The sequence below is a fragment of the Lemur catta genome, chromosome 1, assembly GCF_020740605.2.
Source record: "Lemur catta isolate mLemCat1 chromosome 1, mLemCat1.pri, whole genome shotgun sequence".
Classification (NCBI taxonomy): domain Eukaryota; kingdom Metazoa; phylum Chordata; class Mammalia; order Primates; family Lemuridae; genus Lemur; species Lemur catta.
The window spans coordinates 261,926,193-261,998,281 of NC_059128.1; the positions used below are offsets into that span (position 1 = coordinate 261,926,193).

The 72,089-nt window shown below is 37.1% G+C and overlaps 1 protein-coding gene across 2 annotated transcripts; it reads right to left on the bottom strand.

Annotated features, from left to right (window-relative positions):
• Positions 1 to 2,571: 2,571 nt before the first annotated feature.
• Positions 2,572 to 54,208, bottom strand: C1H21orf91 (chromosome 1 C21orf91 homolog). 2 transcript variants are annotated; one of them, XM_045540481.1, is made up of 5 exons: positions 54,131 to 54,188; positions 53,062 to 53,195; positions 28,404 to 28,940; positions 26,953 to 27,015; positions 2,572 to 2,659 (listed from the first exon to the last, which is right to left on the bottom strand). In XM_045540481.1, exons 2-5 carry the CDS (start codon positions 53,186 to 53,188, stop codon positions 2,601 to 2,603), a joined length of 786 nt encoding a protein of 261 aa, XP_045396437.1. In that variant the 5' UTR covers positions 53,189 to 53,195; positions 54,131 to 54,188; the 3' UTR covers positions 2,572 to 2,600. The 2 variants fall into 2 exon arrangements, with proteins under 2 accessions (XP_045396437.1, XP_045396436.1); XM_045540480.1 differs by lacking the exon at positions 2,572 to 2,659 and adding an exon at positions 25,230 to 25,580 and having other exon boundaries at positions 54,131 to 54,208.
• Between the last annotated feature and the right edge of the window lie 17,881 nt (positions 54,209 to 72,089).

Consider the following 72,089-nt stretch of genomic DNA (forward strand, 5'->3'; position numbering starts at 1 on the left):
GTTCTTTTGGGTAGATGCCCAGTAATGGGATTGCTGGATCAAATGGTAGTTCTACTTGTAGCTCTTTGAGGTATCTCCATATTACTTTCCATAGAGGTTGTACTAGTTTGCAGTCCCACCAACAGTGTATGAGTGTTCTTATCTCTCCACATCCATGCCAACATTTATTATTTTGGGACTTTTTGATAAAGGGCATTCTTCCTGGAGATAAGTGATATCTCATTGTGGTTTTGATTTGCATTTCCCTGATGATTAGAGATGATGGTACTTGAAGATGGGAAATTTGGGAGGTGATTAGGTCATGACAGTGGAACCCTCATAAATGAAATTAATGCTCTTATAAAAGAGGTCAGAGAGAGACTCCTTCACCCCTTTCCACCATGTGAGGATGCTGCAAGAAGGTGCCATCTATGAACCAGGAAACATGCTCTCACTAGACACAGACCCTGCTGACGCCTTGATCTGGGACTGCCCAGCTTACAAAACTGTGAGAAATTAATTTCTGTTGTTTGTAAACCACCCAGTTTATTGTATGTATTTATTACAGCAGCCTGATTGAACAGAGGCACTGATTCTTTAGCTTTGTATATTTGGGGTAAAGGAAAAGAAGAATATTTAGATCATCCCGTTTTCATTAGCAGGACAAAAACAAAAAAAAAATTTTTTGAGTGTAGAAGTTTTGTTGAACTTTTAGAAAAAAAGAACTTCAAAACTGTCTTTCAGAATGATTAAGAGAAATTAAAAATTTTTACTTGATTTTTTAGGCTAATCAGTCATTTATTTTTAAATCTGTTTGAAATTCTTATTTTGATGTGTTTACTTTTTAATAGATAACACATTCATGAAGCTTGAAGTCTAAAAGGAACAAAAAGGTATGCAAGGAAAAGTCTCCCAACTAATGTCCCGGGCCCCTTAGTTCCCTTCCTTGGAAGTTGCTAAGGTTATGTTTCTTTTGCAGCCATATATTTTGGTGTATTCTTTATGTAAACAAATATACATACATTATTATTTCTGATTTTTTTATGATACTATCCTGATCACACTGTGCTGCCTTTTTGTTAAAAACTATACATTATGGAGCTTTCTCCACATCAGTACACAAAGTACTTCCTTATTCTTTGCTCTGGTTACCAAGTATCCTATGGCTATACTTTAATTTATTTAACCAGTTCCCTCTTCATGGTCATTTTGGTCATTTCTAATTCTTTTTACAAATTGTTATTACAAACAATACTTTACTGGCTAACCTTGCAGAAAGCCAAGTTGCCTGTAAGATAAAGTCCTAGAAATATAACTGTTGGCTCATATTTTTCATGTATTTTAACTTTTGATGGGCATTGCCAACTTGCTGTCCATAGAAGTAGTACTAATTTACAATTCCCCCAGCTATTTTTGGATTGTTTTTGAAATGAGGCACTCAAAGCATGAAATTACTTTATATCATTTGAGTGCTATACAGAATTAACCATAGATGGTCTTTGCCCTCAAGAACTAACATTCAAAAGAGATCATTCTTTTTCCAAGCACATGTACATTTTTTAATGGGCTGTTTTGCTTATTGTAATCTCTTTGTTCACATTTCTTTTCTTAGCTTTAGAGAAGTCAAGAAGAGTGAATGTAATGAAACAGGCAGAAACAGCTAGAAAGGTGTTTAAAAAATGATATTCCTCCCTCACGGGCCCTTCCTCCCTCACCTCAGGGCCCATCATGTTGTCATATGAGACTCTCAGCCCTGGATTTAAAGATGCTGGCAGTTGCTTATTAGTCCCGCAGTGACACCATGCAGGAGTTGAGGTAGGGATAGTTGGAAGTCTAGTGTCTAAAGTGGAAGATTAAACACACCCTTGCTCAGGAAAACTTTCCAAACTACAAACTACTCTAGAAAAAAATATTCCCAAAAACCTGTCCTCATGAAGGATTCTAATGTGAAAGAATTGGTTGATTTATGGGAAGTAAAACTCAATGGAAATCAAGTGGGGAGGGAGGAGGGGAGGGGCAAAAACCTACCTAATGGGTACATTGAACACTATTTGGGTGATGGGCACAATTATAGCTCTCACTCAAGCATTACAAAAGCAATCTATGTAACCGAAAACATTTGTACCCCTTAATAATTTGAAATTTTAAAAAAAGTTGATTTACAAATTGCATCTCATGCATTGTCTGGCAAAGGCCATGAAGAAACATCCAGTCTCACGAGATGGGCCAGCAACATGGCTTTGTCTCCAAATGACTCTAAACTCATTTCTGCCTGTCTCATTTTGTCTGTGAAATAAAAGGACAAATATATTTTTCTTTTTGTCCAAACAAACAGCATCCAGAACTGCTTGGGTTCTTTGCTCTGGAATCACAGAGTTGAAATGTGGCCAAGATGGAGCAGGAAATTGAGACCCCCGATACTGGTTCAGTACATTGTTCTTACTTCCAATCTGCGAAGCCTGAACTCTGCCTTCCACTCAAGGCCCTTGATCCAAAAGTTGGCCTCACACAGTTATTCTAGTTTATTCTCAGATTAGCCTTTTTCACAGAATCTGCACTCCGTTGCAAGGAAACTATATGCTTACCTGGAAACACACTTTATTCTTTTCCACTTCGTGTCTTTATATTCTTCCTGTGCCTGGAAGTTTCTCTCCCCCATTATTGTAACAGAGGTAAAGGTCTGAAAAATAGCAAGGAAATGTTTTATCAGTTATCTCTTTAAAACCCCCCACCCTTTCTGTGAATTAAAATCTGCATTCCTGCCCTAAGCCAGTAATCAAATAGGCAGAAAATGTTCTTTGCTGTTTGTTTTCTAGTATCTTAAACCACAGGAGATGGCTCAACAGAATTGTCCAGACAAGGGTGATTGTAGTCACCAGAGATAAGGTGTATGAAAGCCACCAATTATAGTTAAACAACAATAGCCTGAAGCCACAACATGTGACACTGGTCATGTAAACCAGAGCCCAAACACAGAACCCCTGCCCCTATAGAAAGCCCCATTTTTCTGCTTAAAGCTAGGATGACAGTCTTTGAGACACTAGGCGACTGCCCTCTTCATTTGTGGGCAAATTAATAAACTTCTCTTTCCTTTTCCTCAAACCACTTGTCCACATTCTTTGTTCTCACTGATTCGGCCTTGGGGACAAATACTGAACTTTCAGTAGCATTATTACTCACATAAAAATTCCAGTTGTAGAATAACTAGAATTGTAGAATAATTAGCAGTCATAGAAGGAAACTTTTGCTATGTTTTTTTCCCTAACCCTGCTTCAACAAGCTCTATGTAATCTCTCCCTGGGCCAAACACTTACTACACTTTCTGGTGCTTCTCATCTGAAATTCTGGGCAGAGTTATTCATGTTTATGAATTTACTTATGAATTTGCCTCTTTGCTTCCCTGCATTGGATTATAAGTCCTTTTATGTTACACACCATTAACCCTATATCCATTGTAGTGCCTGGCTCACTTCAGAGGCTTAATCATGTGTGTGCATGCAACACACACATACACACACAAACACAAACACACCTATAGTTAGCATATGGATAAATGAAATTATGACTGAAGTAAATGAATAAATGTAAATTTCCTTAGTAGGTTTTTTTGGTGGAGGACATTTATCATAATTGATGCTACATATTTGCAACTGGAAGCTATTTTTTATTCTATTGGTAATAAGCCAGTGTTTCTCAGTGACATGACAATCATCTGGTTAGCCTGTTAAAACACAGGTTGCTAAGCCCTACCTCTAGAGTTTGATTCAGTAGGTCTGAGATTGCACATTTCTAACAAATTCCCAGGGGATGTTGATGCAGCGGGTTTAGTCACCAGACTTTGAGACCATTGTAATTACACAGTAGTCTATGGTAATTGTGTGTGTATGATAACAGGGTTATTCCCCAGTCACTTTTGTCCAATTAGCTCTGATCTTTCTACCCAAGAGGATGTTTGACAGACCCCAGGAACAGTTCTGAGTGTATCAGTGCATCAATGTACTGTACTGATGGGAGGACCAACCTTTGTGGCTGGCATTGTTTGGTTTAGCCTGTGATAGAATCCAAACAAATCCTTTTATCATGGTTTTTACCTCCCAGAGGAAGACCAGTGGCACCTGAAGGTCAGCCACTATTTTCACTTCAATACTCTGTTGTGATAATGCATGGAATGGCAAAGACCAAATGCAGGTCAGGTGCCATGCTGACACGGAACCTGTGTGGTCCTGATGCCTAGATTATGGGTCACAAGAATATAATTTGTAAGACCCCATACAAAATAAAAATGAAGGTCCCTCTTAAAAAATTATTAAGAATTTCAAGATGGTAGCAGAAGAACAGTAAGCCAAGGGTAAGGCTCTTCCGAGCACAGGACCCTGTGTGGCTATTCAGTTGCATGTCCATGAATTTGGTCCTGACCTTGGCCATGAACAGGCTTCCAGCCATTTCTGGAAGAGGAAGTAGGTGCCAAGGAAAGGGATTGGGCAAGGAGGGAGGAGTTGGGTGATGCATGAATGGACGGAGCAGGAAGCTAGTGGCTCTTCTTTCTCTGCACATTAAGAGAGTGTTGTTTTGGGGGGGTCTTAATATCCAGTGCCTGAACCTGTGGCATCAGCATCACCTCGGAATTTGGGAGTTTTCTGGAACACAGAGCAGTGAAGGTTTGGCATATCCCTCAGGATATGTGGGGTATGATGTATTAAAGAATGACAAAGGCACCCTCAATGTCACCCTCACCACCCCCTCCAAAGCAGTGAAGAGCCCTGTAAAGCTCCAGGATGTCTGGGAGTGGCAAGGCCACCCAGGGAGGGTACCAGAGCTTTGAGTAGCTGTTGCTCTCCTCTAGTGTATCTCTTTCCTTAGGGACTTTCCTTTAACTTAAAAAAAAATTATATATATTATTTTTCTTTGGAAAAAAATTTCTCTTTAAAAAATTTTGTTTTAAAAAATAAAAGAATTCCTGGGCTGTCCATTACGTGCCCACTAGATGACAAGCTCCTCAGGAACCAGGCTCTGCCTCATTCATCTTCATGTCCTTGTTCCCAGCACAACGCCAGGAACACAGACAAAGCCCAGTACGTGTGTGCTGAGTAATTGAAAGAAAGCGTTTTTGGCATTTGCTCGGAAGCTTTAAATTCTCTTCCTAGTGTTGAGCAGTGTTACTGTTTAAATATCAAAAAACAAAATAGCTCATTTGACACGCAAATTTGAGTTATAAACTAAGGTTTTGCCAGCTTTATTATGGAATTTTTCTTGTTACAATAAAACCCTTTATTGGATTATGCATCCAAAACATTTTTAAGGCCTATGAAGAGATTTAGTTTGACACAAAGTAGCTGGGTGATGTGGGTAAGTTAGTTCACAAGTCTGGGTCTTATTTTTCTCATGCATTATCATTTAATTGAGCAATCAATGAATCAATACTCATTAACTGAGTCAGGCTTTGCCAAGCAATGAGGGTCTTAACACACACTGTCTCAGTCAGTTTGGACTGGGTTGCTTAAAAATAACATAACTTTATTTCTCACAGTTGTGGAGGCTGGAAGTTGAGATCAAGGTGCCCACATAGTTGGATTGTGGTGAGAACCCTCCTCTGGATTACAGACTGTCAACTTCTGGCTGTTTCCTCACATGGTGGAAAGAGAGGAAGAGAGCAAGAGAATTCTCTGGAATTCTTTTTATAAGAGCACTAATCCCCTTCAAGAGTGCTCCACCCTCATTACCTAATTAACTCCCAGAGGTCCCACTTCCTAATGTCATCATACTGATGATTAGGATTTCAACATAAGAATTTGGGGAGAAGACACAAACATTCAGTCCATTGCAATACATGAGTATATGGTTCTTATCTTCTTATAAATTGGTGCTTGTGGACTTGTAAATAATAATGTGATTGTGACATGTGCCAAAATAGTGGTAGGATGAAGGGATCTGTGAATATAGAGGAGGAGTCCCCCTCTGTCTGCCCGGGAAATTGAGGCAGATTCCACAAAGTGAGGTGCATTGGAGTAGTATTTCCAGAAGTGGGGGAGGGCTCCTTGGAAGTGGCCTCCAACTTCTGCATGTGTTGGTCAGACTGGAAGAAGCTCTAATGTTCCTTCCAGAGCTAGCATGTGAAAATACTGGAATTTAAGAGATAGCCTAAGAACTGTCTGGGAGCAGCATATGTTTCTGTTCCTCCTGTGTTTCCTCTCGTATGCTTGGCTAGCTCCCATTCCAAGACATATCTGTTTTGACTATGCGGTTACATTTGTGCTGGTGAGCAGACTGCTGTCTAATTCTTGTATTAAGCAGCACAATATTTGTCCTCACCGTCTCCACATATGGGTTTCTTCTTCTTTTTTTTTTACTTTAATTTTTACACATCCTTGAAAGAGTCTTGTTTTACAAACCCTCTTGAGCTAATTTGCTTTCTCAGCAAAAGTAAAGGTGAGCCATGTTTGAAACTCATAGTCCTTTTTACTTCCCTGATTTCTTGAATTCCTACTGAGATTTCTTTGTCTTCTGATAAAAATATTTGCTGTTAGTCATTTGTAATGCAAACAGCTTCCCTAACTGTCTCTCTAGAGGGTGGAAGGGAAACTGTTTCTAAAGAAACCATGTGACATTAAAGACTTTTATGACTATCATGATTTTAGGAAAAAATGTTAATTTGACCTTTTTTAAAAAAATAAAAAGATATAAAATTTAATCCTTCCAATTCTTCAAAGTCTGGGAATTTGTTAAAGAGGGAGGCTCCCTAAGATCTTGAATTCCCTCAATGGGTGGCCTTAACCTTGATCGATTCTATGTTCTCAAAATCATTACAACAGAATGTCTGAAGGCTTTGAACCTTTGTGGGCTTGAGAAAGACAGCAAGTTCTTAGAACTTCAAGTTCTCCATTTACCAAAATTAAAAACATTAATTCTCATCCCTTGATAATTAATTCTCATCCCTTGCTTCAATACTATTTTGCATATTGAGGAGTGGGTAGGTGGAGGTGGGAAATATCACAGGTATGGGCTCTTTGTGTTTGTTTGTATGATATGACATGTAATGGTGATTGCTGTATCATTATTGAAGAAAGCAGGACAACTACAGAATTTTGTGCTTTCCTATTTAGTACTAAGATGCTGTGGCCTTCGCCTGCCAAATTTTGCTCCCATTTCTGGGGAGGGAGTGGGTTGGAAAAAACATAAAGAAATAGGTTTTCCGGGAGGCAAACATACTCAGTGTCCCTAAGAACTACCATGAGTCACCACCATCTTTGCACTATTTGGGCAAAGACTGACTGGTTTTTGTCTATTTTATGGCATTGCTCTGTCTCCCTCCTTCCTCACCACCTCCCCCTGAAAAGTTTGAACTGCATGCTGCTGAAAAAACAATCAGGAGTTTCAGAAACAATGAGAAGGTTGAAATATTTGAGTTTGATTCTGTTCCCTGCATGTCTGTCCATGGATTAAAAAAAAAATACTCAGTTATGGAAATAGGGTTTACTTGGTAACTATTACAACCGCTAGGGTACCATTGTTCTCTCAACTCACCTTCCCCCCTGTGGAAACTCTTTCTTTCAAATATTGCTTCCATTGCTAAACTAAAGGCAAAATAAACATGAATTATGATGACAAATTCCTAAGAAATGTTTCACTATTTTATTTGCTCATTCGGAATAAGGTACAATCGTTCACTTCCAAAAAAATTCACCCTGCTCAGCAGGAATTTGCTTTTGTTTTCTTCCTTGTAATTTACTGCCTGGTTATGGTTTAATACCACAATATACTCTAGTTCACTGTCCCCATAAAACCTGCAGGCAGAGAAACAGCTACAGTCGGGTATGTTCCTGCTCTGGGTAAAGAAATGAAATCCTGAAGTTGAATCTTAGGTGGAAGCGCAGCTGTGAAATTAGAAGGCAAATTGAATTTACCCAGCATTTTTGCCGAGAATAGGGTGCTAGACACTCAAGTGCGGCAAACCTCCCGGGAGCCTATCTCATTCAGCACACTCTACTGCTCTCACTTGGCTTAATTTCTCAACATTTCTTTGTGTTGATTGTTAGTGTCTAGTGATACAATATTGCAAGAGTTATGATTGAGTTGAATAGTGTTTCTAGAGCTTTCCCAAAAAAGAGACAACATTCTTGGATACCAAAGGGATTAAATTTACAGTGATTTCAACATAGTTCTTGCTTTCTGTTTTTTAACAGAAAGCATTATTCACTTTGTTGGTGGTGAAGAGAATGGAGCGTGGAATCATTGAATTATGGGAGGCATCTATTTATGTGCCTTGTTACAAAATGGGAGCTTTTCTGACCCAGGGATAGATTTATGCTTAGGTATTTGAATGACAGCTGAAGAAACAGCGCTTTTATTGTCTCCTACTTTTTAAACTACGAAATAAAAGATCATCTATGATCTGGTCCATTTAATTAATATCACATGACGATTTGCAGTCTTGAACTGCTGGCCTCAAGTGATCCTCCCACTTTGGCCTCCCAAAGTGCTGGGATTACAGGTGTGAGCCACGGTGCCTGGCCCCACCTGACTATTTGAATGTATAATTTCTCCTTTCATTTAAATACTCTTTAGCATGAGGGCAGTTTGCAAGGCAATTCTGCTGCTGCTTAAAAACCCAAACAAATAGAACAAGTCCTGAGAGGTGATGAGAACAATACATTTTGTTAATAGATACTAGAATTACTGAATGTTGGAGTGAGTGATGAAGAGCCCAGACCCTGTTAGCCAGAATGCCTTACCGCAAATCCTAGCTCCACCCCTTGCAATTGACTAATGTGGTCAACTCAATCTTGTGCCTCAGCTTCCCATCTGCAAAGTAATAGTTCCCACCTTTTAGGTTTGTTAAGAGGATAAACTCATTTAATGGTTATAAAACATTAGAACAACTCATGGCACTTGGTGACTGTTGTATAGCTTTTAAAAAATTATTATTGATTATTATCGTTATTCCAAAGTCCTCTGGACTTTTAGTCCAGTGCCCTTTCTTTTATATTAATACTACTTCTACCCAGAAAAGCAGAAAAAGAACCCAATCTGTAGGTTCAAACGCATTATTCTGGTTAACATGTATGTGTGTGTGTGTACATGCACATGTCTCTTAATATGGCAGTCTCACTTCAAAGAAACTTCTCTGTCCTCCTCCATTGAGGAAGGGTCACCTAGACTGTTGTAGGTGCCTCCTAAGTAATCTCTTTGTAGCCACCCCGCCCCACCACACTGCCCCTGAGCGACCTCTCATACAAATGTTGGAGCCTCTTTTTCTAGTGAAAGTTCTAAAGTCATTGGTGATAAAATTAACAGTTAAAAACCTTCTCAAAGAAATGTCTTGACAGGATATCTTGTTAAAGGCTCTGTTTACACAAGTCATCTGTGGAAGCCTTTGGAGCTGACAACTTAGCACTCACAATGGTCACACACACCAAGCCTGAGACTAGGAACACACCTCCAGAAGCCGTACATTTTTTTAGGCTAGGCCAGGTATTCATCACTGATCACAATCAGCATTGGATTCATTGTTTTCATTTTCAAGAATTTTGCTCTGTTCCGTCTTCACCTAAAGGCCAAAATGTAAATGTCTGACATGTACTTTCCCCCAGGCAAGTGAATCACTTGCAGATGCAGTGACAAGCCAGCCTTCAGTTTCATAGTTGATCAGTGAACTGGATGCAGAACTGCAGCAAATCGGCAATGTTAGGAAATTTGATGAGCAAGATTATACATAAAATAGAAATCTACTTTTAAAAATGATCTATTAACTCCAGCCAAAGTTAATGGCTTTCAAAATTTGGAAGGAGTATATTAGTAAATTCAATTAATTTCCTAAACATTTAATTTAATAAGCAACTATTAACTACCAGTCCTTGTGCTAGAGATGAGAATATGAAGACAAGGAGATACTGTTCTTGCCTCTAGGACATTTTCAGTCTTTGGCTGGGACTTTCCCTAACCAAAGCTTTTCAGAAAATTGCACATTTAAAATGCGTCTTAAAAGAAAAAGAATTTCTGGGGGGAGAAGAGAAGGCAGGGCATTTTAGAAACATCTGTAGAGCTTATGTAGGGGCAAAGAGAAGGGTTGTGTAGGATGCTTTTAGGGGACTGGCTGGAGGGAGGATTTCATAGAAAGTGTGGTCAGAACTGGGCCCAATGTTACAGAATTTGAATACCCTCCTTAGGGGTATGAACTCCACCCTCAGGCAACAAGATGTCACCACTTGTTTGTAAGTAAGGGTATGCCCTGGATAAATCTCTCTTTGAAAGCTTATTTTGAAGAGCCTGGAGTGTGGGTCATTATGGGGAGAATCTGGATAGAGGGAGAAGATTTAGGAGACTCCTAAGAGCTAAGGAATTAAATGGCAGGGTGAAGGTTGTGATGGTGGGTCATGGGGACAGAGATATAGGATAATAGATTTTAAATGACTGAGGAGGAAATAGAACTGTGGGTTAGAATTAAGATTTATAACTGCCAGTGTAACGATTATATGCACAAGCAAAAGAGTTAAATTACCCGGGTTCACCCCTTTAATTGTGTGATATTGGGCTAGAGTCTTAAATTCTCTGCACCTCAGTTTCCTCATCTGTAGAATGGGGATAATAATTGTACCTACCTCATAGAGAAATTGTGAAAATTAAATGTGATTATGCATATAAAGCACTAAGAACAATGCTTGCCCTTTAGCAAAACTCTACAAATGCTAGATAGTATTTTATTTCCTACAATAACTAATGATAGTATTCATTTAGCAATTTAGAATTGCTTCTTTCAAATTGCTAACGTTTGAAACTCTAAGGATCAAGGATTTGTGAATACTAATGATAGTATTTATTTTAGCGTTTAAAATTGCTTCTTTCAAATTGCTAATATTTGACACTCTGAGGATCAACGATTTGACGAAGGATCAAGGATTTTTCAATTTGAGAGGAATTATATGATTATATTTTCCCTTAGTAAAAGCCTTTTCATTTACCATTTTGTTTCAAGTACTGCATTATGATTGAATTGTTTTGATAATACTTGTTGTTTTCTAGCTTTCAGTGAGTAAGATCTAAGAATAAAGGACAAGGACTTTTTATTAAATTTTTTCCAATTTAATATTTTTATCACAATTGTACATTTACATCATTTTTAAAAAGTCAAATTGTATTTTATCATGGAAAATAGCAGTCTCATGCCTCTTCCCACCCTATCCTCATCCTCATTCCCCAACATCAACTTTGATTCCTTGATTAAGGTGCTATCTGGCAGTCTTCTCCACTACAAAGTTATTCTTTCCCCCTTTGTAAATAATAATTATTTGGGGATATGTATTTTGATATTATGTAAATAGCTCATCCTTTATGAAAAACTCAATTTATTCATTTATTTTTATCCATGGACACAGATTTTTCTATTTTATTTAGCTGATTCACTAATTATTCTGGTGCTTAAATTGCCTCTGATTTGGCCAATGTGAGCCACTTCAACAAGGTTCCCTGTCCTTTTGACATATCCCCATTTTTTTTTTTTTTAACACTTCTGTAGTTTCTGGAACAAAAAGATATTTTTTTTCCAGACTCAACTCGTACTTTCCCTGTCCCAGCCCTAAAGCCAGTCATTTCCCCCAGGGGCCCTGATTTAGTGGAGAGCAGTTTTTAGAAACCAAGATTTGGGTTCTAGGTGTTACTCATTGCTTTTGTTGGGGATCACTCTCTCCAGCCCTCTCAGGGGACAAGCACACATTAGCGCATTTACACCTGTGTGTATCTAAATTCACATCTCTATCCATCCACATACACTGAAAATCATATTTACCCCATTATCTTCAATTGCAACCAAACTCAGAGGTTCATTCCAGTTCTCTTCCTTTCCATATTTGGAACTCCTTGAGGAATGAGAAACTGGACTCCTATTATCCTTAAGATATTTATTTATTTGATCAACTCTCCTGTGTGTAACCAATCTTCTGTTGCCACCCCACCCCTTTCACCCGCTCGTGATCACTGAGGCTCTGACACCTCACCCCCAGACCCCTACACCTGCCTCGGCCCTGTGGGTGCCCTCCTCCTTCCACTCCGGACCTGGCAGCCTGCATCAGACCACCCCACCCACCCCACGCCAGGCCCCCTGGCCTGCTCGAACGTGAGCACCCCTCACCGGCAGCCCCATCCCACTTGTACCTACCTTGCTTGTTGCACCTAATCGCTCTAGGACGAAACTGTTCCAGAAGGAAAGGGGAAGGAGCAGGATAAGCGTTTTGGGTTTTCTGAGTGCATTTTGCTGGTGCTATTTCTGGCATTTCCAGGAATGAGATTTTACCTAAGCTGACTGATCAGAACAACTCAGCACACCCAGACATGTGGCCAAGCCCCAGGCTACACACAGACATGAATTCTTGCTTAGTGGTAGTCTCTGTTTCTCTTCCCGTTCATTAGCACAACAGGAAACCAAGCAGTAGGTAATTGGATAGGTCCTCCTCTTACTGCTAATGAGCATTAAGTTAGTGGTAATGACTAAGAAGAGAGTTACTTAACTAATAGTTTCTAGATCTTGCTCTAAAGTTCTTTGTATTTAACTGGGCTTCCATTTCAAATTTGTTCAGGTATGAGATGGGAATTTGGCTCCTTGTGAACTTCTTTGCTGTTTCAGCTGCCTTAGCCGCCTTCTGGTTCCGGGGTATAGTATACAAATCTAGAGTTTCTGCACAAGATATGCTAATATAGTAAGGGACATTTGGAGTTTTTGTACATGTGATTTCCTTCTGTTGACACAGGAAATCCTACCCACAGCACGCACAAGCCCTTGAACACACAACAATATGTGACTTTATCTCCTCTACTGTGAAGAACCAGTCAGGAGCAGCAGGGTGTGTGGTTTTCCCCCCTCTAGGTAATGGAAATAGATATTTATAAGCTTTGAAATTTACCAAGAATGAATTTTGCTGAAACTGGCTTTTTGATGTAAGGAAGCACTAGCTATATTTATGTTTCAATGGTGTGAACTTTTTCCATAGTCTGTCTTGGTTGCCTTCCAGAATGAAGACATCTGAGATATCTCTGGATTCACTAGAAAACTTGCCCTGTCTATTCTTTTCCAACTGTGCTGTGCTCTCCCGGCTGTTTCTGGTAATCCACCGGAGTGTGGAGAAATAGCCTAGCATTCCATTCAACAGAAGATCTTGTGTGATAAAAATAAAAACTAGAAGTCCAGTTGGAGGTGGTATCATGTCATGGGAACTTTGGAAATAGAATCAGGAGATTTGGGGTTTGGCTTTTTCCTCTATGGCTAACAAGGTTTAGAATGTCTGGAAGTTTCTCAAGCAACTTAGGCCACCTAAGGGTGTTAGACTAGAAAAGCAGTTTCTAAATGGTGCTTTGTAGGGACCCCAAAGCCCTGAAGGGCTCTCAGAGCTGTCTCAGGGGCTCACGGTGGCAGGTTTGGGGAACTGGGGGAATAGTTACCAAGAGGGATGCAAAGGGGGTGGCTTTGCTCCAATAATCTCAGTTGTCTTTCAAGGAGAGCAGCAGCAGCTCTATTTTCATATATATTACATATTATTTATTCTTGAAGATTTTTTTTGAAGAAAGGCCTCTGCTAAAATAAAACAAAATCAAAGCTATGAGAGTCTCTTGAAGGTCCCTCTAGCTCTACGTACGTAGTGGCTTCCCATGATTTTTATATATACCACATGTGGGTTCACTTTGTCCTCTGAGATGAGACCAATCTGTGTGAATCTGGGATAGAGATTCCTTCCACGCTTTGATGAAAAGTAGTGTAGCCCTGCAGGATGTGAGAGTCTATTGCCCCATACTTTGTTCACACGGGTATGGAGATGAGATGAGATGGAGGCAGCAAAGGAAATGTGGTTTTGCATGTCACTAGCTCAAGTCCTCCTGCATTTTCTCTTAACTGAGAGAAGCACCCCCGATGTCTCTACAGAGCAGCAGCAGCAGCAGCACACAGGGCCCCCACATTTTTCTGGGGCTTTTGTGAGGAGCAGTATGGCAACAACAGTGAAGAGAAACTTAGCAGGAGGCCCAGGTGATGCCTTTTCTAGTTTCAGAGCTATCTGATCAGGACAAAGCGGAACAAACTTGCCCACAGAGAGGTGGCCGGGCAACTTGGTTATTTACCCAGTTAGTCCTGGGGAGCTCTAGAGCTCTTCTGACACCCAGGACTATGTAAATTTGTTTCAAAGGAACATGTGCTATGGGTTGGTGGTGGATGGGATTCAGCGGGATCTTTCTGTGATGGAAGATAACTCTCTGCATAGGTGTTTGTGGGGTCTGGGTGGGAGAGAGCAGAGGGAATAAAAGAGGAACAAATCAAACATTCAATAGTCTAACAATCTTCAATAATTTATCTAAAATTATCGAATGTTGACTCTACCTATGGGTATTGAATCTTTTACTTTTTGTATGATACTCAGTCTTCAAATAATTTGACTGAATATCAGATTAGGAGAAAAATGATAATTAAATAATACAAATTAAATAATATGTGTTTTTGTTATACAAAGGATTATTAAAAGAAATAATGAAAAGTTTTTCTTCTAAGCCCTCTTAGAACAGAAGGAAGAATTTGGAATAGTATAAGAACCTCTCGAGTGCATTTCCTTCTTTGGAGATGTGAAGACCCCTGAGTGGAGGGTTTAGGGTCGTGCTGCTTAGAGACAAGTGTCTGGATGAAGTGATGCCAGGTCTGTGGTTTCCAGACTTTTCAAATTCATGGAGTATTGCAATAAAATTGAAAATATGGTGCCCAGTTATTTGGTCAAACACCAGCCTAGGTGTTGCTCTGAAAGTATTTTTTAGATGTGATGATTACCATTAAAATCAGTTGACTTTGAGCAGAGCAGATTACCCTCCATAAGGTGGGTGGGCTCCATTCCATCAGTTGAAGGCCTTAAAAGAAAAGACTGGGCTCCTCCAAGGAAGAAGGAATTCTGTCTCCAGACTCAAGACTGCAACATCAACTCCTGGAATTTACAGCCCGCCTGCCTGCCCTGAAGGTTTCAGACTCACTGGCTCCCACAATCTGGTATGCCAATTCTCTAAAAGAAATCTCTCTCTCTTTCTCCATATATACATACTACCAGTTTTATTTCTCTGGAGAACTCAGACTATTACACCACCGTAAGACTGTGGTTTTAATTTTACCAAGTAAGGACTTAAAACTAAACAAACAAAAATGAAAACCTACCATCTACTGTCATTATCACTTCTTGAAAGAAAGAACAATTTGCTATCCCCATCATGGGAAAGATGTAATTTCAGAATGAAGAACAATTCTGTTGAACTATGTCCTACTAACTAGGTAACCACACTGCCTTTTCACGTCTGGTTTTTCGTGCATATGAGCCAGCCTTTAGAAGCTGTGCTGGAGGCAACCCAGCTTCTGATTGTGTGGGAGAACCATCCCACTGTCACTCCTAAGAGAACATTATCCTTAGTTTCCCCTGATATGAGAAATGGGAGCGCAACAAGATGCCAAATCTTATAGACATTTTTTACTTTCTATAAACTATCTGCTCTTAAGTAGTATGTAGAGAATCGTGTAGCTGCTTATAGTATGAGCCAGGCTGACTTGGCCGTCTTTTCTCTTTTGTCGCAGATGATCATAGAAATAGCTTGCTGTAACAGCACCTCACAGTTTCTTCTTAAATGAAACACTTTCTTTGTGCCCTTTCAGCTCAGTTCTGCTGTTCATGCAGGAGTGGGGGAAATTTTCCCCTGCAGGTTTCTTAAAATTCATTATACTTTTAGAATGTTAGAGCTGGAAGGTTCCCCAAAGACCATCAAGTTCAGTTTCATTTTTTACAGATGAGAAAACAGAGACTAAGAGAGGTGCCTGGTAGTGGCAGAGGAGGATTAGAAGTTCCCGAATGTCAGTTGAGCAATCACCTTGCTCGTTAGAACTTCCTCTTCTGCCTTGATCACTTTAAATTCAGTTTCCTCTTTCCCCTAGAATGGCCTTTCTCCATTCACACTGCCTTTTCTTTGCTCTGAAGTTATAGATCTGAAACTCTGTATTTAGCTATGCCTTGGTTTTCTTCCACATTCTGTATACTGTACAGACTATCCTCTTATCTAGGTTAGAGATTTTCTGACATTTCTCTGGTGAAGTTTGATACCAGCTGACCTATAAGGGCTTGGCCTTCAGAACAGTCTTAGTCCATGCTCACCTGCAGCACCAAATACTGAGAGGACAAATGAAAATTATTGCTTGAAAAGAGTAAGTAAACGCCACAGAATTCTTATTTTTTCCTGCATGCCATTTGCAGTAGCTTTTCAAATTTCTCATTTATCCCACACTTAAAATTTCATCTCTTGGATAGAGTTTTTGTAAATTTCCTTTTTGAGTCACAAATTTATCTGAGTTTCAGATAATTTATTTTTATTGGTCCTCTCGGTTTAGTTTACTCCAATTTCAAAAATACGTCTTTGTATTTACAGCAATAAAATCTGAATGCAAATGCAAAGAACTTCAACCAACAATGAGTCACGGACCCCCATCACTACCTCTTCTGAAAAGTCAGGCAACCCTTCCTGTGTAGTCAGGACCCCTCGCATTGCCCGGGAGGTAGCTATCCGGCACTTCACCACTTCCCTTGAGCCTCTGACCCCATCATCTTTTCCTTGTTTCTTATAGAAAAATAGAGGCAGCCAGGTAAGGACTTTCTCAACTCAGTCTCCATCAAACACATTCATCTGCAGTTTTACTTCCTCTCTGGTGTCAAAGCCTGAGTTGATCCTAAACTTCTTCAAAGACCAGTCATTTTAGGTGTGCCACCCTGTGCTGCCTCTTCAGGACTTTACTCCTTTGATTATTGCTACCTCTCTATCTTTAGCCTTTCCACTGGATCTGTCCTCTTAGTATTTACTCATGTTCAAGTACTTCCCAACTTTTAAAAAATAATCTTGGACCCACATGCTCTTTGATTGCCTCAACTTTACTTCATAAACTTTTTAAAGAGATCACACCCTAAATCCACCATCCTACCTCAGTCTGTTTTCAGAATACCACAGACTGGGTAATTTATAATAAACAGAAATTTATTTGGCTCAGAGTGGCTACAGGCTGGGAAGTCCAAGAGCGTGGTGCTGGCATTTGGTGAAGGTCTTCATGCTGCGTCATCCCACGGTGGAAGGAAGGCAGAAGGGCAAGAGTGGGCAAGAGCAAGCAAGGAGGGGGCTGGACTTACCTTTCTAACAAACCCATTTCCTCAATAACATTAATCCATTCATGAGGGCACTGCCCTCATAACCTAATGACTCTTTAGACCCCACCTCTCAACACTGCTGCATTGGAGATTAAATTTCCAACACATGAACTTTGGGGCACACATTCAAACTATAGCACTTTCTCCCACCCATATTTCAATCCACTGTGATCTACTTTTGCTCCCACAGGTCCATTAAAACTGTTCTTAATGAATTTCTGGTAGCTAAACCCAATGGACATTACTCAATCTTTATTTTTTAAATCTCTTGTCAGAATTCTTTTCACTTGACCAACACAGTCTTGTTGACCTTTACATCCCTTGGACCCAAAACCTTATAGGGCTTGGTGGAGTTACTGGCACATAACCACATCTCAGTTCAATCGAGTATTTAAAATGGAAAATAGGTGGATGCCAAATAGTGAAGGCTTTAAATGCTGAGCTGTGGGGACTGGTTTTTATTCTGTAGGCAAGGGTAATCTTTGAAGGTCTTTGAGCAAGGAAGTAGCATTATCACATCTTTTGGGAAGTAAATTTCAGGGCAGTTGATGGTCTGGAACAGTATTTTGCAAAGTGCTGTGCAGATAAGCAGCATCAGTATCACCTGGGAATTTGTCAGATGGAAAGTTTTCAGGTCTTACCCCTGACATATTGATTCAGAAGCTCTGAAGGTCCAGCTCAGTAGTGTTATGTCTGATGAAACTCAAAATTAGAGAACTACAGGTTTGGAGGAGAAAGAAGCATAGCAAGTGTGAGTTATCAAAAGCCTGAAAGAGTCATGGTGGTGGGGTGGAGACTGGGACATGTGGAGAGTGTATAGTAATCAGTCACTGGCTAAGATCAGGTTTTTTGGGGGGTAGCTATTGATTTACTTTGAAAGGTCATGCAATCCTGCCACTGAGGTCTCTCATTCACTCATTCATTCAATGCTTACTGAGCTGGAGGTCATTTACTATTACTGAGGAAAACACAGGCTAAGCTCAGAAATAAAGTTATGATCATCACTGTTTCTACTAGACCACTCCCTCCAAATCTCAGTAGATACAAACTGTTAGCATTTCAGTCATTACTGGCAGAAAGTGAGAAATTCTCCAAAGTCATTCCTCCTGTGAACAATGCACACTCTTAACAGGAAAACTGACGTCTGCATTACCAAGGTTTAATTTCTCTTCAGAATCTTCCCATCAGTTTCAGCTGACCCAACAAGTAGTCCATGTGGTCCTGAGAGTTTAGATATGCAGTGGCTCTTAGCAGTTCACTTTTAGAAACCAATTTCATAAGATCTCAGACTAGGACACAGACATAGTGGATGAGGTTAGGTGTAGCAGAGTTGTCAGCTGCAAGTGAGAGAAAGCAACTAGTTGATTTAGATTGAAAAGGAATTTAGTCAATGGGAAGAGATGGCCCAGACAGCTAGGAAACCAGACAGGAACAAAGGTGATTAATCATCTATTAGATTCACAGTCAAATTTACAGAAGGCAATGGCTACTGAACACCATATGCCAAGAGCTTACCTGTTGTACTCACTGGATATGGGATAACAGATGTCATCCCTATTGATAGACACTGATGCTTGCAACATGGACCCTCCCCTACCCGGTTTCTTTGCTTCACCAGTCAGGCTGAGGTGCCCCAGATGCAAGGGAGTCTGAAGTTTTTGCTTCCAGAGGTGAAGGTGGCCTGTGTCATCCAAGCATTAGAATGGGAGGCTGGGCGCAGTGGCTCACACCTGTAATCCTAGCACTCTGGGAGGCCGAGGTGGGAGAATCGCTCGAGGTCAGGAGTTTGAGACTAGCCTGAGCAAGAGCAAGACCCCGTCTCTACTAAAAATAGAAAGAAATGATCTGGAAAGCTAAAAAAATATATATAAAAAAAAAGTAGCCAGGCATGGTGGCGCATGCCTGTAGTCCCAGCTACTCAGGAGGCTGAGGCAGTAGGATCGCTTGAGCCCAGGAGTTTGAGGTTGTTATGAGCTAGGCTGATGCCACGGCACTCTAGCCCGGGCAAAAGAGCGAGACTCTGCCTCAAAAACAAAAAAACAAAAACAAAACCAAACACTAGATGGGATTCAGATGTGGAAGAAACAGCAAAATAACCACAATACCACAAAACCAAAAAGAAAAAAGAAAATAAAATCTACTGATTTAAACTTGCAAGTCATGTGGAATTTTTAAGACAGACGGGACCTAACACATCATCTAGATCAGAATCCAAAAGTAAAGCCTTTTAAAAAGCTTTTTATGAATTTAGAATATCAATTTATATAAAAAGGGCCATGTTCTGCCTACAGCCCCCCTATTCCAACCAACACAAACTTAATACCTATTCATCAGCTACTTAGTCACTTCTTCCTGCAAAGAATTCCTGGTCCTATAATAACTAAAAATGAAGGACAGCAAATTATTTTACAAATTGTTTGAAAATTCCCAGGAAGTCTGGGAACAAAGCTTAGAGAATTCAGGGTTAGAGAAGAAGAATGTCGTTTAATGTTACAAAGTAGTCAATGCTAAACAGAACTTTGTGATCTGGTACTCTTTCCAATACTTTTCCCCAACTAGACTCTGTTGGTCTCCATTTCCTCTTCTGAAAAACAAAGTAGTATGGCTCTTAGACTTTAAAGAGACTTTTAAGGATGATTAAGATTCTTTTAGTACTCCAATAAATGTTTCAATTCTCAGTCCTTATTTTGTAATCTCTGATCTTTTGTACAATTATCCTTGTTTCATAGTTTCAAATTACTTATTACCATAAAAACATCACATAAATTACTTAAAAATCATTTGTGAACAAAACTCGTAATTATTTTGATTTGTAATGCTAAGTGTAAGCTAGCATTATAGCATGTGACTTTGAATTTTTTTATACTAATGTTAATTTTTAAAAAAGCCAATTTAAAAATATCCATAACAGCTTTATTCATATTAGCTGCAAACTGAAAATTCAAAGGTCCATCAACATGACAAATTGTAATATATTCATATAATAGAACACTAGTCTGCTAAAAAAAAAAGGGGGGAATAAACTATTATTGACCCTTGAGCTAACATGAATGAATTCAGAAACATTGAGTTAAGTGAAAAAAGTCACAGGCAAATGAGTACATACTGTATGATTACATTTATATTAAATGCTAAAGCAGGCGAATGAAAATGATGGTGACAGGAGTCAAAACAGTGGGTGGAAGGGAATGGGAAGTGACGTGATTAAAAGGGAGCCAAAGGCAGTGATGGCTACACAGCTGTACACATTTGTTAAAACTCAATACACTTAAAACCTAGTTATTGTGTGTAACTTACACTCCAATTTAAAAAACTGCACACACAGCCAGTATATCACAGGAATCTTATTTCTCACTTTTGGACTCTTACGACAGAGAAAATGTTAATTTAAGCATCAAAGATTAGGTAAAATTCTCACAAAAAATTAAGCTAAAAAATTGTCAGATAAGAAAACTGTCAGATAAGATAATTCTAAGTACAGACTCTCTAAGCCTGCAAAACAAAACCCTCTATATAGGTCAACCATTTAAAAAAAATATAGGTACTCTAAAAAACATCCACTGAAGCTAGCAGATAACAAAATATTTATTTTATTATTGTAAAATTAAAAATAGTAGACAAGCATATATAGTTACAGTTCCAAAGCAGAGCAATACAAATATATAAATTATTGCAGTTTTTAAGGAAAATATTAATGTAACAGCCAAATAATATCTAAACTTCTTTGAAACCAACTTGGTTTTTACCACAGCAGCTTCATTTTCTTTTTCCAAATGTCTTAGCACAATTTTATAAAATAAATTTCTAACACCAGAGAGATTAAGTTCCATGACCACAGTATATGCTACAAAGATTTAAAGCAAAGTACACACATACACACACACACAATAAAGGTAGGAATGGCATTTAACAGAAGTGACTACCGAACACTTTCTAAACTGCCTCTTTTGGAGGTAGTAGGGTGAAAAAAAAACATTTTAGACACGTTTGAAGGAAGCAAGAAACACACACTAAAATTCCCTCTGCCTTGGTGATGTTGAGACATGTTCGACTAATACTTTTTTGGGGGGGGAGAGTAATTGCTCATTACCATGATTTTTTTGTTTCACTTTTGTAAGCTTAAAATTGTGGAATATTATTAAAATGTATTAGTAATGTGGACTCAAACTAAAAAGAATAGGGAAAGTGTATGTTACAAACAAGATATTAAAAAGAATCTAAATGCCAGAGACTTGCTACAATATGGTTCACATCAAGGTAAACACAGCCAGAAGTTTCTTACTAGATTAGACTGCACCACAACAGGGGCAATTGTGAAAGGATGAAGTGAAATTAAAATACCGAGATGCAAGATAATTGTGATATTCCAAACACAGCATTATGGCCCTCCTCCAAGATACCTTTACTTTGTGCCAGAGACTTATTACCTTATTATTCTGGTAAACTGTCCCTTGCCACATCACCACAAAACTTAACTTGGCAAGAATAAACTGTTGAGGGTTTTATCGCTTACTAATTTTTCTCCATAAATTTCCTCAGATAATTACTCCCACCAACCTAAAGTTAAAGATACAATCACACACTGAAATGAAACCAATTATCTTTGCTTTACAGCCACATCTTAACAGAAGGTATTTAAAAATTTTGTAGAGTATTAAAATTCTTAGTAAGTACTTAAAAATATTCAAATATCTTACTTTAGTATAAACAATAACATCTGTCAGTAAATGCACTGGCATAAATCAGAAAAAAAATGACACTACAAGAACTTTACACTGTACCATTTAAAGCTTTCATGTACATGTAACCTACTTTTATGGTCACTAACCTGAACCTCCTAATAAGCTACATAAATAACTTATTTTTTAAAAAAATTCCTACTTAAGTTTAGAGCATATACATTTTGTACTACACTTTACATTTTACAATGTTAATAATGAAAGTGGACTCTTTCCAAACAAAACAGAATATCAAAACTGGTAAACATTAAAACATAAACAGATCCAAAAAAACTTACTTTAAAAACTAACAAAAATTTACTGACAAGCCTCAACAGTGTAAACACTAAGGTAAAAAATATATATACAAGAAATAAAGCACTTTAAACCATTTTCAGTGGCAAAGAATATGGCAAAATGGAAAACCGAGAAATCTCAAGATCCTGTCAACATGCCAATAAAATAGAATACACTGATTATATTTCTGAAATCACTTTCTACCATGAACTTGACATTTTAAAAATAATTCTTAAATGTATATAAAAATGGGCACTCTGTGGTGAGATGAACATATATTTTGAAAAACTAAGAACATCTCTGCTCCAACATTGTGCATAGGAAACTACATAATGGAACAACATAATGGAATAAAACACTATTCTGCTGCTTGAATCATCAATTATTGGTGTCTCAAGTGCATGCCTTTTAAAAAAGGCTAATTTAGATATTAAATCTAGGATCAAAGGATAAGATGATAATCTCAAAGTAAACAATTGATTTTTAGCTTAATTATAAAGCTGAATGGATTTTAAAAACTTCAATCTTTAAAGAGAACAATCTTGTGTAGTCAAAATCCTTTTGACTTTTGATTTTTTAAACTCAATTTAAATTGACTAATTGTGAAATCTAATGTGAAAAATATTAGTCTTATTTCACTCCCCTTAATCATATAAGCTCTGAAAATGTCAGTAATTGCAGATTGGCAGTCTATTTTTGTTTTTTCCATTTTTGCAACTCAATCAGTATATGAGATCTTCTTCTAAACTCCCTCAGAAATTAACAACTGTACAGAACAGCCAAGTATGAAGACCAGTATTTGTGGTATTTCATGTTCCCTCAAGTTAGAACTGAACTCTGTCCCTGATTCTTATTTTTGCATATACAATAACTGCACATTCAATCAAGACAACTATTAATAACATAGGAATTTATAGTAAGTTTACCAAATACTTGGATTAAACCGCTGTGCAAAATACTTCAAGAAAAAACATTTTTTTAATAGAGATTCATCCAAATAAAGTACCAGTGTGAGTACCAGCACCTCAGATATTTTTAAAGAGCACCTTTCCTTTGAAGAGCTTAAGAAGAAATATCTGAATGGAATAAATCAGAGTCCCCAGTTAAGACCTTAAGTATATGCACAATCCCATCTAACTGTTTCAAACTCATTAGTAAAGCTACATATTTGCCAGAAAACTCCTTAAGAGTTAAGCAAATACTTTCTTTGGATAACACTGTTGTATTTGTGATTGCACCATATGGCTCGTACTCTGGAAATATGCTCCTACTACTGACATCAAATGCAACACTTCCCAAACTTTTATGACTGTCACTAAGTCATCTAAACAGAAGTCCAAATGTGTGCAAGCACACTGGCTAGTAACATTCTTACTGAATTATGCCAAAAAAAGAATAAAGTCAAGTTTGAAATGTGACCAGAATAACTAAGCACTAAGATACTTACTGGCATAATCAGGAAATGTATTTATCCAACTTGTAAATTTGGATATCTTGATATTGCACACAGTCAATTTAAAGCTTATCAAAACTAAGGCAATGTATCCCTACTACCTGGATTTTAAATTCATTTTTGATAAATGAGAGAAACTGAAAGCATTTTTCAAAAGTGCCCTTCAAAAAGCAATTATGTTATACTTAAAAAAAAATATCAAGGGGATATCCAATTAATACCCTATGGCCAATTTAAGACATTTTAGCACTACAAAACATTGTTTTCAACTAGACTTAAGTGTTTCTTTGCTTTGTCAAATACTGTTCAAGACTAACCCAAGCCAAGGTAGGCTGCCAAATTTAAGGCAAAAGTCATTCATATCTTCATGCATAAAGCTGCCAAGTTACTGGGCTTTTCTGTAGATTCTTTCAAGCAAAGAATCTACCTCATAAATACATTCTAAATACCAGTTGAAAACAGAATTTAGAGCCCATTTTAATTCTGCATTGGTTGTAGTGTTTACTACAATAGATTATTAAAACTTAATCTAGCTTTTGAGACAATCTGTTAGTTAAAAATTCTTTGGAAACATCCTAGGCAACTTATAAGAATATACTTTTAAACAAGGGCTCTTTTTTTTTTTAAATTAGGAATTTTGCTTTTCTTCTGTCAAGCAATCTTTTCTTTCTTTTTAGATCTAAAGTTTAGAAAACTATCTCACAATGCTTTCTTTGAGCACAGTATCAATAATGGTGATAACAATTTAGACAGTTTAAGTATTCTTGAGTTTTTACCCCAAGTAGCATACAGAATAATTTTAATTTTTTTCAAAGATAGAACAATTTCACAGCACATCCAATTTGAAGATTGATATTATATTTGACTTGAAAGTGAGGCTTGACTTATTCTGTCCAAATTCTAACACATCAAAATCATTAAAATGAAACTAATAATGAAGTAGAAGAGGTTTTCATTTCTGTGGAGACAAGCTGACATACAAAAACTAGATTAGCCTTTTCTTCCTGAACTAACTCAGAACTGCTTTTGTTAGAAAAAAATAATGTATTTTATTTACTTGGATACTTGCTTTAAAAAGTTATTAATTCCTCTTTCCTAAGAGTTAGTTATTAGAAGTTAAAACAATTCAACTAAATAGATTTCTACTCCAAAATACATTTATCTTTGGAAAGCAAAACAATAGTTGTAAAAACAGTGTTAAGAGAATAAAATGAAGTGACCTGAAATATGGGTGAATATATTCACACATGAAAGTGTAAATATACAGAGCCATTCAAATACATTTAGAAAGAGAATGGCAAAGTACCTAAAATAGCATTTTATATATAAAATTTTTATATTAAAATATTGCTCATAAGAGGTGATATTATGAATTCTATTTCCCTCTTAAAAATTATCTTTAGTAATTTAGAATAATCTAAGGAGTCTGTTAATCTTCTGTTGTTTTGATAGGTAAATTACATTAAAATGTTTAATAAAATCACACTGTAACATTATATTTAAGTAGTCACGTGTGGTAAAAGTTAGGGAGGGGCATCTAGTAATTATGGGGAAAAGGATTCCCAAAATGAAACAAAATGATTAACCCTAGAAAACTAGAGTATAATGATCTGCTTTATTTGACAAAGATGTTAAATACTGCCTGATATGCTTTGCAAATATAATGACCATAAAAAATGGACCACAACCTTCTTCAAACTTCTTCAAATCCTGGCCACAACCCAAGTTTGCATGCCTGGCAGACCAATAAAGGGAAGAACATATGAAGTCTAAGTTTAGTTCAGTTGTTCATGGGTAGGTGTGACTTCATTCCTGTTCGCCCCACTTGCAGACATGGTAACTTGGAATAGTTCTTGAGAAGTTGTTCAATGGCAACATGGCGGACATGGAGCTCTGAGGCCAAAGAATCTTTTTCTTGTACTTGGTGTGTTAACTCTTCAAAAACTTCTGTAAAAATTTAAAAAGCAGTTTCATTTTAGCACACAGAAAGAGAATGCTATGATTTGTATTTCAAGTACTCTAACTGCAATGAATACACTGGGCAAATTTTCACAGTAAAACTGATTGGACACCAAAGAAACGGTTGTGTTTTCTACAAAGTCTATCAGTTCTGATCATCCACAGGAAGTCTGTATACTTTACACAGCCAATTAGAATACTGTATCCTTCTTCTCCATCAAGTGAAACCTAAGAATCATAAGCAAGGACTACAGAGATGCACAGCAGAAATTGTGGTTACCACTACAGCTGAGCCACTTTTCTCAATTAGAATCTATAAATAGGTTCAATCAATATTTAATAAAATTTATGGATAAGTAAGTGCTATTAGTATCCAGGTCTGGAAATCCTTCTAAGAGGCTTTGGAATCAGGCTGCCAGGATTTTTGAATCTTGCTCCTACTCTTATGTGCCTTAGGGCAAGCAACTTGAACTTGTTCTTTCAATTTCCTTTTACGTACAACATTGATAATGATAGTCAACACTTCACAGGGTTACTGTAAAGATTAAATGAGCTATACTTGTAAAGTACATAGAATAAATACTTGATATATGTAAGTTGCTATTACTACTATTATTATGAGAGGCTGTGTGGTCAAGACAGACCACTAGCTTTGGAGTTAAAACGACAGGGGTGAAAATCCTTGATCTGCTTTTAGCTGGATGCATGATCTTTGTAAGCAACTTAAATGTTTCTGAAGTGTGTAATTTCCTTACCTAAATGGGAATATGTTGTAAAAAAAAAAATAAAAGTATATAATTGGGGAATTTGAACATTAACTATTAGTGTTGATGTTTTAATGATTTATTAGCTTTTTAAAAGATTGTGATTGTTTTTAGTTATTTTTTAGAGAAAATATTGAAATATCTATGGACAAAATAACATATCATCTGAGATTTGTTTCAAAATAATCCATGTTGGAGATGGGAGTAGGCTGAGGGGAATGGATGCAAGTAGAAATGAAGAATAATAAGCTATGCTTTTGATAACAGTTGAAGCTGGTGAAGGCAGCTCAAGGAGCTCACTGTATCAGTCACTACTATGGTATATGTTTGAAACTGTTCATAATTCAAGCAAAAACAGGCCTAATACCTTAAAGAGTTATTAGGGAGCACCTGGCACAATAGTAGGCAGTCAATAAAATGTTAGTAAGAGATACAGATTAAGTTCTTTCTTATTGTTTTTGCTCTGGAAACTCTAACAGTTTCAAATATCTCATTTCCAAATTTAAATGGAGACAAAGCTAATGCTACGCTGTATCACAGGTGGTTTTTCTATATTGAAATGTTCACGCACAAAAAAAGTTGAGACTGATTCTTACCCTGGATTTGCTGTAGGAGCTTTGTATTCAGTTGCTCTACTTCACCAAGAGTCATTGAATTCACTGAAACATGAAAATATATTCATTGTCACCACAACAATTTGGGAAAATAAGCTGCTTACATCACTCACACAATATCCTATTACAAAATTTGCACTTATCTGCCAATACAACACTCAGCAGTACTCCAAGATTCATCCATTAGCTCTCAGCTTGGAGCAGAAGTTTTCAAATCCTGACCACAACCCACAGTAAGAAACATATTTTACATCACTCCCAGTATACTACCACCCCCAAACTGAAACAAGTTTCACCAAAAAATACCTAGAAGCAGGTCCGATGAATTCTGGTATCTCCTGTTTCAGTTCTTAAAAAGTGCAAGTCACTACTCATCAGGATGATTTTGATTAAGCATTATATAGTTCATGACCTGGAGTTTGAAAATCACTACTTTAAAGTAGTGTGGAAATAGTTTAAAAAAATCAATTTATCTAGTTATACAACTTAAGATAACTTACATGTGGAATCAAGATGTATAAAAAGATGCTGAAGCTAAAATCACATTATTTCAAGTCAATTAAAATTACCTCAGCTTCTGTGAGGTTTGTAGAAATAGATGCAGACAGAATGAATCACGTTTTCTAACTTTAAAATAAATGTACTTATTACCTTTGGCCTTCCGTAAAATGTCAGATTTCTGCTTTTGAAATGTCATCCCCAATTAGTCTTGTAGGGATTAGCAACGTGACAATGTCTATTAGCCAATAGTCGAGGCTATTCTAAACTATATGAATCCTGAATTTTCCAATTCACACTTTGCTGATGCCATTCAGTTTAATCATTTAAAATGGCAAAACAAACCTTGGGACTGCTGAACTTCAAATCTTAGGACATATTCAAGAGTATTCCAGAGAATGGATGGTTTTAAGATATTTCACTATTGCTAAGGTGAACCTGTCGTTTAATTTTCTCTTTTTGTTTTTTTTTGAGACAGAGTCTCACTCTGTTGCCTGGGCTAGAGTGCTGTGGCGTCAGCCTAGCTCACAGCAACCTCAAACTCCTGGGCTCAAGCAATCCTACTGCCTCAGCCTCCCGAGTAGCTGGGACTACAGGCATGCGCCGCCATGCCCAGCTAATTTTTTCTATATATATTTTTATATGTCCACATAATTTCTTTCTATTTTTAGTAGAGATGGGGGGTGGTCTTGCTCTTGCTCAGGCTGGTCTCGAACTCCTGAGCTCAAACAATCCACCCGCCTTGGCCTCCCAGAGTGCTAAGATTACAGGCGTGAACCACCGCACCCGGCCTGAACCTGTCATTTAAATACTAGGCTTACTAAATCTATGATTCTACATCAAAATTCTTGACACATCACACACATATAAAAATGTTAAAAAAAATAATACAAGCCAAATCATTCAACTTTTGCTTTTCCCCTCATTTTACTTACGTTCCTCTCTGCTATAATGAGGATGCTGGGTCTGGACATCAGCCTGTGGACTAGAGATTGTCTCTTCTTTTTTCTGTGCCTGCTTGTGACTGTGGGGCCATATTACACTGTTATGGCAAAAAGTGGCACCTGAATCTTGTAACATAGCAAGTCCAAAGTCTGTATTTTCCCCCTGCTCCAAAATTCTTTGTGTACAGTTTGAGATGCCACCTGTACTTCCATCTATCCATTTTGCAGAATACTTTGGTACTTGGGAGTCAAACTGTGGGAGTAACTTTTTATCTGGCTTATGCCTGAAATTAAACAGGTGATGCTGGGGGTTTTTAGAACATTCGGAATCTGAATCCAGATCCTTATTTTGTGCATACTGTACAATCCAGTTTATCTTCTTACTCAAAATGGTTTTAACTTCTTCATAAGTACTTTTTGAAAGCTTAGATCGAGGACAATCCTGGTTTGCAATTAAATGGTATTTTTCAAAGCAGTCTTTGTGGCCCCTTAATGATCTGGTGTGCAAGAGATTAGATTTTGGTACCCCTATAATAAAAAAAGAGAAACAAAAGATTTGAGAACATTTTGTTTTTTATAAGTTGCTTTACGAACACACAAATCTTAGTAAAACACAGAGTCCCTGATAATTTGTAAATTAGAAGAAAAATGCTAAAGAATATTAGTATTAACATAAAATGTGGCCTAATAATTTCTGCTTCAGTTTAATTATGTATTCAGTAATATTAAATTCTTATGACTACCAAAGCCTTTCTAAGAACTTAATGATTCAATTTTAACCTTAGTCCAGACACATGTTATTGCATACAATATAAATAAGTGCTACTGAACCCAGCCATTTACCTTTACAGACTTTTGGCCTTTACATTACTATGCTTTCTTCACTAATCATCCTAGAGTACACACTTGCAAAAATTTCTATTGAGCCTTACGGCTCAATAACAGAAATGCTCAACAAGTTTTTATTTTCTAACAAAAACACAGCAAATCACATTCTTACATTGTTAGTTACGTTTTTACTGGAGAAAGATAAACCAGAACTAGAAAAATACACATTAATAAAAACCTTGAAAAGTCAATGAACTGTTTAGATTTATTTTTTAAGAAAATGAAAGCATCTAATGTTTTTTACATTTCCATTTTATATACCCACTAAAGCTTTACCAGGACAATTTTATCTTCTAGAAGAAATGCATTACACACAATTATTTTTCATATAGCAGTAAATTCGATCTGCCAAGATACAAGAACCAGTGTAATTCAACTCACAAATATTCATTACATACCATAAATGGAAATATTCATATTGTACTTTTATTTCCCCCAACTTCCTAGCTTAAATATGCTGTTAATTGTTTTTTAAAATATAGAATATACTTTCAAATATATATCAAAATATAGAATACATTCGTACGTTTTCCTAAGTCTAAGCCATATTATTGAAAAGTCAAACAGCAATGCTTTTATACTGTAGGTGAATCAGGGATGTGGAGCTGGAATTAATGCCTGCCAGAACTAACCCGTGTAAATCTGCTTAGTTTTTTAAATAGAGTAAGTGGAGAGCCACTCAGATGCTAGGTTTAAAAAAATGTTTTAGTTGATACATCAGAAAAAAACACATCTTGTATTCATCCTTTGCTTTAAAAATGATAACAATTATTTTATCAACTGAACTATAAATTCTGGCTAGCAGTAAGATAATGATGTATTTGTACTTTAGTTAGTGGTATATAATCAAGTATTAATTTTGTTCTAAAAAGATATAATATCAGCCAATGGTGGGACTTGGTGAGTCCCAAGTTTTTTTTTTTTTTTTTTTTGAGACAGGGTCTCACTCTGTTGCCTAGGCTAAAGTGCAATGGTGTCATCATGGCTCACTGCAACCTCAAACTCCTGGGCTCATGCAATCCTCCTGCCTCAGCATCCTGAGTAGCTGGGACTACAGGTGTGCGCCACCAGACTGGCTAATTTAAAAAAAAATTTTGGTAGACACAGGGTCTCCCTATGTTGCTCAGGGTGATCTTGAACTCCTAGATTCAAGCGATGCTCCCACCTTGGCCTTCCAAAGTGCTAGGATTACAGGTGTAAGCCACTGTGCCTGGCCATAAAGCCAAGTGTTAAATTGTTTATTAGTTCTCTCAAAAGTTACTGTAAGCTATGTGAGCATACTCCAGAACACCAACATTAGTAGCATATGTGAACAATTGCTCTCGTGAGGTAGACTCAAGTATCTCAGCCTTTTTTCTTCCACTGAGCATCAAAATTGTTTGAAACTTAAACAGAATTTCATACAGATTTGTCACTTTGTTCCTTGTACTGCAATTTTATGTATGTATGTATCTCTACCAGTTATTGTCTGATTAGGTCAAATTTCTAGCAACACTAAAATACTTAAATGTAAAATCTTAAAGCTTTATTTGATAATAAAGTGTACCTATCCAAAACTGGGTAAATTAACATAAAAATGGAGTTCACAAGCCTTGCTTATTAAAATAAAAATATTAAAGTTTTGTTATTACATATGTTTTAGATCATTAACAAGATCAAATATTAGTTATTACAAGTTATACATCAAATAAAAAATAGTTCTATTCTGCTGTTTGATTCCCATGTTTACTTCTCTGGAAAACAGAGGTAGGCATTTGAAATTTGCTTACTTTACTAACAAAATTTTATCAAAGAGCTTCCCTTATTCTCTGCAAACGTTTTTAGGTCTCATAGCCAACAGATGGCTAGTTAATCCCTCAAAACAGTCAATGGTCTCACTCTCAGTCCACTGCTATAGCTCTAATATATATAGCAATGATTTAGTTGAATATAGTAAATTATAAATTTCTCTTTCAGTTTATGTGAAAGAAAATTCTTCAGCATATAAAAAAGGTTCTAAATAGGCAACAGAAAGTAGTTAACACTGTTAAATTTGGGGGGGTTTACAGTATTCACATATTAATAGAAACTTCAGAAATTATATTATGATAAAAAAGTAATTACATTATATTAAAACTAATTTCCTGATGTACTCCAGAGGTTCAACAACACGTCAATAAAAGATATCTAAGAATAATATAGATTTTTAAAGCTCAATAATTTTTATCCAATGTTTCTTCTTAATGATTTGTGTAAAATAACTTTTCCTTCTCCAGAAATAATTTCTCTTAACCTGTACTTTAATCCCCAAACCAATAATAGGAACCAAGATAAGCACAAAATTATTTAAGTCATCTTCTGAAATCAACAGCAAATCACAGAACTACAATGGTCAATTTACTGTAAAAATACATAAATGTAAAATAAATTTCAAATTCTTTCAGACATTCAGGAGAAAAATCCCCTATAAATATGAGATGAAAAAAGTGTCATGGGCAAGAAGAGTTCTGAATATACATTTAGTACAGCTTTCTATTGGACATTTCCACTTGGATGTCCCGACAGGCTCCTCAAACTTAACTCTAACGAAACAAAACTGCTCTTCCTCCATTCTCCCCACTGAGACCCCAAACCTGATCCTCTTTACTCCATCCTCTTACTGAGTCTGGCCTCACCAACTGTTCAGGAAGAAAACCCGAGTGTTGTCGAGAGCTCCTTTCTCCCCCCAGTCCCAGATGTTTTGCTATCCATTTTAATAGATTTCCCCTCCCTCCCACAGAATCCAGCATTTACTACATCTGAAATCCTTCTGTTTCACTCTATTACCACTCCCACTACAAATCTGGGTCATCATCATCATCTCCTGTCTAGTTCTCATTTCTTCTAAGAAGCCTTCTCTAACCAATGTATCTGGGTTAATATATCACGCCAGATTTTACAATTGCCTCTTTACTGGTCTGTATCTCTCAAGAGAACGTAAGTTCTGTTAAAAAAAAAAAGGGACCATAACTATCTTACTCATATGCATCCTCACTGTATAGTGCCTGGCACATAGCTGGTACTCAAGAAAAGGAAGTTAAATGCATAAAAGAAATTTAAAACTATATTTTCAAAAAACCCCAAAATGTACCAATTATCACTAGAGGCCTACTGAAATGCTGTTTTGCCCATCCTTACAAACGATGCTGCTCAGAGGATAATTAAAGGCATCTTTTGGTGAAATTACTCCTATATTTTGTCTAATGGGCAATTAGTCTAAAGAACTGATGAGTAGCACTGATACAGAAATGGCATTCCTATGATATCATTCAATCTGCCAAGGAAAATTATAAATTTCTACTCAATTATGTATTTTTAAAATAGAAATTGATAGATAGCAAATACACAAGAAGGCTGATTTATGTAAACTGCAGTTCATTCATCTAGATCTGTACCTCTGATTTCCTTAACTAGGTCTGTTATAATAAAACTTAATAACCTGAGTTTTAAAGTTCAATTTGACAATATTTGTTTTATAAATACACTTCACGCAGTAGCAGAGAAAACAAAAAATTCAAAAATATAATATACTGCTTCATATACTTGAACAAAATTACTTTTTAATCTAGAAAAAAAGTGAGTAGCTCACTTAATTTGTATCAGCAATATACATATCATTTTATACTCTTGAAGTGATTTTGTTTTTTCCACCTCATCAGTCCAAATTAAAATAGGAGAAAGAACCATTGCTATTATCAGAGATTCCAGTGAGTTTCTCAACTGACTTTTCAATTTTATTTGCATTTACAAGTGTAAACAGCTCTGAGCACTAATTTGTTTCCTACACAGCTTTTGAAAGGGAATGAATCTAAATGCAATTAAATTAGTTGATGCTTCTGAAGGAGCTGATTTATAAGGGTTTCCTAACCAGTTCAACAAAGACTGCACTACAATTTCCTTGTTATAAAAATTTTGAATGCCTGTATAATTGACATCCTGTTAGGAAAACATAATTTAAAACATACTTCAAAGATGTCCATGTCACCTTTTTGGGTCATAAGGTCATCATTATTAGAAAACCAAGACCTTAATTGGTGACTATAATTGTTAATTTAATTTTATTTTTTAAAAGTATGAGTTTCTTTTGGATACAGGCTATTTGGCAACTTTTATAAACTGTATGAACAGTGGTATTTTAAAAAGTTAAGCTGTTCCTATTGAATAGTTTTCTTTTATCTTTTCCTACTTTTATTCCATTCTTCTATGTACTTTAAAACTCACCCCCTAACCCATCTGGCATGCTCTCCACACTTCTATTCTTTAATTTCCTCTTTAGGATAAATTTTATTTAAGAAAACTTGGTTAAACCCATAAAAGAGCAAAATCTAATCAAACGTAGACGTTTTCTCTAGCTACCACTGTGACCCTTTTATTGATTGACTGATTGAGGCAGGGGTCTTGCACTTCTGGGCTCAAGCCATCCTCCCACCTGAGTCTCCTGAGTAGCTGGGATTACAAGTGTGTGCCACTGCTCCTGGCTTGTCACTCTTTTAAAATAAGGGTATTTCCAAGATTATATTTAATTTGCCTATCATAGTAACACAATTTTTTTTCTAACAAAGATGACATTCCAAATGGCACTTAAAAAAAAAGCCACAAATACCAAAACACCTAAGTTCTACTACACATCCCATCTCTGCTTTACCCCTAGCCTTCTGAAGAAGACCTTATTTATGCCTTGGTGGCAAGCTAAGCAATCTTTTCCTGATGATTCACCAGCTGGTCCTGTCAAACAACGCTGTCTCTCAGCTACACTGATGCTGCATGGCTTTATACTTCACACATTCTTGAATCATATCATCTGTCTGCCTCATGCATGTTTAGTCACTGTCAATTAGACAAAACTTTATTTTGAATTTCATTACATATTGCATTTCCTAATAAAAGAAATGGCTTTATATGATGCTCCATAGGGAGAGCAAATTTAATATCATCAGTAGTTGGATGTAAACTTGTAATATGAACCATCACATCAGTAGGTGACTGGAAAGTACTAAGAGCAGGCACCTCAACTTTTACCTCAAACTTAGAGCAGAATTAGAGATCTGGCAGTATGGGTTTTCCAAATGGTGAGTTTGTGTGCTCTTTCTTAATCTTTAAATAAGGCAAAAAAATTAAGTTATGATTCAAGTTCCAGGTTGTTAACATGCTGTGAAAAATTTATAAGCATATTGCCTTCAAATATGACAAACATTTGTGCAAGAATTCAGGCAGTATTGCTTCAAAATCTTTTTCAAGGAGGCTCATATTTTTCCTAGCTTAAATAATTTTCAAAGATTTAAGGTATTTTTCTTTTTGTGATGATTTTATCTTGGTTGCTAAGAAGGGAGTATAAATATCTGCATATGTATGTGTTGCCCATATTAAATAGTAGTAATCTTTTGCTTCTTTAAGCAGGTGTTAACTGTAAAAATGGGAGGACAGCCAAACTCTATCAGGAAAGACTGAAAAGATTGAAATGTCACTTTTTTGTTTTTGAGGAGCAGATAAACCACTCCTGATAAAAGGAAAAGCTCTGTAACCAGAGGTGGCACACAAACAGACTGAAGGCTAGATCTGTAACACAGACAAATAGGTGTTGTTTAGCCTACAAATGTTTCAAAGAGGAAAAAAAATTAGATGCACATACAATTTTCAATTTCTTGGTTTCTCTTAAAAACAAAATCAGAGGATCTGACAGCAACAAGCTAATACACAGAGCATGTACTTTTCAATTCACAATAGTTCTTATCATTCTCTTAATGAATGCACATGTACTTGTGACCTCCCAGGCTCCAAAGCCATGTCAGGTCACTTGTACTAAGACTGTGCATTGACTGGATTGTGCAGTGTAAATACTGCTTGTCCCAGTCATGCTTTGACACCCAATTCAACTAGACTACTATGCATTTGATGAGTAAGCAGTACCAAGCCGTGATTCAAGAAGAGTTATTACCATTATATCTATTGTCAATCACTGCCACTTAGTGAGAAGATGCTCTGACTGTCTATACTGTCATGCAACTAAGATGGGACATTAGATTAAAGGTGAGAAGGCAAGGATGGAGAGGTGGAATATTTGCTTCCTTCCCACACCCACAATAGGACAGGCTTCTGCCTCTTAGAAATTATCATCAGTTATCCTATGTCTTAGAGAGTACTGGTGATAAAGAGTGCCTCATTTCCTTCCCCTTGTGCCTTTAGCCAGCTCAGGAGCCACTCTGAAGACTAAATAGAGTCTGCCATGTTCAAGTACTCAACATACTGTTTAAAAATAAAAGGTAATTGCTTATCTCTGCATTGGTAGCAGATGGAATTACTGGCAACCACACTAAGCCAATACACAGATGGGTTCACACCAACTTGTTTTTCCACATTTTGAGAATTACTGCCCTAAAGAAAGATATATCAACAGGTGGTCTTTAGACAGCAGATTTCAGCTTAGAGATGTTTATGCCATTTTAAAGTTTTGTATGTGCTAAGAATTTAGCAGTTAATCAAAGCAGCTTAATCCAATAAATGAATTATACGAGCAAATTTCAGTGAGCTAGAAGTTCAGAAAGATAATATTAAAACATAAACTCAACCTCAACCAAGAAAGCCAAAGCAGAACTGAGATCTTGTATTGATAGCACATATACATTGCAATTACTTGTCAAAAAGAAAACCTCTCTTACTGCATTCTACTTTTTCATTCTAACAGTTGGAAAGTTGGGGAAACACACCTACATAACCAACTGTTTATTACTAAAAGGGTACAAAAAATAACAATCCACACTCAATTCTACTGCCTAATTTAGCTACCTGTTTTTTTTAATAGCAATGTTCAATAGAACTTTCTGTGATGACGAACATGTTTTGTATCTGAGCTTCCAATACAGGGCTATTCAGCATTTGAAATGCAGCTACTGTGACGGAGGAACTAACATTTTTAATTTAGTTTTAATTAATTTTAATTTGAATGACCACTTTATGGCTAGTCCACTGAACTGGACAGGGCAGCTTGTCCATAGGTAACTGATTAAGCAAAAAGGTACTTGGAAAAAGAACATTGATAGACACCATCAACATTTCTTGTGAAACCTTACTGATGTATTAATATAGGATACTAAGGTTACAGTAGCACAAAATATAAAAAGCTAAATTTGTTTTTTTGATACATTAAAATATATCAAGTTTAGACTATAAATTTTAAGTGGCACAACTAAAGTTATATTAATATTATAAAAAGTTTTAAGCCAATAATCCAATTGACCCAAATAACCCTCTACTTGTTACATTTTTTCCCTCAAGGACTTTAATTGAATGTACTGACATTTATTCTAAAAAATTTTTTGTGCATGAAGTTGTCATAACAGACTCCTAAAAAGCTACTCAAATTAAATATGATTAATAGCTTTAAAAATCCACTTGCATGTGACATATGAAGACACCAACTTGCAGGAAAAACATAAAACTTTCCTAATGACAGACGAGATTAAAAAGATAAATGTTACCAAAAAAAAAGAGACAGCCTGAAAAAAATGCCTTCATAATAATAACCAGATGAATGGGACACACCATTATGACAAACAAATTAAGGGTTTGAAAACAAGAAATGTGGTAACTCCATTTCTTGGCTCTTCATGTCCTGAATTGCCAATCTGCCCATGTAAGGTTCTGACTGAGAAACTAATCTTTTTTCTTACAAATAATAAAAATAAAATGAAAAGCTGACCTGCAATTATAACCCATCAGTTCTGCAACTCAACTTCTCTGCATATATTTAAATCACTGTTTCTGAAATTCTAGTTAACTATTTCTTAAATTTTTTTTACAGCATCTAATAGACATATACTAGCTAGTGAATTTGAGACATTTATAATTCAATTACTACTGTAGGCAGTAGATGGTAAAAATGAAGGCTAATTTGAGAAACAATCACCAACCATTTGATAAGAAAACTAAAGCTAAAACAAGAGAAAGCAATAATTGATGAATTATATTGCAACATGCTAAAACAGATATAAGAAATTACAGTTCAAACTAATGTGGACTATTAATACATAAATGTAGTATTATACCAATACACATACTAGCCGATCTACTCTCCAATCACATTTCTACAAGCGTTTTTTTTAAAAATGATGCTACTATACACAGAGACAAGGATAGGAAGCTACTGTCAGGGCAACATACTAATACCTAGGAGCCTAAATTCTATCTCAAGTTGACGTTTGTTAATATCCTTAAATACTGTGACTATTTGTCATAATTGCATCATAGAAATTTTAGAGTAAAAGAACTCTGATCTAAACAAAGAGGTTAGAGAACTAAGGTATAATAAAATTTTTCCATAATGAAATAGTTTTCTAAATGACAGATTGCTGGGATAACATGGCATCAATTCAGTAGTAATGGAAGACACGAAAATAAATGATAGGACTGCAAATTGGGACATGCCTTTGACCCATAGTCTACCTCTGTGAATTTAAGCTACATGCAATGGGAATTTAATCAGACAAGCAAAAAAGATGAATGTATAGGAACATTTTAGTGCTGGTAAATTGGAAGCTAAACGTTCATTGATGTGATACTGCGTAAACAAATTATGGTACAACAGGATGCAACCTTAAAAAAAACTGACGTGGTTAAAGTTTTACCTACTAACGTGAAAAAGATATTCCTAGTATATTAAATGAAAAGGCTGGTTATTAAATGGCGTATTCAGCTTGATTCCATTTTTTAAACACAAATGTTTAAACAGAAAAATGTTTTAAAAACATTTTTACCCCATCCCCACATGCCTTACTGCAGAAAACCTTTAACACCACACCAAAAATATTAAGAGAATATTAGTAAATAGGTGGGATTATGAATCTTAATAATCTTTTTACTTCCTGTATTTTGATTTTCTTATAGGTATAGTTTGCTTTTTCAATGAAAAAAAGGAAACTACTAGGAAAAACAAAATCTTTTACAATTTTAAGTAGTGAAAATTTAAAACATTAAAAAAATTCCTCTGAAGAAATACATTTTGGTTTGGGAAAGAACATAGAGTTCTTGAGTCCAAGACAAATTAGACTTTAGGTACTGTACTGTATGTTCCAATGAACCAAGTGAAACAGAGAAGATTAAGATATTAAAATGGTAAAAGATACACATTCCTAAAACATCCTAAAATTCTGAATATTTTTTAGATTATGAGAATTCTCTTAGGCTAACAATGTATCTAGCAATTTAAAATACTTAACACTCAAATGACAGCGGCATCCCCTCCACCCCCAGTAAAATCACAACCACAGTGGAGTTTTATCTGGCAATCCTTGTTGGAGACGCAAAGACTGCAAAAGCAGTGGGGGAAATACGTAGATAAGTGAACAAAATTCACATCGTTTGATTAAAGAAAAACAAAAAAACCAACTGTGGTGAAAGGATTTGCTGGGCACGTACTGTATGCGGAAACGAGGGAAGCTAGAGCAGAAAAACCTATTGAAAACCACATCACAGGTCAACTCAGGATACAAATCAAACCTCCTCAATGTACACAGAATATTAACTTATTTTGTTAATGAAGACACTATTTAACATACAAACCAATCATAGTAATACCTTCAGTAGTATTTTATCTTTTCAGATGAGATAAAAACAAAACCCTTCTGTATTTCAATTTAAATACTAACATTAGTATCACATACTGTATTTACCTATATTTACTTATATAGGCTTCCTAGATTCATCCCCTTTTCTCATCCTCATAGCCCGGTGGCATAGGCAATGATGTTATTTATCAACCCCTCTCATTTAATACTCTCCAAGTTAGTCAGTTGCATACAAGGAGGAAGGAAAGTAAATAATGTTTAGGACACAGGGTACCAGATAATCAGAGGCATATAAGTAATGAGACAGGGAGGGCATGACTGGCTGTAGATTGCCTTTGGAGAGGTAAGAAAAGATAAAGGTGGCCAGTTAAGCAGGTATCTAGTAATGAAATGTCTTACATGTCATGTTAGGGAGTTAATTAACTTTAAGAAAATGGGAAGGAACCACTGGAAGAAAATGAATGGCATGATCAGATTTGTATTTTAAAGACCCTCCGGAGGTACTGAGGGAGAAGACCTGTAGTGGGGGGTAGGGATGGGGGAGAGGAGATTAAGTCTACGAAACCAATTACAAACCAATTACGTGGTTCTTGAAGTGATATAGATAAGAAGGAATAATGGTCTGGACTTAGATATAGCAGAGGGAATGACAAGTAGAGAATAGATTGCAATCAGGACTCAGACAGACTACATGACAAAGAGGGTAGGCAGGCGGGAAGTAGTGAGGGTGAGAGAGCTGAGGCTAGCATACAGCTCAATTTGCCTTTGCGAATTGGAAAACCATCTCTGACGAGGCACACACCTTGGAAAGCAGAGCTTAGGCTACATTTCAGCCCTAACTCATTGCTGCACCTATACAACTCTACATGGTAAGTGCTAAAGAACTTGGTCCTTCTATCACCTGCATAGGAGTCAGCTGGAATTCTTGTTAAAATGCAAATTCCTAGACTTAACCCTAGACCTCTAGTGAATCAAAATCTCCGAGAGATGTGGCCTGTAGTTCCATGTGAACCAATGATGAAGAAAACATAAAATGGGTACGTATATGGAAGTAAGGAGACACGTTTAGTTCAAGAAACTTAAGTTCAAGACACCTGCGTAATATCTACACGGAGATGTCTAGCAGGTTGGCTATAAGGGTAGAGAGCTTAGAAGAAAGATTTGTCCTGGCAGTATGTTTGTGTAGTTCCCGCTTAAGTTTACTAGCTTATAGATGTATAGTTGAAGCCACGGCAGTGACAAAAACCCATAAAGTGCAGTATGAGAAGAAAAAGACAGACAAAAACAGAGGGACTTGCAGTAAGCAACGAACCTGGGAAGATGACAGAAAAGTGGGCAGCAGTAAGAGGCCAGAGCTACCTCATCACAGGAGCCAGGGAGTTGAGTATTTCAAGAAAGAGGGAAATGTTAAATGTCAGACTATGAAGTTGCAAGAACATGAAACTATTGCATTGATAGCTAGGTCGTCACTAGTGAAAGCAAAAGATGCTTGCAAATTAAAAGAGGCTGAAGAATAGTGAGAGAGAGAAGAGACTTCGAATGAACACTGCTCTTTCAAGAGCTATGTTTTAAGGGAAAGAGAGAAAAGGTTTTCCTTGATTTTTTCTTTTCTTTTAACTACGGGAGATATGAACATTTTTGCTACTCTAATCTTGCTTTTTGGCCAATCTGCCAGGTTACATAGAAGATAACTGTAGGCTGGCAAGCTGATGAGTCAGTAGAAAGTACAACAAATGCAGGAAGAGTGTAAATAGATGAATTAAGAAGAGTGGGAAGTGAAAAAGACAGAAGCTACAAGAAGCATGAAATTAAATTGTTCTATATTCAGTCTCAACAACTGAGAATTGTGAGATTTTTCATTTCTTTTCCAAGATACTTATGACATATTTATCCAATGTATTTGGCTAATAAATATGCTGGTAATTAAAAACTGATTTTTCTGGAGAACTTTCTGATATATTATGTGGGAATTATATGTTATCTTTACTGTGTTTATTCTACTTTGTAGTAAAAATAGAGCCAAAATGTTGATTGATCAGGATAAACTGAAAATAATCTGTTCAGTCAAATTAACATGTTCAAAATTATGAAGATATTTTTAATAATAAATAACAGAAATGTTCCCAGGGTAAAAATACTATTAACAGTGTTAGTAAGGAAGAAGAATACAAAACTTTAAAATATTTTCCATTGTTCTATTAATAAATACTTAAAGACAGAAATATAAAAGTATGAGCAAAAGAGTAATTTCATGCTAATTTTGAACCATTGCTCCCTAATAACACAACCAAATTTCTTCAACATATAGATTCTATTTTTGGAACAGACTAGAAATTATCATTTATTACATTCATGGTAGATATTATTCTACCAGTCATTATGAGTTTAAGATAGATATTAAAAATGTCATTAATATTTACATAGCACTTTAGACTGGAAGGTACTTTTAATGTCTTATCTTCATAAAAGCAAATAATCCTATATTACCTTCCAATACACTAAATATAATCTATTTATTCTATTGTCTTTTCCTGCCTCTCATGTAAGCATCATGATTAAAGGGATTTGTTTTTAACTGCCTTATCTCCAGATACTAGAACAACTTCTGACACATAACAGCTGCTCAATTAATATTTATTGAACAAATGTGCTTAAAAGTTGCTATGAACCCAACTATACAGCTGTAATTCTGAGATTTAGATTGGTGGGTACACACAAATCATTATTTTGCCTATTACACAGTTGAGACAGTAATGGCAGAGAGCTACCAGAAATAGATACCACTAGGTTAAAATTATTTGTAAATAAGATACTATTTCATTGTTAAAACTGTAAGCCCAAACCTCAGTGTTTAATAGGTTTATCCCCCTTATCAAATCCCTAACAAATGGCACACCAAATTAGATTAGAATTCAAAAAAATTTTTAATGGATACGTAACAGTTGTACATATTTATAAGGTGATGTTTTGATACAAGCATACAATGTATAATGATCAGATCAGGGTAAGTAGTGTATCAATTACGTCAAACATTTATTATTTCATTGTGTAGAAGGACACTTTATCGAGTCAGGGGATCAAAGTTTTTCCCACCACAGCATCTGGCTGGATTAGAATAATTTAAATCCACTCTAACTAAAACTATAGTTGATAACATTTTGGTAACTTCACAACTTTACTTAGCTACTTTGATTTCAATCACTTACACATTTTGCATGTATTACCTTATTTGAAATTCATACTTAATGTTCCTTTCCTATATAATAGAGATTAAATATAATAGTAAAATCACCTTTCAACCTCTAAAGTACTATACAAATATAAAGTTATTTTGTCTTTATATTATATTCAGTAATAAATATTAGAAAATTTTATTTCTGAAGTGTCAGAGGAACAATATTTCTAAGTATGTCCCAAGTATTCTTTTTTTTTTTTTATTTCAGCTCTTCATGGGGGTACAAAAGCTCAGGTTATATACATTGCCCGTGTCCCGCCCATCCGCCTGAGTCAGAGGCTCAAGCGTGTCCATTCTCCAGACAGTGCGCCTGGCTAAGTATTCTTAAAATGTTCTAGTGATGTAGTCAAGTTTAATGTTCACTATCTTCTAAAATTCAGAAACTAGAAAGCTCAACATAAACAACTCGTTTTCTACTCTCACTCTCTTGAAAATTGTCCCAGGCTCAGCTATCGAGGCTGATGAGCATAAGGGAGACAGTGTGCAATTTCAGGATCGGTGCTGCCATCTTTACTTGTGCTTGCGCTGTCTGCTTCTACTCACTTATAATCCGATTCTCTCTCTCGAAAGAAAGATTAATCAGGATAAATATGCCAGTCTTCATTATTTGGATAGCTGGAAGGACAGAGAGCAGTGTTAGAACCACTGCTGCACTACCAGCTGCCATCTGCATGGTTCTTTAGCCAATGTCAATCTACAGCCCAACTTCCTTACACCCTTGTGGGCAACGACCAGCAACAAGGCCGACTTATGTGTTTCTCTCCTCTCTCTGATTATCATGAATCCGAGACTTCTCAAAACTGTATTATCGTGGCAGATTATTGTTTAGATTACAATCTATATGGACAGTACACCATCCTACTTTCTTAGGTCATCAGGAATGAATATTTTGGGGTATTTCACAGAACTGTATTATCCTGGGTAGAAATTATTTTTAAAAATTAAGCATCTCTTGAGATCCGAAATTTGTTCCTTGCTTGAATAACACATTCACATTTGTGTAATTCATTTCCAACCTCGCCTAAAAGCTACTTAATAGCTCCTAAATTCTTAGGAGCTCCTGTAATTATCTTTGGAAGTAGAAATGATTTAGGCACTTGGGCTTTCTGAAATCAGAGACCCTGGGTTTGAACTTCTAAGCTGTGTGATTTTGGACTAGTTATCCAGACTTTCTACTCACCTTCCTTATTCATCAAATTGGGGTAACATAGCACCTACCTCAAACAGTTGTATTAAGAATAACAGAATAATTACCCTTTATTTCTGGGCAGCTGGTTTTTCTTTAGCAACTCTCCAGTAATTGTATCTTTTACTGAGAATGATAATTTTGACATATTTAAAGATTTTCAATCTAGATTTATTTCCATATATCTCACAAAACATTTAATCTTTGTCAGAATATCGAGATAAATGAACTATGATTTTGAACCAGAATGTCGTTTTTAAGTATTCCAAGAAATCTTTTTTATTTATAACTATGATGTTCTTATTATCTGGGTTATATATTCCATTTACTCGTTTTCAACTTTTAAGTCACCAATTTAAAGAACATATTTTTATCACTGATTTAAAAGACACTCAGGATCATCACCATTAAGTATACACTACCCTACTGTGGTGTCTAGAAAGAGTTACGGTGCTGAGCCTAAGAAATATTGATTTATAGAAATGCCGTCTATATTTTTAGAGACAGAAATGATTTCAGGAGTCTTTCAAGGCTTTGCCCTGAAGGAAAATGTAAACGTGTTAGTTCGCATATCAAAAGCTGCCTGAGGCGAGGCATCTTAACGGTCAGTAGCAGCTGCTTTCCAAAGTGATGCTGCAGTCTCAAGCCTGTGGTTCTCACCTGCTTTAAAAGACAAAGCAGGTCTTGCATGGAGCCACAGTATGGTGAGCTGATCAACAAAGACAGGCCACCAGAGATGAGAGCTGATCATAAATGAGAGCTGATCAATAAGATATGCTGCCCGAGCTGGGGCCCAGACGGAACCATGCGGTTAAAGTTAATAGCATAAGGGACAGCTCATGTTTGACTTCTAAAATCTCTATTCTAATACAAAATAACCAGAGCCACGATGTCTCTGTTTTTGCTAAAGTGATAGCTTTATCTTAAAACTTAGAAGTTTGCCCTAAGAAGATTTTATAACTCATTGTTCACCTAGATAGAGTTAGTTAAGGGATCTGTAGAAGCCTTTTGAAAGACTCTGAACATAAACCAAACTACCTGTTATTATGTAAATCCTGTTACCCCTGGCAACCAAAACTCTGTACACTATAAATACCTGTGTGAAACTTCAGTCAGGGTTGCACCTCTAACAGGAAAGGGGTGTAACCCTCCGAGTACCCTCCTTATCTATCTTCATAAATCTGTTCTTTATAAACTATATTTTTGCTTCTGTATATTATTTTTATTTCTGTTTCCTACTATTTTTTCATCCTTTGCAATGACCCCTGTCTGAGGGACCTGAACTTTTGCTGGGAGCGTAGCTAACTCCCCACATTACGGTGTGTAAAATGAATCTAGAAACTCCCATTCTAAAACACAGCCTTGTCAGTATTTGTTGTGTGTTTGGTGCAAAGTACTACGTTTTTTAACCTCCCAATTAAATAAGATAACCAAATATTACTGTATTAGTGACTATATTTTTCTTTTGAATATGAGACAAAGCTCTTTTATTAGTAAGATTCATAAAACTTTTAATAAACTCCAGAAAGATCTCATGAAATTTTGTGAATGGGCAGAAAAGTAGAAGGGTTTCACTGTAGGCAAGTTTACAGGTAAAAAAACATAAAGGCAGTTCTCTAAAGTCTCTTTTAGATTAATTCATTAACCAACCAAATATTCATTTGTTATTCCTTGCTAGTCCTTGCACTATTGCTGATTATACAGTAGTAAATAATATACTAGCATATATACTATACACTACTACCAGGGGTGGGGAACCTGCAGACTTGGGGCCACATGTGGATCTTCTGGATCCTTGAGTGTGGCCTTTTGAATGACTCCAAATTTTACAGAACAAATCCTTTTATTAAACGGATTTGTTCTGTGAAGTTTGAATTCAGTCAAGGGGCCACGTATGTGGCCCTGGCAGGAGTTAATCCATGTCCTTACAGAATTACATATAGGAGGGCACTACATAAACATACAAGCAAATTACTACAGTAATAAGTTTGTAACAAGTGCCATGAAGAAAAGAGTGCAATGAGGAAGAGAACATTGTGGGGGGGTAGGGGTGTTGATAGGGAAAAAAAACGAAGAGCAGGAAGGCTGCTTTGAGAGAAGCAACTTTTTAAGAAGTTGCTCAGAGAGATTTTTTCTGTGGACCTACGCTGCACGTGGTATTTTAGCTAGGCATGTAAGTCTTTATTTTCTTCACACTTCACTTCCAACCCCAATATTTTTGGTTGCAAGAGATTTTGGGGGTGGTGAAGATTCACTTATTTTTTCATTCTGAAATGAGATATGGGGTATAAATAATAACAGTTTAGTTTTAGACATGCAGTTTGAGGTACTCATGGGCTGTATTAGTAAAGATGTCTAAATTTAGTCACATATATATAAATGTACAGCTTGAGGGGAGAAAGGGGAGGAGGAGATCTGCTAGTTATTAGCATGTCCAAGGTCATGAAAAACCAAGGCAAGTAAGCATGGAAGGCCTAGGACAGAACATGCCAACATTATTTAGAAAAACAAAAAAAGAAACTATTAAAGGAGACTAAGACTAATCAGACACTAGAAAACCAATGAGTGAGGGCCACTATCATGGAGGATGTGGTCTACAATGTAAACTTGGGAAAGGTCAAAGAAATGTTCATTTCCCACAGTAGTTACAGGCATCAGAGAGCTGGATTTGAAGCCCTCTGTGTCTCTTACTACGGACACGACTTTTGGACAACTTTGGTCTTAGTGCCTTTGTTTCACCACATACAAATGGAGACAATATTATTACTTATTTAGCCTTGATGGGAGGGCTCTAGAAATATTAGCTACAATAAATGCTCAATCATACTTAATCAGTTCACAAAGTACAGGTTTCTAATCTTCCTGTTCATCTCTACAGGCATTTTAGCTACAATCACTAAATGGGATGGAGTAAATATTAATCATTTCCTATTTACACATTAGATCGGCATACACCTCTTGCTAAATTGACAGAATATATGTAACTTGTCCAAGTTCACACATAAATAGGATTCAAATCTGGACAGTGTGGCTCTGAAGTGTGTGCCCCGACCTAGAGCTTTTGTACCTCAATGGCACAGAATTAGGAACCTGTGCTCACCGTCATTATGCTTCAATTACTCTGCAGCTGCATTCTGAGCATCAAAAGCAAACAAAAATCTGAGCTCCATTAGCTTATACTGCCAAATATTCTTGGATCAAACAGCAACAACTGGAGTTGAGCCTTTTGAATTAGATTCCGGCACAGTAATTTCAAGATTAAGAAGTAAAATACGAAGCTGTTCTCACTGGTAACATTAGGAAACCAGTATGACAGTATTAACTTAGGTATCTCGCCAAGGAAACCCAACTAGCACATTCAGGGTCAAAATTCAAGACTGGTCCTTGTGTTTAATCACTGTAGCACTGGCAGATATGCTCAGCTGCAGAAAATAAGTCTTCCATGTTAAGGTATTGAAGGTAGAATTACCACGTTAATTTATCACGAACAGAGGCTGGGAGAAGTAGAGAGGAGCTTTTCTAAGTTTATAACATATTAACTTGCTTAATCACACAAGCTTCTAACAGAATGAAAAAAATCTGGGACCTCTTTATGAGCAGTACTTTTAATCATTACATGTTATGTACTCAGATGGGTCAGAAACTTGAAAAGTCTTACAGCTTTCTGGCAATGAATCCACATGAGTGAGGTCTGGTTACATGGCCATCCTCAGAATACAATCCCTTATTTTGCTACAATGCCTTCCAGTTCAAATACCAGGATTAGAAGATTCACCAGAGCATTCCTTATTAGTCCTTGTAGCTCAAATAGTTTACTCGATGGAGTATAACCTTTAATTACTAAAATGGCCTCTCTGTGGCCCATTTTGCTAGTTGCCTACTCACTATCCATTGTTCCTTTCTGTGTAAAATGCTGACTTTATTTGAAGCAGCTTCTTTTGAATATAAGGGCAGTGAAATGAACAGAAAATTTGTTAGGTGGAACTTCAAGGAAAAACTCCTTTTAGATGCAGGAGACTGTGATATGCATCACCTTCTGTCAGATATATTTTCCTTTCTGTCTTGGAATAAGTAAGCAATAGCTGGAGTTCCAGCAGCCACTTTGGCTTACGAGGTGACTATGAAGATGGAAACTATGTGCTAAGGAAGGTAGAATAGAAAAACAAAAGCAGCTTTATTTCACCATGATATTTAATATTCCTGTTATATATAGCCACACCTAATTTCTAACAGATATATCTTCACAACCAAAATTTGTGTATGACCTACACTTTAATCTTACCCTAGACTTCAGAAAGTCTAACGATGTTAGAAAGCATAACAAAATTAAGAGGCACGGAAAGCTGGAAGTAACTGAAGTAACTAAAAAGAAGCCACCATAATTAGGACAGCGATAAAAATCAGGAACGTGGCTCCTCATATATGGATTGTTAGCTAAATCGCAAGTCTTTACCAGATGGTGTTAGCCTAGCTTCAACTATATTTCTTTTAAAATATTCTCTAATTTAAATAAAACTTATCACCCATTAAGCCCATTTTCCACTCACCCATCCCTAGTCCTGTCCAAATGAAGTTTTACTATCAGAGCCATTTGAAAAAATTATTCAAATTTGTTTAAATTGACATTCAGGGGCAGCTAAGGAAAAAAAAATTAACCTTTATTTCTAAGTCACTATGGTTTGAATGTGTCCCAAAAGTTCATGTTTTGGAAACTTAATTCAACAGTGTTAGGAGGTGGGGCCTAAGAGGTGATGAGGTCATGAGAGCTTTGCTCTCCTGTCTGGATTAATATCATTATCATGGAGTGGGTGAGTTACCCTGAGAGAACTTTTCATAACAAACTACCTTCATTTGTCATAAAAGTGAGTTTGGTTCTCTCTTTTTGCCATGGGATGATGTAGCACAAAGGCACTCAGTAGATGCGGGCCCCCAGAACTTGGACTTCTAGCCTCCAAGACTGTAAGAAATAAATTTCTGTTCTTTATAAATTACCCAGTCTCAGGTATTGTTATAGCAGCATAAAACTGACTAACACACAAGCATATCAAGAATCTCCAAGCTAAAGTTCAGAAGTCACATTAGGCTTTACACTTGAAAGTGTAACTAATACATGATGTTTGCCAATATGGGATGGGAAACGAGAAATAGGCTAATCCCAGATTGAGTTGGCTATTTATAGCTTCCCTATTATATGTGGTGGGATCAGTTACTTAAGTGGAAATATGTTCATATGTCAGAAGCAGGACATAGAGGAAGAATGACAAACCTTGAGCAGTAACCAGTTCTAACTCACAAACTAAATCAAGGATTTAATAGATTCAAACTGGCGCCTGACTATTTACAGTGTAAACAGTGCACCATCAAAGACATAGAGAATCAAGGAATAATAAAATTAAAAGTAGGCACTGGGTTCACTTGTGCCTTAACCAAGAAAAATCACCTAGAGATTTTTCTTGCTGAAGAGATTAGGAAGGAGCTGATTGCAGGTCTCCTTCCAGAAAGGTTCCTGAAAAAACCAAATTAAGGGAGGAAGAAGACCAAGATGGACAACATAGAGAACAGCCAGATATATGGTTACTCATCAACTAGCAAGGTCAACTTAAGCTAATAACTGTTTTGTGTAGGCTGAGTGTCCCTTAACCAAAATGACTGGGACCATAGTGTTTCAAATTTTAGATTTGGGAATATCTGCATTATACTTACTGGTTGAGTATCTCAAATCCAAAAATCCAAAATGCTCCAATGAGCATTTCCTTTGAACATCATGTTGGTACTCAAAAAGCTTTGCATTTTAGAGCACTTTATATTTTGGATTTAGGATGCCCAAACTGTATATAAGCAATTGGCCCAGTCTATTACTAGAGGAAGATAGAAATGCTCTAAGAATTATTGGAACAGTATTTTGGTACAAAATGAAAACCGATAATACGGAGTAACAGTATTGGAGCCTTGGATCTTTCCCCTCTTCAGTCTTATTTCCAACTCTGTTACATTACAGTTGAGGTCCATTACTGGTTCCTAACCTCCTTGGGCTGCCTTCTTCTCCATCTCGACAGCTTAGGGAATGGTAGTGATTTAGCTGTTAAAAATCATTAGAGAGTTTAGCATAATGAACTATGATGCATATTAGAGTATTTCATCAACATGTGTGAAAAAGTATAGTATCTTAAGGCCTAGGATAGGCCACACATATTAGGGAGTTTATGCATCTGTCTCCAAACCTAAGAGGTAGGCAAGTTATTCTAATGGTGAATTACAGGCATAAAAAAAAAAATCAACCTTATGAACATTTAAAAATATTTGAACCCTCAAAGTACATTTCTTAGGTCCTTGAATTATATCACCCATGGCTTGGAAGAATATAAAACTTAGGTATTCCTTTTCTTTTCAGTATTGTAAAGTCACGGAAAAAGCCAATTTACAGCCATGCCCAGAATACAAAATCTGTCCAACAAGATTAGTCTTTTGTTATTTCTTTTTCTTCCTTTGTCTTCATTTTATAAACATATGCATACGCACAGCTCTTAAACAAGAGGCCAGTTGATTAGCAGACCAATGTTGATTTGATATAAGCAACAATCCAAAAAGTGAAAAATATTATTTTTGTTTACTACAAATGTGTGGACTCAGAACTAATCTAATTGTTGTTATTCTTTGAGAGAATTTATTTTTACTAAGCTTTTTCTCAGAGAAAAGAGAGCTGTAGAGCAAATTTAGCAATTAGTAAGCTAAAAACCAGGCAACAGCAATATTACCATACTCTCCCCCCCAAAAATTATAACAAATTATTCAAGTTAAATGTAACTTTTTAAAAGTCCTTCTTACATTTTAGTCTATTGACGAGTATTGTGCTGGGAACTTGGTAGAAGAAAGAAAACTTCAAAGATAATTTTAGAAGTTTACTGACAAAGAATATAACTTGTTATTTTTCTGTTACATGACTATTATCACTTTTTTTCCATTGATTTTTAATGATCTCTATGCTGACATAAAAAGTAAAATTTTATGGAATTCAGGGTATTCATTTCCCTGCACTAATTCTACAGTAATTTTATGATATTAAAATGATTATAATGCACTAGCTTGTCACTATAGTAAAAGTGAAAATGTATATTCATGAGAGCTGAGAACTGACACCAGATAAACCAAAAAGAAATTATTTAATTCATTTTTCTCACAAAGGTTACATTGACATTTTAATATATAAAACGTTGAGTATATGTAGAGTATCAAATGAAACAGTTCTATTTCAAATTGGAAATTGTCCTTTAAACTGAAGACAACTATTATTTCCAAAACAACAGGACTTAATGTCATACTTATATATTGAGATATTATCAGAGCTGACACATGTATAAAGATGGTACCTGAGGAATGTTTTGTACATTTTTTATATAATGATTGAGAATCAGTTAAAAGGCATATTTTAAAAGGCTAAAAAAGCAATTAAAAAAATTTAAGTTTCTATGGAAAAATTCTATCACAACATGAATCCTACTAATGATGATTCAGCAGGAAGCACTGGTTAGGAAAAGTTGGCTGACCGAATAGCAAGGATAGTCAGTCAGAATTTAGGAGGAACAGTTTTTAACATCAACCCTATAAATTAAAATAATTATTGATAATAGATCAATGGAATTAACATATACCAGAACTAGACAGCCATGCTTCAAAGCCCAGGACAGTCAATTATTAGCTATGTGACATCAAAGTGCATTTCTTAGGTCTCTAAGGTTCAGTTCCACCACATTTAAAATGGATAATGATAGTAGTCATCCCAGAGCTATTTTTAAGTAAATAAGATAATGTACATAAGGTGCTTAGCACAGCACCTGGCACATAACAACAGCTTTCCATCATCACTACAGCAACCTTGAGTAATCCAACTATCTGGTCCTCAGTTTCCTTAAATGCAAAATATAGGGTTTGGACTGAATAATTTTTAATGTCTTTGCCCATCTAAAATTAAAATTCTACAATATATCAGAATATACAGGGCCGATTCTATTCCCCAAAAATGTAAATTTAGATTTTTTACTCCTGCATGATTAAGAGCATGGTAATTCAAATACTACAGAAGAATCACATTTTTAAGTCATTCTTTTTTTTTTTTTTTAGACAGAGTCTGGCTCTGTCGCCCTGGGTAGAGCGCAGTGGCATCATCGTAGCTCACTGTAACCTCAGACTCCTGGGCTCAAGCGATCCTCTTGCCTCAGCCTTCTGAGTACCTGGGACTACAGGTGCGTGCCATGATGCCCAGCTAATTTTTCTTAGTAGAGATGGGGTCTCGCTCTTGCTCTCTTGCTTAGGCTGGTCTTGACCTCCTGAGCTCAAGCAATCCTCCAGCCTCCCAGAGTGCTAGGATTACAGGTATGAGCTACCGTGCCCGGCCTTAAGTCATCCTTTTTATTTTATTTTTATGTTTTTAAAGATGATCTATGTTGCCCAGGCTGGACTCAAATCTTCTAGGCTCAAGGGATCCTCCTGCCTCAGCCTCCCGAGCGGCTGGGACTATAGGCACTAGCCGCTCTGCCTAGCTAAGTCATCCTTTTGAAATTAGTTATTATTGCTACATTCACTAAAGCCAAAGTTATAGCTATTCTATCTAACCCACATGAAATCCATGATCTTCCATCACATACTGTTTGGTGACCACAACAATTTCTGAGTAACAAGTTCTAAGAAGAATTTCAAGGTATATAATCTTAATGCATTTTTTAAACTATAAGAATATTTCATTTCCCCTACTTATCAAAGGAAAAATAAAGATCATGAAGATTTACAAATATATAATCAGGAAAAAAGAAATACTGTTTTGAAACTGTCCAGAATCTAAAGGTCTAATAAAGTTTCTCTACTGATATGTTACAACTCAAATTACAGGCAAACTTTTTTTTTTTTTTTTTTTTAAAGAGACAGCGTCTCGCTCTTGCTCAGGATGACTCCTGAGGTCAAAGGATCCGCCTTCCTCGGCCTCCCAGAGTGCTAGGATTACAGGTGTGAGCCACCACAGCCTGCCTACGCCTTTTTTTTTTTTTTAAGTGTTAGTTTTAACATGACAACATTAAGATTATGGAAACATCTCATGTTTCTTAAAAGTAAACTACTGATGTCCATAGATACAGTAACTGTGCACCAACCAGAACGAATACTTTCAATAAGATTTAAAAAAAATATTTGGAGAACTTTCCTTCATATATCTTCGAAACACTATTAAGAAATTTTAAAAACCTTTTTAGTTTTAAAAAATTACTAATGGTGTGTGTGATTATTGAAAAGATATTATCTAAAAATGTTAAAACATTTTTCTGGATAAGATAGCACTGGTGGAAAAAGAGTTCAGGCTCACCTCACTTAAGTACTTGTACGACAGGCCCAAACGAAAAAAATTACGTTTGCCCATCAATGTAAATTGTTATGTGACTTCTCAATATAAAAAACACCCGCCTGTTAAAATCTGACAACTTAATAGGCTCTCAGACCAGAAAACATGTTTACCAGCCAATACTCATTTCATTTTTATATTAGCAAAAATGGAGTTGGTACTGTGGGTGTTTAAAAAACAAAGATTTCTCTTACATTTGTAACTGTTAAGTCCTGGTCCATTTTCAGAAACCCTTATCTTTGACAGATCTCTTTACTTCATACTTAGCACGATTTTCAACCTTTCAAAATATTTTAGTTTTACCTTATAGCCAGTTCAGCAAAAAAGCTGTAATGCACAAGTCATGCCATAAAATCAAAACTATAGTGTGTCCTTACCCTCAATATTTAGCTCAAAACAAATGTGGCAGAAGGAGAGTGTTTCTTTGTCGGTTCCCAGTTTACAAACACTGCAAATGTTGTCATCATTCAAGTCAATGTTTACAAACTGCTCCTCTTCGTTCATAGTGCCCCTATTAAGAAACAGAAAAGGAAAGTTACACAATTTCACGAACTTGCCTCTACGGCAGGCAATATTGGGAACTTCTAGGAAACGCCAGCCAAGGACGTAGTTCAGTTTTTCTAATCAAACAAGCATCGCCATACTTGCACTTCAATATTATACTTTCATTGTGCTAGTAAAACTTAACGCCTGACCATAGGCGACACTATACCCAAGTGTCTTTTCTGTTGTATATTTCATCTGGTTAAGGGGATCAGAGCGAAAGCTGTTCGCAGGCATTTTGGTCTTCCCCCTCCGTCCCCCGACCTCGAGGAATCAGGCACAGGGAGCTTTGGCGAGGCCTTTTCAGATGCTGGGTTCTGTCTCCCTGCTTAACGCTGTTAAATGCAACAAAAACGACCTGCACGGGACGCTGCTTTGCTAACTTCACCGTGGGAACCTTGGACGCATTCGCTAACTCGGCGTTGCGAGGCTTGCTATCCAAGGTCTGCGGCAGAAAACGCACGTGGAAAACGCGAACACCCGGGGAGGGCGTCCCGGCCGCGGCCGAGGCCCCTACACGGAGGCCGAACGGCGGCTCCCGGGGCCGGGTCGGGCACAGCCACGGTGGCCGCAGCCGGGCCGGGGGGAGCCGCGGGATCCTGGAGCGCCGCGTCCCACCGCCCCGGGCTTCCTCCCGCGCAGGAAAAAGGCGCCCGAGGGCCACCGCAGCCGGCCCGCCCGGCCTCGGCGTCTAGGGGCGCCGGGTTGCTGCCCAGCCTCCGGCGCTGGGGGCGTGCGCCCGCCCCGCAGGCTGCGGCGGACCCGCGTCCGTCCGAGCGTCCGTCGGGGCGCGCAGGAGCGCGCGGGGTCGCGGGACTGCGGGCTCGAAGGAGGCGGGACGACGGGGCTAGGGGCCGAGGGCCGGGCGCAGGCAGGGCAGGAGCAGGGCTGCGGGGTCTTTACCGTCCAGCTCCGCGGGCCGCCACCGCCGTTCCTCGCGGCTCTGGCTGCTCCACTATTGTTTCCGGCCGCAGCGGAGGCGGCCGCCGCGCGCCTGGCCCCGCCCCCTCCCGCCGGCGCCCGGCCCCGCCCCCTCCCGCCGGCTCCACCCCGCGAAGGCGAAGGGGACCGCGGCGCGGCCGGGGCGACGCTGCGCGCTCGCAGGGCAGCTGCGTGCCCCGCTCCCGCCCTTCAGCACCGACGGCGCGACCGCGGCTTGTTTGCCGTGATTTGGTGTCTCTTGGCCGGAGTTTCTTACCGTTCTCTGAACCGTGGCTCTTCAGACCCCCCTCCCCGAGGTGCGTAGATAGACGAGTCCGTCGCCGCCGCCCCTTCAGCGTGGTGCCAACTACTGCCCCGGGGCGGGGGCGGGACAGCGACGGCTGGGTGGGAGAAAGGGACCCGGACGCGCGGGTAGGACTTTGTCTGAAATCAGGGGACTGAAGCGAAACACTCTCACTGAACTTTTAGTTGGGTGCCAGTTGAAGTATACGGTGAAGGAAAAGTTCACATTTCACGTGTCCTGATACAGGCGCAATTTTGAATACAGAAGCTTTTTGATAGATTATTTTTAAAATGGGGCGCCCCTCCCCCCCAATATGGTACATTCCTTGCACACCCACGGGGATAATCCAGGATCCCTACCTTTTATTTTTAGGTTCCGCCCCTTTCTCAAAGTCTCTGCTTGACTTTTTTTTTTTTTTTTTTTTAGGTTAGGGCTCGTGCAATAGTTTCACTTACATTTTCTATTGTAATCCTCACAATAGTCTAGAGAAGAAAAACGGGAACTGTTCTCTCATTTTGCAGCCTAGGAGTGAATGATCCAGGTTATCGCAGTTGGTTAGAGACAGAACCTGGGACTTGAACCCCTGACAGAATGTCACTGTTATTTTCCACAGCATCATAAGCACCTGTTGTGGTTACATTCACTAAGAGAAAGGGGCCTGGGTTGTCAGTCTGCGTATGAGTATTCTTGAACTGATGGTAGGAATGGATTCCATCGATTTTAAAAACTTCTGGATCAAATTGGCACTTATTAAAAGCCATCAATGCCTGAGAAAAGTGATCTGTACTCTTGCTACTTAAACTGTAGTGGATGAACCAACAACATTGGCATCACATGGTGTCCTGTTAGAAATGTAGGCTCTCTAAGGTCCCATCCAGGATTCCCTCAATCAGTACCTGCAGTTTAACAACCCTTCCCCCAGGCGATTCCTATGCACATTAAAGTTTCTATTAATTGAAATAGAAAAGTCTATGCTTTTTCTATTTGAATTTCTCATTCTAGGTAAATATGACTAAAAGATGGATTCTACTCATCTTTTTTAACAAAGTGATTCTTTTAGTAAGGTATAATTTACAGAAATAAAATTTTCCCACTTTAAAAGCACAATTCGATGAGTTTTGACAAATGTATACACTCGCGTAACCACCACTCCAATCAAGATACAGAATCCATTTATATTTAATGTAATTACTGATATGATTGGATTTAAGTCTACCTTCTTGCTGTTTGTTTTTTATTTGTCATATATGTTCTTGTTCATTTCCCCTCTTTTTATGCATTCTTTTAGATTAGTTTTTTCTTTTTAATATTTTGTTTCATTTTTCTTCTCTATTAGCTATATTTTATATATTCCAATTAGCATTATTGTGTATGTATATCTATTCATTTATTCTTGGGTTGCTCTATGGATTAGTGGATCTGTTTTTAATTTATCACAGTCTATTCTGGTACTACTCACTCCAATCCTGGCTGGAATCCTTTAGTATTACATTGGTGGACCCTTTATCTAATTTTTTCAGTCTATTTTTCATGATCATTTCCTTTGTGCCTCTCTTAAGTCGACTAAAAAGATAAGAGTTCATAAATTTGGAAAGGAGAACTTTATTTCTTATAAAGGGTTACAACCTGTGGCCTGGCCATCCTGACAGGCTGGGAAGCTATCCTTCAGAGACTGGAAGCAGGCACTTTGAAGGAGGAAAGAGTGAGACAGGAATTTATGCTGAATGGGTTGGCTAAGTATACATATTCAAGAGGTTATAGAAAGAGCTATGAATATTCATGAAGATGCACATATAGGTGCAATAACTAAACATGTATGTTACATATACCCCATGTTCACTTTGAGGTGGAGACTTAATATTTAAATATATTATAATTAGGCCCTATATATCAAAAGGTAAAACAGGGGCACAAAAACACTCAGTGCACAGTGCACTGGCCAGATCCAGTCGATGGTTGGTGGTCTCTTATCAGGATCAGGAGAAAGTTACTGAAGTCAGTCTCTTGTCCAATGAAAGATGCAGTTATGGCTTGTGGAACAGGGAGGTGGGTCAGTTAGCATCTGGTGGTTGGTGAGCTGCAATTGTTTTAATATTGCTCATCTTGAGGCCAGTGTTGTTTAGCTGCTAGAGAAAAGGAAAAAACCTCTGTGTTAGTTAGAACATACTTTATTCTTTAAGTGTCAGGATGCATGACTTAACCCTTGCCTGGCATGGCCTTAGGTCTTGTTTATAATTGGTATAATTGGTATCTTATTTCTACAAGGAGTCCATTCTATCAGTCTTACAGTCTCAATTTTAACACTTGTAACAGTAATACATGCACCTCCAGTCATCAGCTGCATAATGATGTTTCGGTCAATGACGTACTGCATATAGGACAGTGGTTGCATAAGATTATGAATGAGCTGAAACATTCCTATTGCCTGGTGATCTTGTAGCAATCATAATGTTGTGATGCGATGCATTACTCATGTGTTTGTGGTGATGCTGGTATAAACTAACCTACTGTGTTACCTATCACATAAAAGTATAGCACATACAATTATGTACAGTTCATAATACTTGATAATGATAATAAATGTTACTGGTTTATGTATTTACTATACTATAGTTTTTACTGTTGTTTAAGAGTGTACTCCTTCTGCTTATAAAAAAAAAGGTTAACTGTAAAACAGCCTCAGGCAGGTCCTTCAGTAAGTATTCCAGAAGAAGGCATTATTATCACAGGAGATGACAACTACATGTGTGTTACTGCCCCTGAAAACCTTCCAGCTGGACAGGATGTGGAGGTAGGTGGAAGGCAGTGATATTAATGATCCTGACCCTGTGTAAGCCTAGGCTAATGTGTGTGTGTCTTAGTTTTAAAAAAAAATTTAAAAAGTGAAAAACAATAAATTTTAAAACTAGAAAAAAGCTTATAGAATAAGGATATAAAGAGAAAATATTTTTGTACAGCTGTACAATGTGTGTTTTAAACTTTTACAAAAGAGTAGAAAATTTGAAAAGTTTATAAATTAAAAAATTACAGTAAGCTAAGTTTAATTTATTTTTGGAGAAGGAAAATTTTGTATAAATTTAGTGTATAGTGTTTGTAAAGTCTGCAGTAGCATATGGTAATGTCCTAGCCTTTCACATTCACTCACCACTCACTCACTGAATCACCCAGAGCAACTTCCAGTTCTGCAAGCTCCATTCATAATAAGTGCCCTATACAGAAGTAGCATTTAAAAAAAATCTTTTATATCATATTTTTACTGTACCTTTTCTACATTTGGGTATGTTTAGATTCACAAATACCACTGTATTATAGTTGCCTGCAGTATTCGGTATAGTAACGTGCTGTATAGGTTTGTGGCTTAGAAGCAGTAGGTTATACCATATAGCCTAGGTATGTAGTAGGCTATGCCATCTAGGTTTGTATAAGTACATTCTATGATGTTCACACAGTGATGAAATTGCCTAATGATCCATTTCTCAGAACTATGCTTGTTGTTAAGTGACACATGACTGTATTTAGAATGTACACAGTTACAATGGGCTTTCTAGTTTACTATCTTATTTGACAAAACAAAACAATTATATACTTGAATAGTCAAGGATTTTATCTTTCACTACATTTATTTCTAGTCTAGTAACTCAGTGAAGTGTGTAAAAATGTGTTATAAACTGTAAGGTGATATACAAAGAGTAGTTGTACAATTAGTTCTTGATCTAAAACAGATATTACTTTGATTTTAGGCTTAAGTCAGTTAGGAAAGGAAAACTTGATTAACAGTGTCTGAATCAAATATGGGTTTATTTGTTTCACAGAACAAAATCAGTAGAACCAACTGCTAGCTGTTGTTATTGTTGTCAAGACTGCCTTCTCTGCAGCTCTCCTGGTTTTCCTCTCAAGAGAGGCTCTGCAACTCTTGAGAGGCAAGGTATTTTCTTTCTTTTTTTTTTTTTTATTTCAGCATATTATCAGGGTACAAAAGTTTAGGTTACATATATTGCCCTTGCCATCCACCCTGAATCAGAGCCTCAAGCGTGTCCATCCCCTAGACCGTGCACATCGCTCTCATTATGTATGTATACACCCATCCCCTCCCCCCCACATCTGCCCGACACCTGATTGATGTTATTCCTAAATGTTCTCTTAGGTGAAGATCAGTGAAACCAATTTGATGGTGAGTACATGTGGTGCTTATTTTTCCATTCTTGGGATGCTTCACTTAGTAGAATAGGTTCCAGCTCTATCCAGGAAAACAGGAGATGCTATATCCCCATTATTTCTTAAAGCTGAGTAGTACTCCATGGTATACATATACCACATTTTATTAATCCACTCATGTATTGATGGGTACTTGGGTTGTTTCCACATCTTTGCAATTGTGAATTGTGCTGCTATAAACATTCGAGTGCAGATGTCTTTTTTATAGAATGTCTTTTGTTCTTTTGGGTAGATGCCCAATAATGGGATTACTGGATCAAATGGTGGGTCTACTTGGATCTGTTTAAGGTATCTCCATATTGTTTTCCACAGAGGTTGCACTAGTTTGCAGTCCCACCAACAGTGTATGAGTGTTCCTGTCTCTCCGCATCCACACCAACATTTGTTGTTATGGGACTTTTTGATAATGGCCATTCTCACTGGAGTTAAGTGATATCTCATTGTGGTTTTGATTTGCATTTCCCTGATGATTAGAGTTGTTGAGCATTTTTTCATATGTTTGTTGGCCATTCTTCTATCTTCTTTTGAAAAATTTCTATTCATGTCCTTTGAGGCAACGTATTTTCTTTCAGGGAGGAAGTCAGGGATGGAAGATAGGGTGATAAGGGGAAGGGGAAGTTACCTCTTTTACTTTTACTAGGAAATAAAAACTTTTCTGAGAGATCCTAGCATATTTCTGCTTATATCTGATCACCAGAACTGTTATATGATCTTTAATGTAATGGTTCTGTGAAAGTGAGTATTTAGTTTCTTCAGCCTCCATGGTAGAAAGCAAGGAAAAGAGACTAGGTAGAAAAACCAACAATGTCTGCTAGAAAGATCTCATAATTTTGTTTTCTGAAAGTCACTTTTGTATCTGTGATGGTCAAAATCATTCTCACTCATCATTTAAAGTCCAATTCAAATAAAAAATTTCTCTAAGTTTTCTGCTACAAAAGTTTCTCTAATCTTTCCACTTTCCTGAATTCCCACAACCTTTGCTCATGCCACTACTATTGGTATCTTTTTCTAACGTGGTCCCATATTTAAAGTAAGGGATTTAGTATGTTCAGCATATCCATCCATTCATCTCTCACCTCTTTGTTTCTCTTTATATGCTATCTCATTCTCTCCTATTGGAAATGTGCTTTTTCCGTTTAGCCAGAAAGATTGGCACGTGCAGCCCTAGGCTCAAAGCCTTCTGGTCCCATGACCCAAATGGTACTGGAAACTTAAGATGTGTGCATGATCGATTGCATTATTATTTCTGTCTCTTCACCCCTTCTGTCTGTCATATGACCTTACAGTTCACTATAGTGGGCAGAATATATTTCTCCATCCCAATGGGATATTAATGAACACGGCAATGAGCGGAAGCCTTAACTGTGTGGCTTTGCTTGGCTCCTTTGCGCCTGTCATAAGTCACTAGAAGTTCACCCGGGTATTTGCTGGTCCAAGAAGGATGAGAGACATGTGGAACAGACCATAGCCCAACTTGCAGCCTAAAGCTGTGTAGACCCAGCTGACCTATAGACCCATGATAGATGTTTGTTGTTAAAGCAGTGAGTTGTGGTTTGCTTTATTATGCAACATATTTCAGTGATAGTTGATTAATACAGTGGGATTCTGAATGTCAAAGTTTAATTCATATGCTTATCTGTGAGTCAATTACAATGGCTAAGTACTTTAATTGGCCAGGCTGTATTATTTCCACCTCTCCCCCCAGCCTGAAATAACTCAAGTTGGCTCAGGAATGGAGTATGAGAATTAAAATTTAATATCATGATATGGAAGAAGAGTTTCCCCAAAGGAAAGTGGTGGTTGTTACGAGAGGAAGGGAGTTAGTTTGAAACATAAACAGGAAAAAACTATCTATGACAATCTACTCTGGTGCTCTTTATACATTAATATTCACTGTTAAATTTTAAGCTGGTTGTGTGCAGAAACTCTGCCTTACTCATCTTGTATTTACTTCAATACTTATTAAATCTTACAGTTTGTGCTTGAATCCATTAGGATTAGGTTTCATCACAAGTAATATGAAAACCCCAAATAATGGTGAGTTTAAAAAGATAGGACTTTATTTTTCTCTTGTGTTTACGTCTAGAGGTGGGGATTCCAGGGCAAGGGCAGTGCCTCTAATTCACGAAGTCCTCAGGCATACATGTTGCTTCTAGCTTTCTGCTCTGCCATCCCTAGGATATGGATCTCATCTTTGTGCAAATGGTAGGTTCTTTCATTAGAACCACATCCTAAATAGAGTGGAGGAAGGTGGGAAGATAGGGTATAGAATATATACCAGCTACCTTTTAAGAATATTGCACAGAAACTGCCACATAACATTTCTGCTTACCCCCACCATTGAGGTGGTAAGGGACTAACTCAAAGGGAGACGTGAAGATGGCATCTTTATTCTAGGTGTCCACGTGGCCAGCTAAAAGTCAGGGCTTCTAAAAGAGGGAGCATGGATATTGAAATACACAATAAGCAATCTCTGCTGCAATGCTCAATAAATATTTCTTGAATGAATGTGTGAGTGAATGAATCACATTAAAGATTAAAATTGATTAATAAACTCTGAATATTAAATTTTCAATCTTAGAGTCTATTCTGCTTAAATAATATATTTGAGGTTTAAATACCCATTTAAACTATTTCTCATTTTTAGTAAGGAAGAAAGTAATAACTATTTTCAACATTTTAAAACTTATTCTAAAATTCTTTTTGATTTCCACTCAAATTGAACAGTGTGACAGGCTTATTTCAGTTTTCTAAAAGTCTAATCCTTACAAGATTCTACACACAGAGTCTAGTGCTTCTCTATTGGAATCTTTAACACTAAAGAAAATATTGCTCTTAAAATTATGGCTCCTCTTAAGCTTAGACAAGCATCCCTTTGAAAGTTTGGGATACAGATATTTGCATTAAAGAGATTTATAACCTACAGTTTTAGTAATGCTGACATTATGGGTAAGCTGTCTGCTGATCCATTGTCTTGTTGTGCAAGCAGAACAAACCAAACCTATTTTCAGTCTGTGGATAAATTCTGTGTTGGCATTTCTGGGAGAAGATTGGGAGTTAACTACCAAGCTATTGATTTTTTTTTTCACTGTGAGCCAGATCCAGTCTTTAGTAATGTGCACATTTCCCACTGTTAAAATCAAGGTGATAAAAGGAAAGTTTAGGATTGATGTCTGAAGTTAGAAAAGTCTGTTTCATAATATTTTACCAGAAGTTTATTTTTATATTTTATTGTATAAATACCAGATGTCTGGGTGTGGAATACTCAAGCTCGAAATTTAAATCCAGACAAATTTCTGAGTCAACTGCCCATGGAGTTAGATCTAAAATTTAAAATTTCATTGTAATTCAGAAAGGTTTCTTAATGAGAGATGATAGCATCACAGATACGTGAGAAAGAATATAACTTTTTTGGTTTTTTGCTTTTGGAATTTCTACTAAAATATATTACTTTTCTACAAAAGTTAAAACCAATTAAAATGTAAATCCTTCATTTAATCGTTAATTTTATTCATTCAACAAATATTTATTAAATGCATATTATATGTGAGATACGACACCAGATATTATTTTTACAGTTGAAAGCAAAACAGAGTCCCTCCTCTTAAGAAATTTACCACCTAGTACAAGAGAAAAGCCTTAGGCAATTGCATTTGGAATGGAGTTTTCAATGGCAGTGAAATATATTTGCATTTCAATTGCTGTAGCACTGTGAAGGTATCTTAAGTATCACATCAGCAAATAACATTTTTATTTCCTGCTTTTTTTCATTATTTTGCTAAATCTTACATGTTAAATGTATTAATAATCCATTATCTATAATCTGTAAGAAGTAAGAGTTTCCGCCATGGTTTTTTTTTCCCAAAGTAATTGGAAAATGTAGATTTCAAAACTGAAAACATTTTAACTATTTTGAAAGCAAATAGCTAAAATTATATTCTTTATAGAAGATAATTTCTGCATTAGCTAAATTTCTGTGTTAGAGTAGAATAAGTTGTTATAAACACTGACTGACTTAGAAAGTCAGTAACTTAATGAACAAGATGATTTCTCCCTCATGTAATAACAGAGGGTGGTTACTTTCACTCTCCTCCACTTGGTGATTCAAAAACCCAGGTTTCTTCCCTCTTGTTTTGTCCATTCCCTAGGACCATGTCATCGGGTGTGAGCTCAAGATTGTATCCAGATTTCAGCCAGTGGAAAGAGGAATAGTGTGGAGGAGGCACACCTCTCTTAAAGTCCCCAGTCCTGAAGAGGTAGCCACACATCACATCTACTCTCATTTCATTGCTGAGATTTAGTCACATGGTTACATCAGTCTGCAAGAGAGACTGGGAAATGTAGCCTAATTATGTGGCTAGGAATAAGGGGTGGATGATTTATGTTAGATTATGGCTATTTCTCCCACAGGCTGCAATTCTGACTGCCAAAGTTTTGTGTGTATACTTTCTCTCACACTCATCCTCTCACCAAGCAAGCCACAAAGAGCACATTCATTGCTTCCCCATGAGAGACAACTCAAAGTTCCATTAAGTTGCTGAATCCAGCTCAGTGTCTATGATCCCTGGGTGGTGTTCAGTCCTCTCACTCACATCCAGGTGTAGCTCTTAGTTGTCTGGTGACATATAAAGTGAAGGTAAGATACTTTCCTCTCTTTTTGTTACCCCTTCCGACCACAAGAATAAATGGTGGATCAGGAACCGGATAATTGTAATTAAAACTTCTCTTCAGAAAAGGGAAGAATGAGAAACACAGCAGTCACTGGTCCAAACCACTGATAGAATTTCAAAGACTTCTGTCCTGGCAGTGGAGGAACTTCCTTGATTAGACCTCATTTCTCCTTTCTGGAAGGAACTTCCTTGTCTCTTATTATTCTTGTTCACATCTGAAATGGATTTGGGGAATTCTTTCCTTTTGGAGGGCCACATATATTTTACAGTTCAGTTTTCAGGCCAATAGAGTCACTTGGTTATTTGATTCTTAGGTTCATAGATTCTTTAGCAATGCAATTTCCTCTATCTTAGTAAGCTCCTACATTAATTGCTGTTAAGGTGCCTGGAAACACAACCAGAAATTTTTCTGGATGTATTCTACACAGTACTTAAGTTTTTACTTTCTTGCTCTTCCTCTGACATGCTCTTTCACTTTAATGTTGCTATTCTGGGGCCATCTGAATAATTAGGCTTTGCTGGGAAGGCAATAGTCTGACCTTTTGCCTTTTGGAGTTAGTCAGCTTTTCAGATGATGGGGAGTGTTAGTCTTTGGCCTTTTCTCCTTTAAATCATTGTCATTTTTTTAGGAGGTCTTTTCAGATCACCTTATTTAAAAACTTCCACCTGGTCCCACCTTACCCTGATTTTTTTTTTTTTAAATACCCTTTATCACTTTCACATACATAAGATAAATATATCTTATTATTTATTATACTAATTATTTATTGTCTTCTCCCCTCTGGAATATAAATTCCATGAGGTTTGGAAGTTATATATATTTTATTCTCTGATGTCTCCCAGGAACAGAGACCTGCTGCATGGAGGTGCTCAACAATATATGTTGAATGAATGAAAGATTTGAGAGTGTGCTGACTTTTTAGGATCTGCTATATATCATGCTGTAAGGTAGCTGTGCAAATACTGCAGGTTACAGTCATTCCTTCCTCTTCCACATAAATAGAATTCCTACTTTGTTCATTTGATGGAGTAGTGCAGGAGGGATGCATCTCTGTTCTCTAGCCACAGACAGCTATTCTATGCCAGTTATGTAAATTCCATTCTTCTCTGTTGGAGACCAGTCTAAAATGGAAAAGTGAAGTAGTCTTCATCCATGAGAGGTAAGCAAAAGTATGATAGCATGGAAGACCTCTGGAAAGAAAAACAAAAAAAATTTTTTTTCTGTTCACTTCCTTTCTGCTTTGGGTATTTTTTACTTTTGTGATGATATGATATTGGAGCTTCAGCAGCCATCTTGTGATTATGAAGGCAAACATTGCTAACATACTGAGATTAGAAGAGTCTTCCTAAGTCAATATGACATAATTAAATCACTGTACCAACCTTGGAGTCACTTCCTATTTGAATGAGATAACCAGTGTTTACTTTATTTAATCCATTTTTAGTCTGCTAGTCTATCTTTTGTTGACTGCAGCTGAAAGCATCCTAACTGATACAGTAGCAGTATATTCAGTAACTGTTAAGACTAAATTGCTACCATATTGCCATTCATTCATACATTTGCCCATTCATTTATTTATTTAATAAATTTACTGTATACCAGGTTCTGTGTAAAACCTAGAGGTGAAAAGATTAATTAGATACAGTTTGTGCATGGGTGGCCTCAAGGAACTGACAATAGGGGAACAAACAAATCATTATAAATTATCTATCTAGCACACTGTTATCACAGAGCAAGTGCTTTTACTAGATTTCAAATTCAGTATAATTATTAGAACTGTCAGGTTGCAGTCTGTTCTCGGTTCTTGGTGTGCTCTTGCTGAAGAATGACAATACACACTGATAGCAAAGCAAGCAAGAGGCAGTTTATTGAGCAGAAGTGAGATACATTCCCCACAGACAGTGAACGGGCCCCTGTTGCTACAGGAGGCCTGACTATTAACTAGAGTTTCATTTTATATTGTCTGGGTTTTACACTTCTTGGCAGGTGGGGCTCATGCATCACCTCGATGAACAACTGTTAGTTATATAACCTGAGTCTTACTGCGCATGCGGATTTCCTGTGAGCCTATCTGAAAGCCCACTGGGAGTAGGGGAGGCAAAACCACAATGCAGATTTATGCTAATGACATGATAATTGGCTCAAGATTACTTTTGGTCATCTTCCAGTCCTGCTGCACCTGTGCTGCTTGGCTTTCTGGGAATCCCCTGCTGCTTTCGAAGTTAGCATGCTGAGTTCTGATGGGCCATGCATTACCCCTCCCTCCTGCTGTGGTTATCTGAAGTGGGATACTTGTCCCTCATCCCTGGGAGAGCCAGAGGCCGTGCCCCACCCCACCCCTCGCAGTATCTACCTAACAGAACTAGTATAACTAGTTAGTCTTCTAGGCATACCAAGATGGATAGAGGCAGTCTATCCTGTCATGTTTGCAGTGGGTCTACATGGATTTTATTCTCATTCACCATTTGAGGGAAGCTGTCTCCTGGTGCCACAGAAGGAATGGCACCGATGTAGGCAATTGTAACCATATTATTTAGTTTGTGTCTATTCAGACATAAATTCACATGCAGAGAAGAAGACTGTGGGGTTGAAGAAGCAGGTAGGATAGTTTGCCTCTTTCTTCTCCATGTCCATCATAGGTTCTTCTTAAATACCCAATAGAATAGAATTGACTGTGTTTAGAATGCATGAATCAAACTGTGGCTGCTTAAGAATGCTGCTGCAGGCTCTTGGTGAATTTTGCGTATATGCTTGTAAAATGAATTAGAATAGCATACTGTTAAATATTTTAGTGTCATCATCTGGAAATCGATAGTGTTTTTTTTTTGTCTTAAAGAAAAGCCCTGCATCTTTATCATCTCAAACTAGCTATCTAGTCATTGATATATTGAGGCATTTTCTTTGCAAAGCTGTTCAATATCTGCAAATGGTAATGTTAGCTGCCAAATGAGCTGTAGGCTTTATATCTAAACTCAGTAAGGGAAGTTACAAGTACTCAGCTCTTTTTTGATAATTTAAGTTCAAGTGACAAATGTGAGCTTGGGATAAGTCTTAACTCTTTAAAAGTGTCTCATAATATTAGGTTCACTTCACTACTTTTCATATTAGGCTAAAAGTGTATCTAGAGAGAAAGTTTATCTACCAAGAAAAGGTAGTGACTCAGGGTAGTGCACTGACTTCTGACAGGTGTCACAGGTAGATTATATTCCCATGGAAACTGTTCAGAAACCACTCTTAGTTTGCTGTGTGTATTTAAAATTTGTGTCAGTTGTCTTCAAGTCTAAGTATCCCTATTTTTTATTGTTCTGTTCTAGAATGATTTGGGGATTTCTAGTCTTTGTGCCCATCTACTCTGGCTCCCAAGTTCTCTAATGGTATTTGATAGTTCCATTTCTTTGCTTTTGATTTGTGATATGTAGTGGCTTGGTATAGTTAACCAGATGCAGAGGAGAAGGAATAATTGTCACTTTTAATATATGTAAACCTATTATTTTTGAAAAAGGAACCACTGATATATCTGTGAGAAAAACAAAGTATTATCAACAATGTCGAAGGAAATAAATACATCCCTGCCTGTACCAAAACATATTTTTGATTTTTATAGTGCCTTTTTTTGACCTAAACAAAGAACCTGAGGCAAAATTAATATCAATAGAGAGTTTATTTGGGCTGAATTTTAAGACTGCAACCCGGTATACGGAGTTTCAAGTTGCCCTGAATATGTGCTTTGATTAGTAGCAGTTCCAAGTGGGTTTTTAAAGGAAAAAAAGCAGTTCTTACATTGGTTTATTAAAATAACATAAGCTCTTGGTGGACTCTACATTGTTCTTTGTTTCACAGATTCCAGGAATATGAAGATAATGGGTGAGGGCTGCATTTTGTAACTTACGATAACATTTAGGTAATTTATCAGCTAGTCTGGAAACTACAGCAAAAGAAAGAACAAAATGCCTTTAAATAATTCCCCCTGGGCATGGGTGCAGGGGGCATGACTGAGGATTCATGCTTCTGTCTCTCTGGGCCTGATAAGTTTTGCCTACCTCACATAGATAGACTGCTCTGAGCTATTTTTCTTTCTCACTTTCTTCTAAGGAGATCACAAGCATTTCATGTACTACTTTATGTTCATGACATTCCTACTATTGTACGAGAGCAGATGCCATCTCCACTTTATATTGTGGCATTGAAGAGACTTACGCATAGTGACAGAGATGAACATGGCTCTGAGAGCACTGAATTTTCCATCAGTCATGAAAGGCATTTATTCACTACCATTCTGTATTAGGTCTCCTGCATTGTGTACTGAGTTATTGCAATGCCCACAAGGGAGTCTCTAAAAATTTCGATTCACAAGACTTCCATAAGGCACACTTGGCATTACATTCAATTTGAGGGATATAAGGTAGGAAAGGCAGCTTGCCAGAATGGCAGCATAAAGTATTTTTCTATAGTAAGACTTCTTGCAGAAGTCTTCACACCAGTCAAGAGGTAAATCTCTGGCTTTCAAGTTGACAGTTCAGGTACAAGGAGATGAGACAGATACCTGTGTACCCATCTTGGCTTAGAAGCCTCATGTCTCAAATAGGAACCTGTATCTCTTGTAACAATGTTTGTAGCATCAATTCTAGAGCCCCTGCAGTGAGCTGCACAGCTATTAGAGTCGTCACATTCCGGGAGCCCAAAGCTATGGTTTTCCACCAGGTATTTATGGTTCATACAGAGTTTCTCTCCTGTCAGATGCAATTTGTCATTTTTTTTTAAATCATAAGAAATATTGCCTAGTAGAAATATTTCCATCCTACCCTTTCAGATCTCCAGGGAAATAGTGCTATAAAGTTAACCCAAGGTCAAGTTTGTTCATAAAGGACAAAAGATTTTGTTAACTCTTTACCCACAGTTATGTGGTCCTTTTTATACTATTAGGACTAGGTCAGAGGTTTAGCAGGTCTTGGTTACTGATTAACTGACATATTTCCTCTGGTTCTTGAGAAAATGAAGTAGGTTATACTTAATTTAATAGCTAACAAAAATATTTTCCAGCCTTGTTGTCTTATAAATAAATAAAATCCTGTTATACCATATTTTGTGTTTCCAACGAGAGGTAGAAATAGAATTAAGCCTTGGCACTTGCCCAGTAGAACAGATCAAATATAGGGGAGAACACAGCCCCGCTGTTAGGAATTCCAACTGAGTTAAAATGCTGTAATCCAGAGTGAAACAACCTCCAGTGCATAATCTTGACTCTTCATTTATATCTCAAAAGGCACAGATGAGGACAGATCTTTCTAGGCATGTAAAAAGTACAGGTACACCCCAATAGTATTTCTCCTACTTTAACATTTTTCCGTTAGAATGCCTTGTGACTTCTAATACTTGGATTTCATAAAGTATGCATATTCCTTAGCTGCTGTACATTTAAGATGAATTTAGACTTATGCCTCTAATTCTCAATATGATATATTTTTTGAGGTATAATTTTTATATGGCGAAATGCACAGATTTTAAGTGCACTGTTCAATAACAAATGAATATATCGTTAACATTAAAATAACAACATAATCCACGCCATTGTCAATAACAATGTAAGCTGTACCATTGTCAAGATATAAAACATTTCCATCACCTTAGTAAATTCCCTTGTGCCCCTTCCTGGGTCCTTTCTTTGTGCCCTGAGACAACTACTCTTCTAATTTCTATCAGTATCAATTAGTTTTACCTGTTTTGAACTTTAGATAAATGGAATCATGAACCATGTACTCTTTTGTGTCTGTCTGTCTTTGCTCAGCATAATGTTTTTGTGATTCATCTATGTTATTGTATGTATCAGTAGTTCATTCACCATTATATGAATATACCACAATTTATTTCCTACCTTTTGTTGGGTAATTATGCTATTTTCAGTTGTAGGCTACTATGAATATGGCTGTTATAAATATGTTTGTATAAGCTGTTTATACACGTTTTCCCTTCTCTTGGGTAAATACCTAGAGTGGAATTGCTCATTCATAGAGTAATCATATGTTTAACATTGTAAGAACCTACCAAGCAATTTTCCAAAATACTTTTACCATTTTGCACTTAGCAATTTGTGAAATGTCTGTTTGCTCCACATCCTTGCTTACAGTAGGTGTTGTCAACCTTTATTTTTAGCCATCCTAGTATATGTAAAGCTTCTAGAAGAAAGGAAGATGAGAATATCTTTGTGACCTTGAGGTAAATAAAGATTTCTTAAACAGGACATAGAAAGTACTATCTATAAAAGAAATGGTTCAATACACAGATTAATCAAAATTAAAAACTTTTGTTCCTTGAGAGACAATGTTAAAAAAAAAAAAGCAAGGCAAAGTGCAGTGTCTCATACCTGTAATCCTAGCACTCTGGGTGGCCAAGGTGGAAGGATTACCTGAGCTCAGGCGTTTGAGACCAGCCTGAACAAGATGGAGACCCCGTCTCTACTAAAAATAGAAAAATTAGTTGGGCAAGTTGTCATGGGCCTGGAGTCCTAGCTACTCTGGAGGCTGAGGCAGGAGGATCACTTGAGCCCAGGAGTTTGAGCTTGCTGTGAGCTATGATGATGCCACTGCACTACCTGGGCCGACAGAGCAAGACTCTGTCTCAAAAAAAGCAAACCACAAAGTGGGGAAAAATATACTTGACAAAGGACTTGTATCTAGAATCCATAAGCAACTATTATATCTCAATAATAGAAATACATGCAATTGAATTAAAAAGGTGGTCAAAATACTTGAATAAACATTTAACAAAGGATGATATACAAATACCCAATAAGCACATAAAAAAGTATACATTATTAATCAGTGAAATGAAAAACCAATAAAATAATTTCTGTGAAACAATGTGTGAGGAAGTTTTTGAGTTATTTCAACCACAGCATTAGAGTCACATGTTGATATTTTGAAAAGTTCTTGAGTCTTCAGAGAAGAGATATATATTGTATACAGTATATTGCTGTATACGGCACAACTAATTATTAGATATATTAATTCATTGCTTGTTAGGAAGTAATGCTTTAAGCATTTTACACCTTAACATGATAGTTTCTTATTTATTTATAGGCGTTTTATTGAGTTTTAGTTATGTTTTAGGATATTGGCTGTGGGTTGTGGTTGAAAGATACTGGATTGTATAATAGTTTTTCTCGTGTAAAACCATGGTAATCAGTTACTGTTTTTGTATAGAACTATTTAAGAATAGATTACCAAAATTAAGAAGGAGAAGACAGAATATTTGTTGATTAATTTAATTCTACATTTAAAGGATGGCAGGAAAGTATTTAAAGAATTCTTGTGCTTTTAATTTTATTTTGAAGTTAAATATTTCTGAAAACAGTCTAAATTTTGTCTAACCCCTCCCTAGTACAAAGAATCCTGTATGCATTAAATTTCTTATATTAACAATTCAAAGTTGTAGGTCAACTTTAAGAGGCTGCCCGGATTCTGAAAGTGGTTAGACTTCTAACTCACCTCTAAAGTAGGTTTCTCAACTGTAGTATTACTGACATTTTGGGTCAGGATGATTCTTTGTTGTGGGGACTGTCTGCATTGTGTGCTGTTTAGCAGCATCTCTGGATGGCAATTGTGACACCCTCGGCTATGACAACCAAAACTATCTCCAGACATCGCTAACTGTCCGTGAAGAGCAAACTCCCTCTCTCCAGCCCACATTGAGAACAATTGTTCTAGAGTTTATCTTAACTACGGGCCCACCTCGATAGCTAATGTATCATTTCTGAATCCCCTAGACTTTGACCCAAGATGGACTGGCAATCTTTGGATTGTACTGAGGAATAGTGGCTAGAATCTCCTTGGTGACCCAAACGCAGCACTAAATTGGAATCAGAACATGCCTCAGAGGGCAGGCCAGGTGTCAGGAAAATGGCAGTTCACTTTGTTAATTTCAAGGTAGTTTTGAACCATTTTAGTCAATGATTTGTTATTATTTTATTTTAATTTTTTTTTGAGACAGAGTTTTGCTCTGTTGCCCAGGCTAGAGTGCCATGGCATCAGCCTAGCTCACAGCAACCTCAAACTCCTGGGCTTAAACAATCCTTCTGCCTCAGCCTCCCGAGTAGCTGGGACTACAGGCATGTGCCACCATGCCTGGCTAATTTTTTCTATGTATATTTTTAGTTGTCCAGCTAATTTCTTTCTATTTTTAGTAGAGACGGGGTCTCGATCTTGCTCAGGCTTGCTCCTGACCTTGAGTGATCCTCCCCCGTCAGCCTCCCAGAGTGCTAGGATTACAGGCGTGAGCCACCACGCCCGGCTAGATTTGTTATTATTTTTTAAAATAATCTATGTTGTCATTCCCCAAAGAGAGCTCTTAATCCCCTTATAAGTGAAATTAACTCTGTTATACCTACTGTCAGTATAATTTTCATAGGCCCTAAAGTTGTACATACAAACCAGGTAGCATTTTATTTTCCTGTAATTGAACTTGATTTCTATTACATGCCCTATTTCCTCTGATGGTATAAAATTAAATCTACTCATTTCCAGGTGGACTTTGCCTTTGTCATGCTTTTTTAGTCATTTCGAGTTTAAAATAATGTCAGTTCTGGACTTTACCTTTGTCTTTTTCTCTACAGGGTGGCATTCCTGTTCTTAAGTTTATTTTTGACAGGATAGAGGTGAGGGGGGTCAGGGAGGGAGGGTGTCTGCTCTTTGGTGGTCATGGTATTGGTTAGTCTTCTGGAAGGTCCACCTCCCGAAGTCTCTGCAATTATAGAAA

Excerpts from the sequence above, each read along its gene's own strand:
- C1H21orf91 (XM_045540480.1), bottom strand. The coding sequence starts at position 53,188 with ATGAACGAAGAGGAGCAGTTTGTAAACATTGACTTGAATGATGACAAC. Across the intron at positions 28,941-53,061 it reads TTTTGAGCTAAATATTGAGG|GGGTACCAAAATCTAATCTC; the intron begins GTAAGGACACAC and ends TTTTTATTATAG. Across the intron at positions 27,016-28,403 it reads TCATTATAGCAGAGAGGAAC|TGAATTCAATGACTCTTGGT; the intron begins GTAAGTAAAATG and ends TTCATGTTTCAG.